Below are 70,628 nucleotides of genomic sequence, written 5' to 3'. Positions count from 1 at the left end.
CTCTCCTGTCACTCTTATTCTTTCCTTTCTCAGAATCTGACATACTTTTTTAATCTCTTGATATTGTGACGCCTACCAGTCAAACTAATGACTCTCTTTTCCCGTTCATAGAGTCCGACCTGGATGACTGTCGCTTCCCGTGTCAGGGGAACTCACCCAGAGAGAGTCTGTCTTCACAGTATGTCTCATTTCATCTCATATGGTATTTGTTTGATGATAACTCCTGAACAGAGTTCATGGAAATGAGTGAGCAAGTCGAACAACACTGTTTCAAGTATGAAACTTTCATCCATCATTTGGGTACATTTTCCCTCTACTCTAGCTGTATAGTCAGATCAGTTTCAGTTTCTGTAACCAGTTACAAGAAAGGGCAGGAAAAACAGCAGGTGGTTGACTACCAAAGTGACTGCAGGGATTAGAAGAAACACACACTAACCACAGCCCCAGGGTCTTGACAGTGGTTTCCTGGCAAGGCTAGAGGAATGACTTTTTTACAACAACAAAAAAGATGATCACTGTACAGAAAAACAGGTGTTACCCTTTTGATTTTTTTTTTCTTTTTTTTTCTTTTTTTTACATAAGAACAATGAGCATTGCCTCTGCATTGAAAGATAATGGAAATAAATGATATAACACATGTTGAATATTTTTTTCAAAATAAGACAATAATAATAAAAATACTCATTCTGGTTGCAAGTAGAAAGAAAATAATAAGTATAAATTAAATAAATCAAATGTAAACAAAAATAAAAAAAGATCCGATAAATGAAATGGTGATTTTAAAAATAAAAACATTTCAATTATTTTCTGACTCCTTGTTGGTCTTCTCCTCAGGTCTCCTTTGAGCTGTCTTCCTCTGCTGTTGGACCATAGAGACGTGTTGGGGGCCTCAGGTGTCCGGCTCCGGCCTGACAACGTCCCAGCAGCCAGCTCTCACATTGAGCTGCTGCTGGAGAAACACGGCAACGGAGAGATGGGAGTCAACAGTGAGTGAGCCTAGACGACGCACAGCACAGTGGCTCAAAGATCAAACTGACACTCACAAGATGATTAGAGCGATGCAGTTTATTGCGTATTACCCAATAAATACACATTTCAATTCTACTGAGACTTCCAGTGAAACACTCGTTTTCCAATTATCGTTATAGGCAAGGCAAGTTTATTTATATAGCACAATTCAGACACAAGGCCATTCAAAGTGCTTTACAGGGGCAAGATTAAAATTCATAAGACACGTTATAAAGTACAAATACATGAAATCAATATTTGAAGCATGTTTAAGGACAGTTGGTTTTACTTTATAATGTTAACTGGAACCTTTTTGTTGTTGGCCTTCACTGACTCATTTGGACAAACCCTGTCTGCATCACACACAGGCGCATCCCAAACATTTAGAACATCAATTACATTATTTTCTATAATTTAATTAAAGTGAAACTTTCTTATGTTCTCGATTCATTACACCAACAGTTAAATAAATACATTTCCTTATTAGAAGGTTGACATTTCTGTATTATAAATGGATTGGTTTTATGTAATGTTTCCATATTTTGAAATACTGGATTTTTTTTATTATTCCATGAGCTGTAAGCCGTAATCATCCAAATGAAAACAAAAGAAAGGCCTGACATATTTCACTTTGTGTCATGAATATAGAATATATGAAAATGTACTTCTTGAATGGACTTTCCCCATGATATTCTATACATTTTGAGATGCAGCACCTGTATATGCCCCCATAATAAAATGTACCAATGGAACCAGACCTTAACATCTCTCCTCCGTGCCTCTTGTAGTCGTGGAGATGCTTCAGTCTCTCCACTCGCTGCAGCAGGAGAACCAGCGTCTCCAGGACCAGATCCTCAGCCTCACGGCCAAGAAGGAGAGGCTGCAGCTGCTCAACACGGACATGGCCGTGTCCTTCACTCCACACGTCCTCCACGCCCACATGCACTCCTCTGCACAGGTCCACTTCCTCTCATCCAGCCAAGGTCTGAATCTCCTTTTACTTTCATATCAAACACTATGTCACTATGGTGTCATGTTGCATGCTCACCACCATCTACTCTCTACTTTTCCTCACCCCTCCCCTCACAGCCAGATCAGAGGATCAATGGCCTCTGTCTCACATCATTGCATTGCATTGTCAGTAAAAATGCTACATTTGGGGCATTTTAACATCAATAATAAAAACTCTTTGTGTGTTTATTGTAAACCTTTCATTTTGATGATCTCTCCCTGTCTTAATGCTTGTGTTCTCTTTAGACGCCCTGAGCAACAATAAGAGTCCACTGTCCAAAAGCTGCTTCCTGAATGACACCTCCTTTGTTACCTCGTCTGAGGTGAGAACTTGTAGAACAACTGTATCGAACATTTCTGACTTCTAAGCATTGTTGCAGCCAATAATGTAATAACTGACAATAACATAATCCTTCTATTTTGAATGGTATAAAAGCCAATAACAATAACATAATACAATTATAAGATTATTACAATTTCTGAACAAATAATGTAATAACATTTTGCTCATAAGGTAATAAGTTATAACATTATAGGCTGGTTGTTGGCATGTTGCCACTAAAACACCCCTACTTTACATTTTGGGCCAAAAGTTCTTATGTTATTGGTTCAGAAAGGTTATTACGTTATTGGCGTAGTTACTACATTTTAGGGCGTTATTACATTATTGGCTGCTACAGGCCTCAACTTTGTAACAAACGCGTGAGCTTAACCCTCAAATAATGACGGAAATGATGTCTAATATTGTTGCTACCATCGCATTTATAAGCATTTACACTGTGTCATCCACTGTAAACTGATATGCCACGGCAGCACTGACTGTACATCCAAAGCAAACTGAGATCTGAAAAAGGTGAAATTATGTTTTTTGTGTGTTCCAGGAGCTTCACTCTGGTAGTCCGTCCCGCAGTAGCTCCTCCCTGTCCTTCCACAGCACCCCTCCTCCTCAGCAGAGTCCCGCCCCCTTCAGCCAGCCCCTGCTCAACGGCCTGGCTGTCAATCAACCCGGGCTCATGGCCTCTCTGACAGGCAGTCCTCAGCTCAATCTGAACGGTGTGCTGGGCGCTCTGAACGGTGTGATCCAGTCCCCTGTTCACCAGCCCACACTGCTCCCCGCTCTGCGCCCCCAGCCCCCACCACTCAACCCCCAGGCTCTGGCACAGGGCTTCCAGCTTCCCAAGAGTGCCAGCCCGTACGTACTACACAGTCTTGTCTTTAAAACTTCCAATGCAGATATTTTAACTGTTTATGAATCAGTCTAAATGTTTTCTCAGATGATCATATATGACCTTTAACAGCAAACAGGACCACCCGTTAAAACAAAGCTTTTTTATCTACTGTAGTTATTCATCATATATATGCTCGAGTCCAACTTCCAAGGAACTTAGACAAAATGTGTGACGACACAAAGTCAGGAACATCCTTTGTTTCCCGAATGTGACTAAATCAAATTTAAATCTGCCTCACCATCATCATCATTGTTAATCTGACACAGTCACTTACATTACAAAGATCTTTAGGACAGCAGGCACTGGTATCATAAAAACACTACCGCCTTTGTCCAAAGGGTGTGCTAGAATCAACAGAAACTGAAAGTTCATTCTCTCTACCTTAAATCATCAGCTGAAGAAAAAATTAATTTGAATTTTTTTTATTGAAAGACTATAACATGATGTCAGGTAGCTGACAGTTCTAACTTGAACCAGGGATACGTGTGTGTGTGTGTGTGTGTGTGTGTGTGTGTGTGTGTGTGTGTGTGTGTGTGTGTGTGTGTGTGTGTGTGTGTGTGTGTGTGTGTGTGTGTGTGTGTGTGTGTGTGTGTGTGTGTGTGTGTGTGTGTGTGTGTGTGCGTGTGTGTTGTGTTGTGTTCCAGGTCCTCTCTCCTGTCTGAGCAGCAGAAGCAGCTTCTCCTGGAGCAGCAGCAGCAGCAGCTCCAGCAGTTCCTCACCTCACAGAACTTCACTCCTGTAATTACTTACACTCTTCTTGCACTCTTGTCCAATTCTCAGCTGTCATTTTCACCATGTACAATTTTCACTCAGGAGAGCCAAGGTTTCTTTCTGGACTGTGAACAAAATCATGTCATTTACACCGTTAAATCCAGAGATTCTTAAGTTTTTTTGCCCCACTCACACTTGCTGTTCCATCTGTGAAGTTGTGTCATGTGACTTGTAGTGATATGACTTGTAATGAGCAGAAGTACTCTATTTGCTTATAGACTTACCTTTATTTCAAATCATCTCCATCCTCAATCAGTTTTGTAGTTTTTTTTTCATATGCCTGTATCACAGTGATATTATTTTAGGCTTACTCAGAAATCAAGTATTTTATCACAACATTATTAACATTTTGTAAAAAATGATTTGCCGGAGTCATAACAGAGGTTGCCAAGCAAAGCAATGAAGAAATAACCCTGCCCATACAACATCATTTAGTGTTTTTGAACTGATTGAATAACGTAGCTACATTGTGTTTATTGTTGAGCTGTAGAGGTGCTGGTAGGCTGACTCTGTTCACTTTAGAGAACCAGGCTATTTCCCTCTGTCACCAGTTTATGCAAAGCTAAGTCAAATGTGTGCTGACTGGCTTCCTATTGAACAGACAAGATGGGGGGTAAGAACAGTCAGCACTGTCAAAGATATAGTATGACACACAGGACAAGAAACATAATGCTGGAATATTAACATTATATAAAAGTTCAGTTTGAATTATTGTTGATATAGCAATGACAGTTTAAAGGTTAGTATGGGGAGGACATGCAGTAGCTCATGACTAACTAGCCACTGAGGTTTTGAGTCAGTGTGTGACTTCATTTCTCCAACAGGAAACCAGCCGGCATGTTTCTATTTGACTTGCAAAGTGGTGAAAGTCTAGTGGAGCCTGGGACCGATCACACACTGTGGATATGTAGTAAATATAGAATGGATGTCTTACCTTGATGACTGAGGGGTTGAGGGTGTGTTCTTGATTGTGTTAAAGTACATTGAAGAACCCATGGTGTGAAAATTATCACTTTCTGCCAAGTGTTGAAAACAAAGAGAAGGGTTTTTTTTTTTTTTAACCTTTATTTATACAGGTATATCCCATTGAGACCGAAGACTCTTTTGCAAGGGAGACCTGTTCCCATTCCCACATTACCATTCACACACACATTCATACACCGATAGCAGACTAACTATCAACATTCACACGAGGTAATGTGGGTGAAGTGTCTCAACTGTGACACAGGTGGCAGGGCGGGGATCGAACCTCCAACCCTTTGATCATCAGCCGACCCGCTCTGCCAACTGAGCCACAGTCGCCCCATATCTGGTATAACATGGATGACACTTCTGCTTACAGAGCACCAGTTACTGTAGGTTTCTCACCAACATGTAACAGTGAGGGAAGACGTAATGCTTCAAAAGCTGCCTTTAAGTGATGATCATTTTAATCGATTCAATCTCCAATGTTTAATGTTAATGTTAATCTTTTGCCATGCAAAAACAGAAACATATAATGTGACAAAACTGCATATTGGTGTTAAGAAAATAATTATAAAAATAAATCGTAATTTTACGAGACATAAAGTAATTACAAGAACAAAGTAGTTAAGTCGTATTTTTAGGCTGTGTTATTTTAGAGAAGAAAAATCATATTTTCCCCTAAATTCAAATGAGGCAGTGGAGCATCTTGTGAAGTTTAATAAATCAATAGAAATAAGGAAATGTTTTATCTTTTGGCAAATCAGCACCACAAACTAAGAGCGCTGCCATTAGATGCTCTCGCCATCGTTTCCTAGGTGTCCTGTTATGTTTTCCTCATTTATGTTTTTGCTTTGTCTCTCGAAAAATAACATATTTTCTTTCATAAAATTACGTATTTATTTACATAAAATTAAAACTTAATTATAGAAAAATTATGATTTTAATTCTCATAATTTCATTTTTAAAAATCCTTGGCGTGGCCCTAATAATCAGTCGTAGCATACAGCTCAGAGGTGAGTCTCCTACATGTTAAAGAAGTGAAGCCCTCTAACCCATCCCAGTGTCCAGGTGTGCTGACCATCCCTCTGTCTCTCCTCCCACCTCTCCAGGAGCAGCAGGTGTTGGTGTGTCAGATGCTGCAGCAGCAGAGACAGAGAGAGCTGCAGCGCCTCACGCTGAGCGGAGCGCTCACCTCCAGCCCTAACTCACCCAACCTGCTGTCCCCAACCATGGCCTCCCCCCTGCAGGCCCAGGGAGCCAGCCTCTTTGGTCTGCAGGACAACGCACTTCACAAGACAGGGGTAGGTAACACTGAAGGCTTTCTCATTATAGCCTCGTTTCCACTGATCGGTGCGGTTTGGCTCATTGAGGCTCGGCAAAAGGTGGACATTTCACCACATAAGCGAGCCGTGCCGTACCTATTTTTGAAACCCTTTTGTTGGGTTACCAAGCATTCCCAAAGGGTCCCAAAAGGGTGTTGCTACAGAATCAGAATGTTTGTGCTAGAGATAAACCGCTGTTTATATTCACCTTGGCAAGAGTCTTGTGTTTAGAATCAAATGTTGACTCGCCATGCAGCACTTTATTGTGTGGTGTTTTTCTTCTTCACTGAATGAATCAGTGGGCTACACTGTGTCGTGCTGCTGTCACCATAGTAATGTAGTCATCCATAAACCCTGCCTGGCAAGTAAGAGTACTTCTGGCAGATCTAAGGTTACCATGCTGAACCGAACTGTGCTGCCCAGTGGAAAAGAGGCATTTGATTGTGCAGTTTGTAATGTCTTTAGTTTTTGTAAACATTGTGTGAAATTGTGTTTTACAGTCGTCAGGAGAGAAGGGCGGAGAGAAGAACGGGTGAGGTAACCTGGTTCCACAGGAGCTGCTCAACTGAAGATATATCAGGCATCACAGCCCAATGAAGAACTTTTCTCCTCTGTCATCTTCCTCATGCGCCCTCTTTTGAATGAATGTATAACAGGATGGACTTAAATGTCAAGGTGAAGTTTTTTGGTGTTTTGAAATTCTTTTATATCAGAGTTTCTTCTCATAGGTTTTTTTTCTTGTGTAGGCAGCTTTCAGAGAGCATGAATACAGTGGTCTCTTCTTAAATTGCACTAATTTGTTAGCTAGACCAATGGGGCTGCTTATGGAGGCAGAGCTGGACTTTCATGGGTTTGTCTTTAGGGTTGAAGTGTCCACTCTTCTCTGAGCGTTAATGACCCACAGTTTCCATCCAGTCAGTGAGCAGCTCAGACACTTCTGCCACTGCTTTTGCAACCCCAACTGTCTTCCTTGATATGTTGTCTTCCCTTTGTGTTCACCCCATCCAGATCTTCTAAATGTTGCAGCCTCCCACATGCACTTATTATGTAAAGGATAGATATACTGTCATTTGTGGTTAGTGGCATTTCAACATTAAGCTAGTTATTACCTCAGATATTTCTGCCACCTATTTTCCATTGTTGAACTTGTTGTGCTGACTCATTACCACAAGAGCCTTCACTGGATATAAATGCCCACCAGAAATCTTGGAGTGTCCCCTAAAGTTGTATCTCATATAACTATTTAAATGACTCCAGAACCCACATGTCCAACATGAAGCTATTGCCCGCTATAGACTGGCATCAGCATAAACGTTGAGCACCAGATTTGATTCCAAACCACCAAGAGAGTTTCTCAGACTTTTATATCCTTCCAGTTGCTATCGAGATTAAGCAGAAGAAACCAAACATTTGGAAATTGTACATTAGCAATGAATTGTTTTTCTTAAACAAGTGAGCACTTTGCATGTTAGCAGCTAACAGAGCAAATCAACATAGTACCTTCTAAAGGATGCTTGGTACTTACTAGGCCACTAGGCACTGACAGGTTTTGATTTATCTGAGTATATTTGCACTCTTCCTCCTGAAGTGTCCGTTTATTGTGTTACTTTCATACATAGATAATCTTCTCATGTTCACCAACTAGATGTTCTTTTAGCAATACTGGATAGATAATGCCTTAACGATGCTAGACTTACAGAGAGAAGCATGAGCCCAAAGGCTCACTCTCTTCTCCTCTTTCTTTGAAAATGTTTTGTATCTGGGGAACATGGTAAAGTGAAAGGACTCTTCCTGAACCCGTTTATACTTTTGATAGCTCACTGATGATTTCAAAAGGTGAAATGTGTGAATAAGCGTATAGTGGTAACCGAAGTGTCAAATCATTTTCTATGGTAATGTTTTTGTTCCGATGCAATGTTCTTTAGTTGTTTGTGCTTCAGAGAACTGAGAAACAAGGACTGATTGAGAGGCTTACAGTAAAGCCTGCACAGTGTGTGTCATAGGAGAAGGCCGGGGACGGCCAAGATGTAATATTATTCAATATTGTCGCTACAGTGTATGATGCATAGTGTAGCTGTTACAAACTGAGAAGACATACTTCCTATGTTACATCTCTACTGCATGGGCCGTCTGTGCCCATGCTCATGACTTTAGCCAGCATAGAGACTATGACTAGCTTCTCTCTTCTTCCACTCCACTCTTCATATGAGGCCTGTTTGGCTTACAAAGTGATTTTGTTTTTTCCTGTGTTCTTTAACTATATTGTCATAGGCCTTCTTTTTCAAATATTTCCTGACTTCTCTTTGCGATCTTGAACATGCTCTCCCAAACATGTGATATATTGAGTGTTAGATTGTTTTGTTAGCAGCTAATGTAGATGTCAGAAACTTCTTGCAGCTCACTAGTCGGTAATCAATACTGTAGCAATGACAGAAGGAGAATGTTGATTATGTTGATGAAGACATGAGCCAACGTGATGACATGACTCCGAGTGGAAGCTTCTGCAATTGACCAAGTTTGTCCAGACAGACACAAGCATGTCCAAGAGATTGACTGAGGAGTGGTGCGAAGGATTTCTGAAGCCGTTTCTTTCTCATGTTGCACTGGGGCGCTTTGGGCCCAATTTGTACATTTGTTTTTTTTAGTACCTTTTCCATTTTGTTGGAATACAAGTTGTATACTTTAACATGTTTGTGTAGAAACACATTCATTCTTTTAAGCTTTGAAGTTTGGGTAACCAAGATAATCCATGTTCTGAATGTCGTACTGTGTATATTTTATGTGTTACAACATTTAAGCACCTTGCTCTGAATGAGGTTTGATGGAGAGCGAGTTTTCTATTGGGATAGGAATTGCATGAAATGCAGTGAGGTCTCTCCAATGTATCGCTGAATACCAAGTAATAACTATGCATCATTTTAAATGCATTGTTCCCTGAAAAAAAAGAAATTAAAAGAAATGAGCACTGAATTTTAAAAAGGACAAGCATGTTGTCATTGTACAGTGTATTTGTTTGAGAGAATTGATCAAAAATAATTTGACAATATTCAGATTAAAAGCCCTGTAAAGTATTTTGATATTTTTGTGTGAAAAAAATTAAAAAGGACGGACTAAGACAACTTTTTTGGCAATAAATGTATTTTACTGAGTTGTTTCACAATTTCTCTTGGGTGTTCAAATCTGAAATGTATTTAACACCAGATTTTTTTTCAGCGCACACAGTATAGTCAGGTAGCAAATCATGAGGACATATACTGATTATGACCTGATTATGGTCCTTTTGCTGGGTTACTCAAGGACAGTCAGAGTGATGTCATGTCTATTATGTATGCCTTTGGTCAATGTGATGAAATGTGAACCGTTGCCTCAGTCAGAGGTGGTATGTGCTCGGAACCAGGTGTTCTCAATGGTCTTCTCTTTATTGGGCTGCATTCATCCTTCCCCCAATACTGACCAGTCTCCCTGTCTCTGCTGCTGAGAAGCAACCAGATAGCAGGACGTGGTTAGCAGCATGCTTCACTATTTGGAATGGTATTAGTCAGCTGATGAGCTCTGCCTGCTAACCACCAGACATAGTGCGCAGAGTTCTGTCCAAAGAATTCCATTTGTGTCTCATGATCATCAGGCCAGAGCATCTTTTCCCTCGTGCCCTGAGTCCTCTAGTTCAAAATGTTTGTGTATTCTTCAGTCTCATACGTACTGACCAAGATGCAAACACAAAATACTACATGCACATAAAAAAACATAATACAACGAGAAGTACCGTTTCAGACTAAGAGAAAACAGAACTACAGAGGTGGATTTGAGCATGGTGTGACTGCTGGCATTTCAAGTGAGGTGTGTACTGTACACCTATAAGTAAACTAAGACAGGGTAAGGGGAAATTACGGAGACAATTTATACCCATAGTAGTTGAATATATTAATTTGAACTTGTTAGTCTATATTAAACACCTTATTTTGTCATTGGACAAGTTACATTTTGATGTTCATGCCAATAGAACACATTTGAATTTAAAGAAAATAAGTTACACATACATATTTCTGAAATAAGTAAGAGTTGAAAAAGGGTGAGAAGAATGGATGCTGAGGGGCCCATGCCTGTGTTTTGTGGCCTATAGAGAAATGATGCTATAGCGCCACCTACTGTAGAACATGAAACTCCTGCACATCTGTTTACAATCCCAGCCTGATGGTTGCTCTGTATTTACCTCTTCTCTATAAATATTGTAGGTAAGATTTGTGTTAATTATGTCAAGTGTGTGTGTTATTGTTGTGTTTTTTACTTTATGTAGGCCTATGTTAAGAAATATGTTCTAAATATGTTTTTATTGTACTTTTACATAAATTGTTTTAGCTCACTGATAGGACCTACATCTTGCCACAGTCAACTGACGACAGCTTAACTTCTTTCATTGGAGACTGGAGTTTGGTGAGCAGTGCATATTCACCAGCGCTCAACCCCCGTATTCATTATGAAAAAGAGGCTGGCTCAATTTTTATATAGTACTATCTATGGGCTAAACACACCTGCTTATACTGAAGCCTGCTGTATTTTTAGTGAATGACTCGGGAGGAAGGAGTGGCTTCATCACGTCGAGTTGTTTTTATTCATCAACCAATCACCTGCGTAGTCGCCATGTTGTAACTTTTACAGTGACTGCTTTCAAGTTTGTTGGGGCAGCCAGTTCCCTCCCAGGCGAAGTAGAAACATATCCATTCTCCGTCCACTGGAACCGAGCGCCATAATGAACGCTAGCAGCTTTCTGTTGTCAGTGCGGAGAGGATACACGCAGACCTTGAGGCGACCCCGGCTAGCTCTGCCTGCTTCCTCTTTGATGGTGAGCCCTCGACTGTCTGACTGTGCTGTTTATAAGTCATTTTCACATTAGGTTTTGCGTAGTGAAGCGTTTTTACTTCAGTTCGGAAAATTCCAGAGTAGGCTACTGAGTCATGAAAAGAAACATTAGGCTACAATAGAGCTGTTTTCTTGTATTCATTTAAATTGTATAGGCTACAGTATGATTCCAAAGCAAACACAAACCCTGACACACCCCGCTTTCACCTTTAGCCTACCACCTTTCTATTTTAACTCCAGGTGCAGTAGGCTAGAGGACAAGTGTAGACCTGCCTGGTCACTTCATTTAAACCTATCTACTAGATAAGATAGACTATGTCTGTTCATTATTTCGCTGTCATTAGTGAGTTATGTCATATTAACTTTATCAGTCACTGGTGGACTTAGATGTTGTGGTAGATAAAGTGTGATAAAGTAGGCTACTCTTTACAGGGCAGTGCTATATTGGCTTCCCTACATGCTAGAACATTTGTTTTATTTAACAGGTAGGCCTATACTTAAATACTATACTATACTAAAATAAGTGACATAAGACTATTTTAATCTTGACCCGGGCTTGGATTTATTTACTTTTAACCATAAATGCAACACAACTTACTTAACGTGTGTGTGTGTGTGTGTGTGTGTGTGTGTGTGTGTGTGTGTGTGTGTGTGTGTGTGTGTGTGTGTGTGTGTGTGTGTGTGTGTGTGTGTGTGTGTGTGTGTGTGTGTGTGTGTGTGTGTGTGTGTGTGTGTGTGTGTGTGTGTGTGTGTGTGTGTGTGTGTGTGTGTGTGTGTGTGTGTGTGTGTGTGTGTGTGTGCGCAGGTCCAGTGCTGTCTGGAGTCCACCAAGCCGGTCCCTGCAGCCCGGATGCCCTACAGAGTGAAGGTGTCTGCTGGGAAGCGCTACGCCTGGTGTGCCTGTGGACACAGTCAAAAGCAGGTGAGTGGGGGCGCCCTTAGCTCAGTTGGTAGGGCGTCCACCCCATGGGCCTCGGCCAGCAGCGGACCCGGGTTCCATTCCGGCCCACGGTCATTCTCTGCATGTCACTCCCCTCTCTGCCCCATTTCAACTCTGTCTCTACACTATCAATAAAGCATAAAAATGCCAAAAGAAAAATCTTAAAAAAAAGGAAGCAGGTGAGTGTGTGTGGGACACTTTGAGGAGGTTCAGCTTTCAGAGGCACCTGGGCTAACAGCAGGATTTCTTTTTTTACTGAGTATGAGATAACAGTGAGTCAGCATAAACAGCAAGTAAGCCCTGAAACTGACACACCTAAATAGATAAGTTATTATTAATTATTAAGAGTGTGTGGCTGTGAAAGAGAACTATAACAGCTGTAGAGTTAATCAAAATCCATTACATTTGCCAGTAACCAATATAATTCTTAAGGTATTTCTGTACAGTGAGTAGACATACTTTTTTTTTTACAGCCTAATCAAGTTCAAATCATTTGTATGCTGTTGTATGCATGGGGATATGAAATATACGGAGCCCCACAAGGGTCACAGCAAGAATTTAGTAATTGCGTTCGTAGAAATTCTCAGAATATTTCAAAATGAAGAAAAACCTGTCTTTTTAAATGATTAACACAAAAAAAGAACCTGTGTGTAGAATTGAAAATGTTTTTACAGTGTCACTCTCTCTCTCTCTCTCTCTCTCTCTCTCTCTCTCTCTCTCTCTCTCTCTCTCTCTCTCTCTCTCTCTCTCTCTCTCTCTCTCTCTCTCTCTCTCTCTCTCTCTCTCTCTCTCTCTCTCTCTCTCTCTCTCTCTCTCTCTCTCTCTCTCTCTCTCTCTCTCTCTCTCTCTCTCTCTCTCTCTCTCTCTCTCTCTCTCTCTCCCTCTCTCTCTCTCTCAGCCTTTCTGTGACGGCGCTCACCGGACCAAAGCTCCCAGCATCTCTCCTCTTCGCTTCACTCCTGATAAAGACGCTAAGCTCATGCTGTGTGCCTGTAAACAAACCAAAAACGCTCCGTACTGCGACGGATCACACTTCAGACTCATCTTCCAGGATTTAGTAAAGTCTGTTAAAAGAGTCTTCAAATGAACAGTGTCCAGGATGTCTGGACCATCACTGTGTAGCTAAGGAGCAGTAGAAGAAAAAAAACAGCAGTAAAAGCCTTTACGTTTTAATACGAAAACCAAATACATTTATTGCGGTTTGCATGTGTGTGGAAGAAAAACCTCCTCATACTTCTCTGAATGATGTTATGACTGTATGAATGATGACTGATGTTTTTTTTTACAGTATACATGATTATTTAATGTATTTTCATATATACAAATGTATAACCAATTAAAAGGATCACATAAAACATTTGTGTTGCATCAAAGAAGTGCATAGTAAATAGACGAAGCCACACATGAGCTTTTGCCAAAGCAGACCAGTGAAGCAATTATATTTTTGTGATTTTTATTTATTTACATGATGACGGGGTGAAAATGAAAAGAAAAAACATTTCTCCAAAATATGTTTAATAAGGATACTGTGTAGCATATGTATTTGTTACTAAATCAATTCAATTCAATTGCAGCAGCTGTCCCCCGATTGGCTAAGCTTGTACCACGTGACTGTACAGGAAGGGATTTCTAGGATCCTCTTGGTCAGCTGTTGGCTCGTGTTAAATATTACTCTGTATCTCAGAGGATTTGAATTCTCTGCCACTGTTTCACTGAGCACAATATCTACTTTATTTCCTTGTGACGTCATTGCAACTTCGTCTCGCGCTGAATCGCGTACGGCTTCACCTGCGCGCGACTCGTGCCACTCTGCTAGCTGACGTTACTACCTGTCACTTGGAAACATGAACTCGCTGTTGACCAAAGTAGGGCACACATGGATGAGTTTAACCCTGAGACAACCTTGGATAACCTCTATGGCAGCGTCCAAGGTAAATCCAGACCTTGTTTGTATACGCTGTGTTACGCTGTCCTCAACACTAACGAAACAATCAAATCATGTCTCGTCTTTATTTAGATCTATTTGTTTGGAATCATAGATAGTATAATAATATTTGGAATTTGACAATGGCATAACTTTTTTTCTGTTATTAAAAGTCAATGAAAATTGACATAGGCTTGGCCAAATAGTTACCCCAAGCTAAAGGACCCCATAAAATGAATAGGCTATATTTTTAAAATATGAAAAACGTTGTGTGCCCAGATCTTTCTTAGACAGGCTGAATAGGAGTAGAATGTGGAGAACAAATTATATTGAGGAGCCTGTGTCTTTGTCTTATAGAGAAATGATGCTAGTGCCACCTACTGTAGGACATGACCGTTCCTGCGCAGCTGCTTTCAATCCCAGACTGATTAGACCTTTCCTCTATGAGCTGTGTGGGCTCATGGTGGCTCTGATAGGCCTGGACACAGTCTGCTTACAGAGTTTGGTGAGCAGAAAATATCCACCAGCTCTCAACCCAGCTTCACTATGAAAAGAGGAGAAACTGCCTGGCTGAGTTCACCAGGATGGGTTGACCAAACCAGCAAATGATCCTACCACCGTAACTTAACTGCTGTAACTAACATAGTCACAGAGATGTTGCTCAAGCGTATTCAGTCTAATCAGGCAAAATAATGTCTGTATGCCCAGAGGCGGCCTTAACGATCTGGGGGCCCCATTCAAGACCTAGTGTGGGGCCCCCCACTTTTTTTGTATTTTCTTGAAAAAAAAAATCGTAATTTTTTTTTTAATACATATTTCTTGTGCATGCATGCTTGTGCATGCTTCCCGCAAAAAGAAAACAGATTGTAGAGTTTTATGAGATGACGGGCCACTGGGTGCAGACTCTTAAAGGGCCCCCCCACTCCTACCTATCCAGTCAGGTACACTGACTTTTCAGCACATATACAATTAATGGTAAAAACATATTAATTAAGTCAGTTTTTCTCACAGGATTTAGGGATACTGTGGGAGGGACCCTGGTCCTTGTTGGGGGGGTCCGGGGGCATCCCCCCCGGAAGAAAATTTGTCTGGTGCACTTTGAGGGGAAAATTTAGAGGCTATATCAAATCCTGAGATGCAGCAGGAACATTATTTTTCAGATTTTTCTTAATCAGGCAGCACTCTTTACTCTGCTACTGTAAAAACAGTACAGTAGATTGGTCTGCAGACTCATGTTCTATGATGGAGAGACTAATTTCAACAGATACAGGGTGGATAGCTACTTTTGATGAACAGCATAGAATTTACACATAGAAATCGTATTCCTGTATGTGTGTGGGGGCCCTAAAGGCTCATCATGAAGCCCCTTAGACAGAGCTACTAATGCTGTTTTCTTATGCTTTTGTATTTCTCCCCTACTAGTTGAGGGGCCCATGATGATTTATTTCCTTATATTTAGGCTTATTCCTTTTTGGACCCTGTTATTGACCTGAGTGACTGAGCTCTTTGACAATGCAACATCAAAAGTTACTATGAGGCCTAGGGCCCGGTAGCCTGCTCAAGAATTATTTATCAAAAAAAAATGGGGGGGCTTGGGGGCCCCCCAGAGGGCGGGGCCCCATTCAATTGAATGGGTTGAAACATAGCTAAGGCTGTTACTGTGTATGCCTACTGTGTGCGCGCTAAAAAAAAGTACACAGCCTATAGGCCCTGAAAACGTGTATGTATGGTGATGTAAAGAAAGGGGGCCCAACGTAGCTAGCATCATGCCAGTTTACAGAGTCTAGGCTGTGCATATAAACACTGGATTTGTTTTTAGTGCATACACAGTAGGCTACGGATAGGTGATCGATCGTGAAGAGATATTCACTGATTTTGACAACAAGCTTTCTTCCAGAATTGCTGTCTACACCTTTTTAAGCCGCAATATCATTTTGGAGTTAATACATATTAACGTTATACTTTTTAACCAACTTCAAATGCAGAACTTGAAGTTATAGTGGAGTATTTGTACATTACAATATTACTACTCAAAGCTTAAAGCTGATGCCTCTGTGTCTACAGGTCCATCTCTCCTCACTTCCCTCAGAACCCGTCATCCCCTCTAAGAAGCCTTTCAAAGTGGAGCTGGTGGGTGGGAAGCGTCACTCTTGGTGCACCTGTGGACACAGCAGGAAACAGGTAAAACTGCTGTCCCCTCCCACTGTTAGGGTTAACTGTATATTCTGTATTCTATTATAATTGTATAGGCCTAGGCTATGTGTCTGTTTTTCTAGTGCAGCAGTGAAGTCATTGTTTTGCCATCTTAACTAACCCACAACTGCAGATTTTCATCTTTAGCAATCATCTTGTCAAAACTCTTCTCTGAACATTTGTTAACTTTTGTTGGACACAGAATTCACCCTTCCAGTTATGTGATGTGATGAAATTTATATAAGGGGTCATGGGTCACCGTAGCCAAAATACACCTGAGGAAGGCCAAATTGTCGGCCAAAACCTTCCCTGTGTTCCAATACCCACACTTTCAGTTCCATACTATTTAGTGTGCCGGAAACAGATTTTATTTAGGATGTCCCAATTCATGCATGTGAAATGCAGAATGCCAAAAATACCAGGATTCCCTATTACATCCAACAGCATTTTGCTGTACGGAAACCAGCATGCTTTAGTGGTCCTATAGTAAAAAGAAAAAGTATGGGATTTAGAATGCAGGGTTAGTGTGTGCTTTGAACATTTTAAATAATGTTTGTTGGAGCATTTAGCTGTTGTGTGAACTTAACTTACTTAACTGTGAAAACTGCTTTCACCCACATGTCATCTGGTCTCCTCACTGAAGCACACACCATCTCGTATATTCCCTGAACACATCTCTCTTATCCTCCAGCCTTTCTGCGACGGAGCGCACAAAACCAAAGCCCAGGGCCTGTCCCCGCTCCGCTTTGTCCCAGAGAAAGACTCCACTGTCTGGCTGTGTGGCTGCAAGTTCACCAACAACCCTCCGTACTGCGACGGAACTCACAAGCAGGAGTTCATCATCTCTGCCCCGCTGCATGTACCAACAGACTCGTAAAGAGGAAGGGAGAGAGAGGTGTCTTTGAACTGAGCATCAATGTAACTGTTGCATTCACACATATGTCCATCAGTGCACTGGATTGAAAGCAGCATGGATAAGCTAAATGGCCACAAGGAGTCTCAAGTCATGTCAGTTTTTCTATTTGACAACGAGTAGAGTGTCAATCGAAAGGATGTCCATGCTTTGTGTCTTCTATCAGGAAATACATTGTAGCAGGCTTGGACAATATGGTGATATACTGTGAGTCATTGTGTGTAATGGTGCAATTAAGTAAACGCCACTTGAAGTATATGGAAAAATATGTCTATTGGGATGTACTAGTATTATGTCTAAGACTATGAAGATCTTGGGAATGGTTTAACAGGAGAAAACACTGTCTGTGTAGAAATGTTCCACTGAAGGTGTGTGTGTGTGTGTGTGTGATTGTATTTATGCTTTTGTAAATACACTGAGTTGCCAGTAAGGATTACCTTGTCTGCACATGTTTTTTAAATATTTCAAATAACATACTGGTAATGCTGTGTAATATTTTACACAAACTTCTGCTAATGGACAGAGCCATAAAGATGGAGTCAGCGATTCTGGAGGAAACTTTCTATCAATCACTTTTGTCAAAATCAGTGATCGGGAGCCGTAAACTGTCCATGCTGTGAGGGCGGTGAAAACAGCCTGGGCTCTGTAAACTGATATGTAAACAGAGTTTACACAGTAGCTAGCAACATGTCTGTTTACAGAGCCTAGGCTGTGTATTAACACTGGATTTATTTTCAGAGTACGAATAGGTAGCGGATCGTGAAGAGAATATTTACCGATTTTGAGAAGTTATTTGACATGTGTTCTCCAGAATAGCTGACTCCACCTTAATAGTATTATTCCAAGACAATGGAGGGAAGTTAATGCTTTAATATCAACTAATACTGTTTGTTTTCTTGCCACGTGCACAACAGAATGCCTCACAGTTGAGCGAATCATAAGCAGGACACTCAGGTCAGAAAAACCTAGTAAGTAAACATTTTTATTGACCTAAAACATGCACATATGGCTGATAAAAAAGCATCATTGTTTGTTGAACAGAAACAAAAGGAATGTTGAAATTTATGGAACTACAACATACATGGCCAAATATTCAAATCCCTTTTTTGAGTTCTTGGACTGCCATGACAGAGAGAGAGAGAGAGAGAGAGAATGCTGACAAACATCTTGCTTGGGAGCATCGGTAGTGCTTGGAATTCTGTAACTAGAAAAAAGCTTTTACTGGCAGAAAAAAACTTGTAGGTTTTGAATGGTGTGACACGTGACCTCGACAAAGTGCATCAACAGTTTATATGTAATGTACCTGTGTGTTACCTGATGAGCTCTTGCTTATACTGGACATTTATACAGCAGTTATTAACATGACTGTTCAAAAAGGCAAGGATTAGCTTCTTTTCTTCTTCTTCATCTTTACATCCAACTTCCCGCAGTGACTCTCCACTGCAATGCCTTTATTTTTCAGCATTTCGTCTCAAGTTTTTGACGGTGTCAAATAAATGCTTGACGGAAACTATGGAAATGAAACAGACCCACACTGCATATACAATACAAAACGATTACAATATCTTGTATAAAAGATAAGTTTATACATATGTAATGCACACATGCTCACATTTTGATACATACTGTACAGGTTTGTATGTGTGCACTCACTGTTTCTAGTCTAACACACATAAACACACACGCACACATACACACACACACACGCACACATACATACGTACAAGTGTCTATTTGGCTGCACTTTTTCCAGTCTTTCCTGTTTGATGGAGGTGATAACGATGATGTGCCCCCCCCTCCCATTCCCCTGTCTTGTCCAGGAGGCTGGATCTTGTCATTTTTCCTCTTTCGAAAATAAGGGAGCAATTCAAATACTGTCCTCCCCACCGCCTTTGAAAGCATGTTAGGTAGGAGGCAATCCGCTTTTGTCGCCCCCCCTGGCCTCCTCTTTACCGGGGCCGGAGCTTGTGCCGTTGACAGTCACCTTGCGGGAGTTGGCGCCCTGCTTGGAGGCCAGAGTGTGTCGCTGAGTGTGGCTTGGGGCAGCGTTGGTGGTGGTGGTGGTACCGTTGGAGCTTTGGATGGCTGGAGAGAGGGTGTGTGAGGGTGCAGTGCTGGCCTGGGAGGAGGAGGGGTTCCCCCGGGGAGCAGGGGCAGCAGAGGAGGGGGGGCTGTGGAGCTTGTCACTGCTGTGGGAGTCGCTCTCTGACGTGGGGCTGGTGTTCACCCCGTCAGAGTGGCCCTGAGCCGCCGCAGACTGGCACGCCCTCCGACGCTTCCGGGTGGGTTTGACCAGATACTGCAGGGGGATGGGTCCAGTCTGCACACAGGGGGTACACACACAGACAAACAGACACATTGTTAGAAGTGTACATATGAAGCTAGTGATTTTTCTAATGAATCCATAGGTCAACAGACTTTTAGCTCATATAAAAAGGTTAAACTTCCTACGAGGAACTTTTAAATGTTTATGAAAGTCTAATTTTTCCCTCTGATGATCATAAATGACCTGTAACAGCAAACGAGGCCTTCAGAAAAAAACAAAGCTATTTTTAATGCCTTTGGTCAGGTACGATTTCCCAGGGACTTAGACAATTGGATTTACGGCAGGCAAACTGGAACAACCTGTGTTACGTGTGTCACGGTACTAAATCAAAGTAGAACCTGCTTCAACATCATCAAATGACCATTATACATCTGACAGTTACATATAAATACACGAACGCATGGCCATTGCAACCTGCCGTCTCTCTTTCACTCGCTTCCTAGGCAAATGAACACACCGACGGCACACCCTAGTACAGATCTTTAGGACATCAAGCGGTGTCATCATAAAAACACTACTGCTTTCGTCCAAATGGTGCGCTCAAAGTTCCTCGTAGCCACTTTACATTATAAGACAGTCGCTGAATAATGGTAAAATCCCATGAAAAGACCAGAAACATCATTGAATAGATCCTATTGACAAGTGTTGTCTGTGAAGCCGAAGCCTGAAAGAAGCCATTCCTCTGTACAGCACAGCTCAAAAACTATTGAAAACACATCAATGAGCCACAAACACTGTCCTGCTGCCGTAAATACTCACTAGAGCCCCAAATCAACTGCAGAAAATAGTCCCAAACAACCCCTAACGCTATTTCCTCCAGTTAGAGTCATGTCTGCTACAGACCTACTAGTGCCCACCTGTTTAAGAGATTACTGAGCTCCTTTTACAATGGAATTATATGACTGGGACCAGTTACAGTAAAAAAATAAGAATGTTCCAAAGAGAGAGAGAGGGATGGAAATGTAAGAGAGTATTTTGTCTTCTTGTGGGACTAATTGACAATAACAAAAACATAGGAAATCAACAGCCATATCCACTTATGTACCAGAGTCCAGATATGATATGCTGTTTCTGTTGACGACGGATAATTGAGAGGCAAAGAGCCGAGGGCAGTTTGATATTTGCAAGAATTATTTCATGACATGAATCTTAGTTCAAATCATCTCACAAAGAGAGAGTCATCCTCATTGATCATCAGCTCACTCTGTCCACCCATCAGAAGGCAAGAGGTCAACTACATGTACTGTGAACATGGACCACACACCAGAGCAGCGTACTATATATTATTGATTTGTGTTGAAAGATTACACCAGTGCAGCAGCAACAACTAAAAAATTTCAAAAAAATGAAAACATCAACACACTTGTAATGAGTGTGGTATTATGTAAACAAAGGCTTTTAACAACTTCAGCATAAGGAAAGAACACACATAGGATTTCCTCTGTTTTATCCCTTTGACAGAGATCTTGTCTTCACACCAGTATTGGACATAAATCCACATCGCCAAGCTGAAACTAGGGACCATGGGAATTTGAGTCATTTCTTGCACTAAAATAAAGGTGTTATTACTTCCTATTATATCCAGGAGAGCAGAGTTTTTCTGTTTGTCCTGTAAACAGCTGGCCTCTTCTTTTATTAGTTTTGGTTCATATTAAGGTTCATAAGTCCACTGGCGTCACCAGTGCCGTCACCACATGATCCAATCAGGATGCAGGACAGTGGACCAGCTCCACAACATCAAAAATTGCCACATGCACAGCATATTCTGATTAAGGTCCATATTCCGGTTAAGACAATATTTAAAACAAGGTGTTAACATGTGCAGCGGCTACAGGGATATTCCTGTTTACATGTCAATCAGCATAATCTGAAAAAAACACCAACGTGGTAGAAGCGTCATGATGCCAAACTGCAGCACATTTTTTCCGGTAATAATTCCTGTACCCATGGAAAATGAACTCATTTAATTAGCGTCGTCTAGCATTGTTTCATACGGCAAAAACAACAACACTTTTTTTAAGAAGCCTTGTTACATATGTTCACACTCTAGATAACAGCCTTTAACCAGGCCATGTGTCAAAACTGCAGCAAATGACGAAAAATTATAACTGGGTTAAAGCTGAGGTATATGATTTCTGATAGGTCAAAGTTAACATGAGCTGTACACTTTGACCAATCAGAGCGAGGCTCCGATTCTCTGTTCTTATTGGCTGTTGGGACTGTCCATTCACTTTGGCACGACTTTGTTGGTGTAGAGTGTGTCAGGGAGGGACCATAGGGCAGGGACCAAAGAGAACAAGTGAAGCGGTTGAGGTATTTGGATTTGAATCTCTATCCCAACTGCCATTTTCTCCCCATATCATATACCCCAGCTTTAATATCAGGGAATTGCTGTGCATGTAAACGTAGTCATTGAGGGTAACATGGATTTTGTGAGTTTGTTTTTAAGCCAACTGCTAAATCAATTACTCATATGATTTGAATGAATACATGTGTGCTCCACGGTAAAACGGTATAAAAGCTGTCACTCACTCGTCTCCACTCATAGAAGTAAGCGATATCCATTAGTGTGTAGTAATCCTTCAAGGGCTCGTCTCCGTACAACACCTCCACCTGGAACACACAGCCATCGACCAGTTAACAGCATGAAACACACATCTGACATGATTCAATTCAACCACATGATGCGTTGCAGAGTCTAACCAATGTGGGCTGATGCCATTATTTTTGGACTGAAACAGAATAGCTATACATACACACAGTATATAAATACTTTTTAAAAATGTGATGCTAATATAGAGCCTCCGTTTTCACCAGCGTCAACATTGAGCACACCAACCCAGCCGTTCTTCAACATTGGCCCATTTTTGACAAAGCCACAGCTGACTTCCCATCCTGCTTCAAGGAAAGCTTTTGTAGCATTTGAAAGGCTAAACACTGTTTCTACCTCAAGATAACTGTTGAACACGCATCCCTATGATCCACCTGTGTGTCCAGTTTATAATAAAAACGTGAGTCATAAAGATTGAAAACCAAGCCAGGGGTACATGATAGCGATCCCCTTATTGCCTGCTGTTGACTGGCTGGTAGGGAGTGGTTGACCTTCCTAAACACAGCTTTAGGCTTTGACAGTGCATCTGCCTCCCTTCCGAAAAATGTCACAAGCATGAAAAAAATACAGAAAAATGTATAAACACGAAAACAACCGATTTACATCGATATAAAGAAGCTATAGGCTACGTATAACTTCATATAATCACCTTGCACATTTAGTACAGCATTTAAGCTTTAATAATTTAGATTTGTATTAGCAGTGTCTGTTCTAAGCGACAGATGTCTAGGTGCTAATTGCCGGAGAAGACATAATATGACCCTTCCACCACTGTGATTACATTCACTTGGACTTAAGAATCATTTTACATTGTTGTGTCTAAAACCCTGATGTGTGCTACACAATCAATGCACCAGGAGGAGCAGTGTGTCATTACCCGATAGTTGTTGGGGATATCCATCTTGCTTCGGAGAAACTTTGCTAAGTGCATGACGGACATGGCTGCTGGGCACTGCAGGAAGCGTTTACCATTGGACTGAGGACGAAGACAGGAGCACAGAGAGGGGACACATGAGGCCAGGGTGATGAGAAGAAAATCACATTGAATAAGTAGTGTGCGGGCTTTACCCAACTCTGCACAGTATCTTGGTGTTACCTTGTCTCCTTCCACCTCTGAACGCTGCCTCTCATTATTTCTGCAGGAAAAGAAAATTGTTAAGACAGGTCTGGGTAAGATAAGAGGGAACTCTTATTAAATTAACAGCTTTTTTCTGCATAATATGTGCCTTACTTTCATATTTAAGGCGAGACACTGAAGCTGAATAGGGTAACATTTTTCACTTAAAGATAGATATCACCATGAAACCTTGCCAGTTGATTACTTACTAAAAAATATGTATTGTATTACAATGTTTACATAAATGTTTCAATAAATGTGCAAATTTGACAAAATATAAAACTAATTATGCATACTTTCGCATCTCTTTAAAAAAACTCATCTAGCTATAAGATAAAGCCAGGGTAAAAATCTTTATTTTAATTTTCACAGACAAAGGTTTAGTCAAATAAACACCTTAATGTACATTTAGAGTCTTCTATTTTGAATAGTATGAAAGAAAATATGTTATGGAAGCAATTTAGCCACAAATCTCAAAATTGACCAGTGCCTTAAAAGACAATGTTATTGGGAGGTGTTTTTTTCTCCATGCAAACCATAAAAAAAAAACATTTTTCAACAGCGATTTTCCCATAAAAAGGGGGAAATTATGGACTCACTTGTTCCTCTCATAGAACTGTATGGACAGACTGATGATTTCATCCTCTGCGATGTTAAACGTCTCCACCACTTCTCCCGGCTCCAACACGCGGTTCTCTGCGTAGAAGTCCCGCCTCCGTTTCATCTCATCTGAGCCACAAGAAAACACAAAAAAACAAAAAACAAGTAAAGAAAATGCATCATAATATGGAACCCCAAGACAAAAATAATAAAATATGCATTAGTTTCTTGCTTCCAGGTGTAGTGGCAAAAAGTGATTTCAGTCAAATAAAAAGGGACTGGGTTGGCCTCTAATCTGTCCCATACAACCCTCATGAATGTTAAGAAGTCATTCTGAGGCACAAAAAAACTTTCAGGATGATACTAGGATGAAACGAATCAACACACTTGTAAAATAATGCACAGGCCTAGGGTGTGTGCAAAAGAAATCCTTTTCTTTAATTCATACAAAAGCCATCCATAAATCATGACAATTACAGAAGTTTACAAATATAAAGCAGTGTACTAGATGCCTGATAATGTAAGTATCATGATCACATTATAAACTGCAAACGCAATTGTGATTATTTGGTTGCGAGAAATGTTAAAGTAAAAATAAGCATCTTTGCTATTAACACAGACATCTATTTATGTATATTTTGCATATAACAGTTTGATCTTGCCAAAAGCAGATGTACACATATAGCGCGACTGAAAATCACTTTTTGGCACCACACCGGCTGGAAAGAAAGGAGTCTTACCTTTGAATAACCCCGGAACCAGCTTATAAACAATATCTTGTAGAGTCTTGTCCGCCCTGGTAAAAAGAAAAGATTAACGTTTATGTGACGTTAATTCTGCTCACTGCATTGGATTCACACGTGTTATCCACTTGATGTTAAAGCATCCTCCTGACTGACCTGATGCTGAGCTGGGGACATGTCTTATGGACCTGGACGTCACATCGAGGGCAGAACTTATTGGTCTCCAGGAAGGCAACGATGCACGTTTTACAAACTGTATACGGACAGAGAGAGACAGAGGACACAGTCAAACACACGCTACAACGCTGCTCTGTGGAGACTGTAGGGTGCCATTCAATGTGACACAATAATACAATAGAGAGCCTGGCTTAAGCAGTGCGGCCAACTCTCACGCAATCGAGTCAGATCTCACGCCCTCACTGCACACTTTCCTCACGCAAAGTTTTAGTCTAGGCCTCCTCTGATGTACATACTCCTCTGATGTACATACTCCTCTGATGTACATACTCCTCTGATGTACATACTCCTCTGATGTACATACTCCTCTGATGTACATACTGTGATTATGAAGAGATGGTACGAGTATGGAAGAAAAAACAATGTGCGAACAGCGGTGAAGTTAGTTTCAAGTTGGATATTGATACAGTATATTGATATTGATCATGTGGAATACATTTATTGAATATAACCATATAAGAAATATTTTAATAATAGATAATGGATTTTTCTTCAATAGCTTCCACCTTATGTGACCCAGTGTCTCCAAAGAAATAATTCCAGAAAATAGTACTACACAGGACAGACCTCTTTACTGTATATTGGATTTTAGTTTATTCTATTTGATATAAATATAGAAAATCGATGTGTTTTTCTTCCAATAGCTTCCAGTATATGCGACCCGGTGTCTCCAAATTATTCCAGAAATGAGTAGGCTACTAAACAGGACACACCTCTTTCTACCTCCTTTGAGCACAACACAGAATTTATGAAAACAATTTTGGGAAAACTCAGTCCCAAATGTATGATCAGCCTCAAAAAGAAATGTGAATAAAAAGTTTTAGGAATATAGAGTCTGGCTTGTTGTGAATGCATTATTCATTGAACTTATAATAAATGTTCATGGACACTGTAAACCTGTGTGTGTGTGTGTGTGTGTGTGTGTGTGTGTGTGTGTGTGTGTGTGTGTGTGTGTGTGTGTGTGTGTGTGTGTGTGTGTGTGTGTGTGTGTGTGTGTGGGTGTGTGGGTGTGTGTGTGTGTGTGTGTGTGTGTGTGTGTGTGTGTGTTAGTTGTTGAGGGGAAATAATGTAAAACCAAATATCACTCCAAACTGAACTCAAAAGTAAGCAGCACTGCTATTAGCCTCTCACACTTCAACAGATACATCCCCCAGCCTCCGGTTACCACCAGGTTGAATCAAAGCATGCACAGTGTCAACAGAAACATAAACACTGTTTCACGTGCATTACATTGTTATTGTGTACACAAGAGGATACAGAACATGACTCCACATCACTTGAGACGGAGCTGGGCTGAATATGCACACACACACACACACACACACACACACACACACACACACACACACACACACACACACACACACACACACACACACACACACACACACACACACACACACACACACACACACACACACACACACACACACACACACACACACACACACACACACACACACACACACGCACACACACACACACGCACACACACACACACGCACACACACACACGCACACACATGGGAGCTCATTGCGAGTTACTTACAGGAGTGCAGACACTCTACGATGGTCGTAGCATCAATTAAGTAACCGGCGCATAGCGGACATGTGAGGTGTGGATTCAGATCTGTGATTTTAATCCGGTTGGGCTGCATTTTATCCATTTGGACAGATCTGAAGAGGAAACAGACAAACAACAACAACAACAACATGAGCGCTTCCTGTAACACATTAGGAGCCTAGATGTAAACTGTGCATAACGCTTGTTTAGACCACTGCTTCTTTTCCATATGGTCAAAGGGCTGCCTGCCTGCCACAGTGTGCACCCTGCTAACACAATGTATGCAGCTCGTCCTTGGTTGGGACAGCAGCAGCAGCCTGTGGAAGCTGACGGTCATAACACAATTGGAATGCCATGTTGTAGCGATAAACAAATAACGCTGGTAGAGAGAGAACAGGAGCCGTTGCAGCTTTAAATGCAGGCAGTGTTTGTATGCTTGTTAACACAGCAGCAGCCCCCGACTATTGAATCGCCCCTGTGTGTGTGTGTGGCCTCATCGTGTGCATCAGCTCGGGCCAGCGCACCACCAACAAAGAGCGAATGCATTTCTCCGGAGCTGCGCCGTCCCGGAGCGGCCGCCACCAGCGAAACACACGCCGGGAAAATAGCAACACTGAGTGGGGTTGGTTGGGGGTGCAGAGAGCCGCAGAAAAAAGCCCTCACTGGTGGTATACAAAGCAGCCATCTTAAATTCACTGACAGGGCTAGGGCTGTATCAGGAGGCGAACAAGAGAGAGCCTCAAAATGTGACACCGTGCACTTTAGCGTGCGCCTCAGCCGAAACAGCGGGCCCAGACAAAATGAGCGGCCGACAAAAGAGCGATCGCCGACACCTCGTTCCTACCTGATTAGACATCAAAGTTTCCCCTCTCCTCCCAGCGAGGATCCAGGTGAATTATTATTTGGACTTGGGGCAGAATTTGCAGCAGCGCCAGAAAATGGCTTTTTTCAGCACCGTCAGAGGACTGCCCATTTTAGATCACGTGATATTATTTTGTCGCCTCGCACTCGCTCGGGGCATACAGGGTATCCTCCTCCTCCTCCTCCTCCTTCTCCCTCTCTTTCTCTCTCTCTCTGCAGGCCCAATGCTCACTTTATTAACAGTCAATGCTTAGTAGGCCTACTCATCAACACGGCCTGCAAGGGTAGGCCTACAACAACACTGTAGCTTTTTATTTCGCCTTTGTTTATTCGTTTATTTCAATGAGTTGCACACCGCATAGCCCCCAGTGTGTCTCACTCCGGTTGGAAATGATAGAAGTTCATCGCCGACGGAGACAGGGCCTGCAGGCCTCTGGTCCCAGGGCCCAGACCGGAGGGGTTGGGCCAAGGCTGCTGGAATGGAATTTGCACCTGCGTTCATGTGTATAATATTTGTAATAAAAAAGGAGACCTTAATATTTTTAAGTATAGCCTACATATTAGAAATAATATATAAAACCAACGGATTACATTTTTTATTTAGGCCTAATAATATAGGCCAATGGTTATACTATAATTACATAGGCCTTAGTAACTTGGACAGAAAAAAAGTTTTGACCATAAAAGTTATTAATGTCTGTTAAAACACATTGTTTTTACTAGGCTAAATTAAAAAGGTGATTTAGGCCTATTTTTAGTACAGCCCAATGAAATACAAAGGATTTAATTTTTTTACACATTTGATTGTAACATGCACTGAATCAGAAAGCTGTACACTGCCATCCACAATAGGAGGGCTGCAACCAAAACAACAAATGTGTCACCTGCCAATTCTGTCCACTAGCAGGGACCTTCTTGTGATATGTCCTTATTGTGAATCCTGGAACATAAACTTGTTGATGTAAAAGTATAAAATAATGAAGTGATTATACATTTCTAGACATATGCTCCAAACATTTATTTTTTTACCACCAACTCTCTGTAAGGCAGAGGTGGTGGATAAGGGGGCATCCATCATTTCTTCCTTCTTGTCCTCTTAAGGGGGAGTAACAGATTGTTGACTTTTGTCAAAATCACTTTTAGTAAAAATCAGTGAATATCTCGTCACAAACTGTGACCTGTCAGTACTATATGCGCTGCAAAAAACATCCAGTGATAATACTCAGCCTAGACTCTTTAAACTGGTATGATATGTAAAGAAAAGGGGGCCCACTGTAGCTATCAACTTTCTGTTTTACAGAGCCTAGGCTGTGTATTAATAATGCATTTTCTGTCCAGCTCACACACATTCTCTCTCTCTTGGTTGTCCATCGATTTCGATGATGACGTACAAATTTAGCCTTTTTGTAAACATTTTAAATAAACAAAAACATACTTCTCGCTCACTTACTTGTTACCTACGCTATCAGAGGGCTACCACAGCCTTAACAGCACAGCCACCTTCCGTACGTACAGGTAGCGGATCACGAGGAGATATTCACTGATTTTACAACAAACATTCTCCATAATTGCTGACTTCACCTTTAAATCTGAGGTTAGAAATCTCCTTTTCCATATAGTCCTGCTAAAAGGCAGACCAATTGTACAGACAGATAGGAGAGCAAATATGAACAGTGTAAAGGATGAACGAAACACAGTCTATGGCAAAAACAATAGAGCAGGGCAGAGGGATACAGAAGGATGCTGTTTCCATGGTCAGAGTGAATACAGTCACTGACAAGCAGCTGCCTTAGGTAGCAGGCTAAGCTCCTAAACCCTGTGAAGAAAAATGAATGAAGATTAATGTCACTGCTAACTATGCTGACTGTTTGTGAGTGAGGTAAACCTGCTCTAACAGGCCGACTTCATCACACTTTAGGTAATGGTGGTTGCATGCAGGATGCACAAGAACCATATACATTATGTTGCTACAGAACAGTTCTCTGAGAATTACGCATTGTAATAGGCTAAATACGTTTAGCGTACATGTATTTCTGTTAGTAAAGGGCCACCCTTGTGATTTGAATGATCTATGGGGAACTCACAAAACCCAAATTTAAAAGGATAGAAGATGAGCGAACCTGACATTTAGTCTCTAAAATGGGTCTGTCTATTAAAAACAAACACACTGGATCCTATTCTTCCCATAATGCAACTTGATAACATTGATAACCGATCATTAGACTCATCCTGCTTTTTAAACACTCCCTGTTCGCTGTTTTTAAACAGGCTTTCTTTGGTTAATTGGTCTCTCCAAGTCTAAACTGAGACTACCCTTATGACATCATCAGCCCCCAATGACATCATCAGGGTTATTTTGTCAGACAGAACTAGACTGTATATAAACTGACCCAGCTCCTCCAGAAGACATTATACAAACTGTAGTACAACTAGCTTTGTGAAAAACAAATTGTTCCTCTATGAACTTGTTATTTTGATTTAATTCTAATTTCATCATATACATATAATAACAGTGTTGGAACAATTAGCAGAAAATGTTGAATTAGTGAACGATAGAAGACTAATTAGATACTTATTTCCAATGTCTTCTATTTGAAGATTCTGGTTATACTCTCATTTGGAATCATGTATAACAAAGTTGTATTTTCTTTTATCCAAAAATTGTCTCGATATCATCACATCTAACCATTCCCAATTGGTCTAACTCTGCTAAACATTGCTGCCAATGCAGTGCATGAGTGAAGTTACCCCATAGATGTTATTAGACCACAGCCTGTATTGGGTTGTATTTGAGGAAGGTCATTGTGGTGCTCGTCTATACAGTATGTCTTCCAGCAACTTTCTGTATTCAGGCTCTTTTACCTGAATGAGGATATATAAGAATCATTTTTTTTAAAGGAAAAATATCACACATTTATTCGTAGGCCTATGTGAAACTGATTTAGGGTTTCTTGTGACGCATCAGATTAAATGACCTGATTCTGTGACCCGAATTTCAGCTACATTGCTAACAGCTTTAACAATGGCGTAGCCTCAATTGATTATGAATCAGGGTTGTCTTTAAAGCACTCACATAGCTGTGGTGTTGTATGGCTGTGTGAGACTCTACACCTCACCTGTCTAAGCTTTGGTCAACTTAATTTTTCATGCCCAGCATTGACACTGAGGTCATGTCTGATGTATTTGTTTATTTTAGCCTTCTGACTGGAATTTAATCACTTCAAAATAAAAAAATTATAACGGACAGATTTTAAGAGTCTATTAAAGACAATAGTTCCCCATCATCACAGACAAATCAAACTACTTTAAAACAATTAACAGAGTGGGTAATTTAATAAAGTGGTCGATAATGTTACAAAATCCTGACTCCATAACATTATAACTTGTTGTGCATAATGTAGCCCAACAACTTATTACACTTTGGTTCACTTATTACATGACAGAGTGAGAAAAATATTTTGCTTGCTACATAATGTGATAAGTTCAGGGCCGCCGCTCCCTATACGCAGAGTACGCAGACTGCGTAGGGCACCAAGTTCCTGGGGGGGCACCCCAAAAAATTTTTTTTTTATATATATACTGTGTATATATATATTTTCATTTTTTTTTTAATTAAAAAGGAAAAAGAGATGGTCCGGGGGCCCCCCAAAATAGTTTTTTTTTTTTTAAAGTTCATGATAATCATTACATTACAAAAAATATATAAATTAGTTATGAACAGGCATCGTTGTTTTTTCTTAATTGTGTAACCTATCCAGGGGTGGATTACTGCACAGGCATACCAGGCACAGGCCCAGGGGCCCAAGGGCTCAGGGGGGGCCTAAGCCAGAGATACTGATAGTAATTTTTCATGTTGCATAGTCAAAGAGCTCAGTCACTGATGTCAATAACAGGGTCCAAAAAGGAATAGCCTAAATATAAGTACTCATTAAAATGTAACAAGATAGAAATCATCATGGGCCCCTCAACTAGTAGGGGAGAAATACAAAAGCAAGTTAAAAACAACAGCATTAGTAGCTCTGTCTAAGGGGGTTGAAGGCCCCCTCACACATACACAAATAAGCTTTATGTGTGAATTCTAAATTGTTCATATCCACCCTTTATCTGTTGTAATGGGCCCCTCCATCATAAAACATGGGTCTGCAGACCAATCTACTGTTTTTACAGTTGCAGAGTAAAGAGTGCTGCCTGTTTAAGAAACATCTCTAAAATTTCCTCACAAAGTGCACCAGATTGATGCATTTTACTTTAAAAAGGTAAAAAAAATTCCGGGGGGGCATGCCCCCGGACCCCCCAACAAGGTACAGGGTCCCTCCAACAATACCCCATAATCCTGTGGGAAACACTGACTTCCTTAATATGTTTTTGCCATTAATTGTATGTATCCGTGTAGAAAATTCAGTGTACCTGACTGGATAGGGACAAGTGGGGGGCCCTTTAAGAGTGTGTGCCCAGGGGCGCATTATCTCATAATCCGTCTATGATCCTATCACTCAATTCCTTTGCAAAGGCAGTTAGTAGGATACTAGGCAACTTTTTTCTTTTTTCACAAGTTAAGCTGTTCTTTCTGTTAGTAAATGCTGGCAAATGTGCCAAAAAGCAGTCGCAGAGATCTTGCCAGGGCAAAAAAATTCCGCTCGCGCCCTATGGACGCGAGCTTCTTGGTGTTTTTTTTTGGGGGGGGGGGGGGGGGGGGGCATCACTGACAATTTCAGCTTAGGGCACCCAAAAGCTTAGCAGCGGCCCTGGATAAGTTAACCAAAATGTAATAAGTTGTTACATTATGGGCATAAAGTTATAAGGCTACATTATGGGGTTAGCATTTTGTTAAAGCTATAGTGTGTAACTTCTGTCGCCCCCATGAGGAATTCTGAGTAGGCTTATTACAACAACTCTGTTGGTGCATCTACATTAGGTTAGCCTTCAGTGATTGCGCATGGATTGTTCTGCTGTGTGTCCAGGATTTTTTTCTTGGCAGTAGAATCAACAACTGAAACATTTTGTGTGCACCTTTTAGGATTTTCAGCCATTGCGCCTGTGTCAGGGGGCGACACACTGGTTCAGAGCCGGCCCAAGCCTTCAGGGGGCCCTAAGCGAAATATGATTGGGGGCCCCTCTCAAATGTTAGCGCTGCTGAAACTATAGATCTTTGTTAAATATCATTCACACACCCAGTGTTTTCCGCTAGTGCCTCCACTGTGCGGCTGTGCGAAAATATTTGACAGGCGAGATTCAGACCCTCCTAGGGGGGTCCGGGGGTATGCCCCCCCGGGAGATTTTTTTAACCTTTTTAAAGTGAAATGCATGAATCTGGTGCACTTTGAGAGGAAAATTAAGAGGCTAAATCTGAGAAATTGTGTGAACAAATAATTTGGAGACACTGGGTCAGATGAATTAGAAGCTATTGAAGAAGGACACATGGATTTTCCATAAAAATATTAATATAGTAAGGCGTCCCCCTCCCGGGCCGGGCCCAGCAGCAGACCCGGGTTCGATTCCCACCCGCGGTCGTTCTCTGCATGTCACTCCCCTCTCTGCCCCATTTCACCTCTGTTTCTCTGCACTATCAATAAAGCATAAAAATGCCCAAAAAATATCTTTAAAAAAAAATATATATATATTAATATAAAATAAAATATTATGGAGGGTCCTCTGGGTTGGGCTTGGAGCTCTTTTTCTTTTACGGGACATATTTCTCTGTAATATAGTGAATGCATTTAAATGCAGTGTGAGGAACTAAGCAGAAGAACTCTGTTGTCCAGCTACTGTATCTTTTTTTCCACAGACAAGGCTGAAATAGGCTATAGACTATACACAGTGCATGGGCAACTGAGGGCAGCCCCATTTCCAATTGTTTTTAAATAAACTCAATACACACTGTGCATGGATGTGAACGTGACATGATCAGATAATTTCGGATTTCCTCCCAGATGAACTGATTACATTTTTAGGCTATTAAATATCTAGACCAAAACATTTTATTCCTTTTTTTGTAAGATACCTCACATTTGCACAATATGATGTTAATATCAAACACACAAACTAAAAAAAAAAAAAAAAAAAAAAAAAAAAAAAAAAAAAAAAATTTGAGGGGGCCCCCCAGGCAGTCGGGGGCCCTAAGCGGCCGCTTAGTTCGCTTATGCCTCGGGCCGGCTCTGCACTGGTTGGTAAACGCTGCCACACTGAGAAATACAGAGAGAGTTGGGTGGAACTCCTTTGGCTTCAATGCAACAGAGATTTATGAAAAAGTGACGCACTATAGCTTTAAATCATCGACCAGTTTGTAGGCTATTATGGGTTTTATTTATACAACTGAAAATGTATTACCTTATTGGTCGTTATAATACGACTATGGGTCGCTATTGTTACATAGGCTAATGGGCTCTTACAGGGCTTAGTATATTCTGGCTGCAGGCAGCCCGTAGCGTCTTGTCCTGTGCTGTGTGCAATCCAGGTCCAGGGGAAGGTGTGGGAATCCCTTGTAGTTCTGCGGGTGGCCTGCGGGCGTCGCTATTGACCATGAAGTGCGACCACACAGACGCCATCTTGAGGAGACCCCGAACGCATCGCTGGCTGGTGCTGATTGACAACAATCTCAGGTCGCATCAGGATGGGATTACTCACTAGCAAGTAGAACAGCGTCACGTCCATTGGGAGTTACATACGTTAGAGGGAAAGGAGAGGAGGTGCCCGGCTACTGTTGACCACCCTGGACTGTTTGTTTGCACAGCGAGAGATAGAGAGAGGCTTTACTGTAAGCCTGATGGCCGGTTAGCTGCTCTCTGGACTCCGCCGCGGCCTGCTCGGGAGGAGGAAGGGTGGTGACGGAGCAAAATGCTCTACCGCTGACTCCCCAGCAACAAGACAGTTCCCCTGCCCAGAGACTCAGTGCGAGTTGGACGACGAGCACGATGCACTTATAAGACTTTTTTAAACGCTCTTAACTTTCCGACTTTTTTGTTGTTGTTGTCGTTGTGTAGCAGCGGCACCGAGCTCCGACAGTGAGCGCCGTGTTGCGTGCCCTGAATTCCCCCAAGCCCGAGAGACATGTCATCCAACTGCACCAGTGCTGCGCCCGTCAGCGCTAGCAAAACCAAGACGAAAAAGAAGCATTTTATAGGACAGAAAGTCAAACTATTCCGTGCGAGTGAGCCCATTCTCAGCGTTTTAATGTGGGGTGTCAACCATACGGTGAGTACAACCGCAAAGGCTCTTCGACGTCGCTCGCGAGCGGTTTGTTTATGCTGCTGTTTTGATTTAGCTAGCCTACTAGCTTGTTAGCGAGCTGTCAAGTCAGCTTAGGTGCTTTCAGGTCAGCTACGTATATTGCCTACTTCGTGGATATTCGCTTAGTTTTTCCTAGTTTCGTTGGTATATAAATGTGCTTGATGACTCTGTAATGAGCGGTTTTCCTACAGGCTGTTTGCTAACTGCCTCGGTAGCTAGCCGCGGTGGGCTGTGCCTGAAGCATGCGCTTTGCAGGGATTTAAAGTGCATCTGTAAAATATGGCATCATTCTCAGTGTATTTACACATCAGTGGCAGGTTGTGCATTGTCAAGTAGGGCTCAGCATTAACAAGGAGCGATCTTTAAGCCTTGGACGATGCAGTGTTTAGGAGCCAAGTCGTGAGCCGCTGTAGTGCAGGCATGGAGTGGGAGGGGTGTGACAGCCAGCCAGCCAGCAGCCGGAGCAGCAGGTTACACAGATTTTTCAGCCCCACCGCTGGAGACAGACAGCAGCCTTCCTATTGTCTAAATAAACCTGCTCCTCTGAACTTGTATTTGCAGATCCGAGGCTGCATTCAATAACCTCCACGTTTTCTTCCATCGCATCACTTTTCTATAAATAGAGCCGAGAAATATATATCGCATTTACTTTTGGCCGTGGCTGCCTTATGGCTATGTAAAGCTTAGCGAGGGGCAGATTCGACACCACCAGCAGTGACGTATGGAGATGGGTTTGCAGCCAGCAGTTAGCTCCTTCTTCTTGCTTGACGTGCAATAGCCCATTAGTTGGTGTTTGGTCAGACGCCCACTCCTGCTCAGTTTGATTGGTGGTGGTGAAGCCTTCCAAATGGAACAGAGAACAGTTCGTCTCAGGGCCTCTTTTATATGGTCCAGGCCTGAAACTTTGTCCGGTTTTGCACTGCATGAAGGCTCTCCTGTGTATGCGTCCTGTGAATTCATTACCACAGGGCCTTTATTTTGGTTCCCCTCTGGTCACCTAAAGCACATTACTGTCCGATCAGCACTTCATGATCATATGACAAACCGACTCTTCCTTCAGAACTTGAAGTTTAGTTCTAAGTCAATGGTGGTTGAAGGGGAGTCAGTGATTCTGGAAAATGCTTGTTGTCAAAATCACTTTTTGTTCAAATAAGTGTGTGTGCGCTGGAGAAAAAAAGAAGCTGGTGTTATTTATACACAGCCTAGGCTCTGTAAACAAAGGCCCTAGGACTGACCAACCGTAGCTAAAAACAATGCTGTCGAAACTAGATGCCATTGTAAATGAGGGTCACCCCTCAATGATCTACTGAGTATAAAGGTTGAATGAATAATATAGGCTAAGCTACTGATGGGCTCATGCTTTGGCTTTGAGTATTTGGCTTCAACACCTATGTACATATGGACCGGCTTATTGTCACACTTGTTACAGCAGTACTATAAACACATGCTACCTGTGTTTTCATCGCGATAAATATTTGCCCAATATATATAGGGGAAGGTGGGGTGATTTGTGCATTTTGGAAGTTGCAAAACCCCTTGTTTCTAGAAAACCGTGGAAGAAATTGGAAATGTGACCACATATTTAAGAAGAGCCATCCATTTGACTCATCCTGTAAAGAAGGGAGACACAAGGAATAAGATATAAGCACATTTAAGCTCAAAAAACTGTGTTTTGCCTTTCAAAGTAAAATTTCCATGATCAAGGTTTTTTGATTATTGTGTCTGAACAATTATAGACACGTTTGAAAACATTTGACACATGTTTTAGTGCTTTGGTATGCTACACTTTGAGTCTATATAGTTAGCACAATGTCAAACCTAAATTGCTGCATCATGCCTATTATCCAAAATTCTGGGGATGGGGTGATTTGTGCGCAAGGGCCTGGGTGAGTTATAAGTAAGTAAGTAAGTAAAATGTATTTATAAAAGCACATTTATGACAGTTTGCACTGTCCAAAGTGCTGTACATAGTGCATTCAGTAGGTAAACAATGAAGGTAAAATAACAATAACCAAAATAAAAGACGTAAAGCCCATACATCCACATAAACACAGATAGTAGTGCAGAGGTAAGTAAGTAGTGCAGAGGTTAATGGGGAGGAAACACCAGGGTGTACATTGGTGTTTTGAGCCTTGATTTAAAGGCAGAAATGTAGGGGGAATCACATTTGTCAGGTGGCAGTTGGTTCCACAAGCACGGAGTTGTGCCAGTGGCATGGCTGTATACGCTGGTCACCAAAAGAAAGTGATTGTCTACAGTAGCTCAGAAGAGAGTGACATCTCAATTCCACTTAACGACACCACTGATGAGAGTTCAGATGGCCAGAAAGATGATGATGGTGACTTTGTCATTGTGACACAATGACGCACAAATCACCCCACGTAGTGGGGTGATTTGTGCGACAAGACAACTTTTTTTCCCAAAGCTATATTTCTTAAACAGTTTATTCCAGATCCAAAGTTTTTATTGCCAGGGATGCACAACATCCTGAAATATATGTACATATTTGAGTTGGAGACATAACTGTCAAGGCCTCACTTTAAAATCACTTTGAGTAAAAAGTTGCACAAATCACCCCACCTTCCCCTATATAGCATTTTTTCTAGATACAGTGGGTTGGTCCAAGCCACTTTGTTTGCATACCAATTTGCAGAGATTTCGACAAAAAAAATTTTTTGGCAAGAAGCTTTTCTCAAAAATGTCCAACTCCCAGAGTCAGTTGATGGTGACTGACAACAGCAGATATGACACTGTGACAGTGGACATGTGTCTGTATGAAAGCACTGACTTCTGCATAGACATAAATACATAAGAACCACGAATGCTCCCTTGCCCGTTGAATCAAAACACAACACGCCTAATAACAAAGACATTAAGGGAGGCAGCTAATGATATGGTTATCACTGCAGCATCGCCAGCGTTCAGTGGGTGAACTTTGGGTGTCGGGTGTGTGGGTGCAGCATACGCACTAACACAGGGCCTGGTGATTTGAGTGGTGGGTGGGAAGCCCATTTCAAAACATCAAAGAGACACTCCTCATCAAAGTCCTCTACTTCCAGTCAGACGCGCTATGCATTTTTTAACAGTGCCCTAGCTGACTGTGCTGCTACTGCTGCTGGGGAACTCACTCACTTCAACACAGTGTCAGTCGCTGTTTAGATGATGTACAGCAACACCTGTTTGATGCTGTTCATTTTTAAATGCAAATCATGGCCCACTCAACTCTAAACTATCATGGCATCAACTGAAGGGAGTGTCTGTGCTGCTGCTGCTGCACTGTTCTTTTCAGCGAGCCCGTTCAGTATCATTAAATAGCCCTTATACAGCAACAGAGTCTGACCTTTATGAAGGACTACGTTTGTTCACGTCGAAGCCTTCTGTTAAAAACACATTGACTTTAGGTTTTCATGCATCTTTAAAAGTGGAGTAAGCGGGGCGCTCCGGTGGCGTAGTGGATAGAGCGCGTACCATATTGGCTCCGGCCTTCGTTGCAGTGGTCTTGGGTACAAATCCGGCCTGTGGACCTTTACTGCAGGACACCCCCCCCCCTCTCTCTCTCTGTCTCCCCATTTCAACTCTGTACTATGTAGTAAAGCTTGAAAATGCCAAAAAATAATCTTAAAAAAAAAAAGAAAAAAAAAAGTGGAGTAAGTAACTCCGGAGAACAATTTTGACAAACTCACTTTCTGTTGCAATCAGTGAATATCTCCTCACGATCCACTTCCTGTCTGTACTGTGCACCCTGAGAAAACAACTGTCAACGGTTGTGCAAACAAAGGGTATGTAAATCAAGGGGCCCACCGTAGCTAGATAAACATGCCCTTTTACAGAGCCTAGGCTGTGAGGAGATATTCACAAATTTTAACAAAAAGTGATTTGGACAACAAGCTTTCTCCAGAATCGCTGACTCCACTCCACCTTTCAGTTATACCTCACTTGTTGCCACTTAATTGAACAGCACGGTAGGCTCATGTGTTTCACAGGCCTCCACTGACACACATATTCTACCGGAACGGACTCTCTTTAACGATTATATACATGTTATAACAGTGTGGAGTAAAATGTGCTCTTCTTGAATTGTCTTTAGCTATAAATAAGTTAGTTTAGTTATTATATTGTGAATTTGAAAGTAAAAGCTTTGAATAGGACAAATTCAAGTTGGCTGTTGGTTTATATGTCTGCACGCACAGAAAAAATGGCCGATGATAAATGATGCTGCTAGTGCTGTGTGTACTACTTCCCTCTTTTAGTTATATGTCTGTCAGTTTTTCATTTCTTCATAGTTCCTCAAAGGCTGTTTGACTCAACTGTCTCTCTGGAGTGTGGTTTATAGTAGTGGTATACAGTATCTTACATTTCCCCCTAACTGCTATTGATAAGAGGTCTTTTCTGCAGTCCCATCAGTGTGGGCCGTTGTCTGGATGTGTTTGGGTTATGTGAATACGTATTGTTCTTATTTACTGAGCTGGGCATTCACAGCTTTGTTTCATCAATAAGCATGTAACAGTACTTAAGGGAACAATGAACTGCTCGGACAAAATGTTCTCTCAATTTTATCAATATGATGTGGTGTTTAAAAGCTGGTCTCCCTTCTTTGTTTGACTGGGCCTGCACAGCGGTAGAGTACTCTGCGTAGGAGTCTGTTTCGAGCATCATTTTAACCTGCCCTTAGTGGAATTGCAGAAGTCAACAGCGCTGCTTTGGTTGTATTTCATTCCCCCATAATATACAGTCTGTAAGTGTGTGTGTTCAGCTATATCATCTCTTCTCCACCACTCATGTCTGATCTCTCTCTCTCTCTCTCTCTCTCTCTCTCTCTCCCTCAGGTTAACGAGTTAAGTAACGTGCCTGTACCAGTAATGCTGATGCCAGATGACTTTAAAGCCTACAGTAAGATCAAAGTGGACAACCACCTATTTAACAAGTACGTACATCAGCGCTTATAAATACCTGTTACAAGGCACAACCTGTAATCCCTGTGTAATCAAGAAGGTCAAAGGTTTTAAAACTCCTGCTGTCGCTCCAAAATGTCTGACTGTCCGTGTGTCCGTCTTTGCTCAAACACTCCTCAATCGTGTATGTGAAAACATGTGTCATTTACGTGCTCAAAAGGTACAGAATGGGCCTTTAACAAGCCTTGGCACTCATCAGATCCCATCAAAGTACAAAAGCACACTTTCTCTGAAGTGGCCTTATATATGCTAGTGTATTTAGAATGAATGTTTGCATACATAAAGTGACTCCATAAAGAATAGAGATATTACTGCAGGGTCAGGTTGCAGTCAAAGACAGATAGTTGTGAGCACTATACTGAGAAGCTTTGTAATACAAATCATCCTCACGGTTAAGTAGCAGTAAAGGGCTGAAGCAGCTGGTATGTTTTATTTAAACCTGTTATGCTGCAGTTTGCACTGTCCAAAGAAATGTGTGATATGAATGTTCTGCTTTGAGAACTCGCACTTCAAAGTGTTTATCGCCACATACAAAAACCAACCTGCAACAGCAAGCCAAATCTGTTCTCGCTATAATATGATAAGAGGCGAAGTGTGAAATAATGACTATTTCCACGTCTTTAGAGGGGGGCCCAGTATAACCACACTGACTTTGAGATTTTAGATTCATTTCATAGTTTGTTTTTCGTTTCACATTTCAGCTTGTATCATATCTTTAAGGGCTGAAAAGTTCTCAGTTAATAGTGTCATTCCTAAGTCTAAGTCATTCCTCTCTTTGCAATTCTTCACTTGAACAAAATAAATACCATTGGCTTTCTGCCAATAGTCAAAATGAACGATACATGTCAAGTTACTGTATACAGTGTCTATTTACTGTTTGAGCTTGTACACATCTGACTAGTAGTGAATGAGAGTTATGTCTTAGCTCAAATGTCACAAATCTTGATGTGTTTTTGCAATGATAAGTTTACCATGAGGTGCTGCACAGTGAACATGTCTAGATTTGTGTTAACAAGTAGAACAAATGCATTTGGAAAAGGATGTTAAAGCTGTTAATTTCAGCACTTCTTTGTATCCATGTCTGCGTAGGATCCCTACAATAGCAGACATAAATCCAATCCGAAGAAAAACATTTTGCAAACCAATGTTATATTTTATTTTTTATTTTTTTTACTATGGAAAAGGGGTAGGATTAAATAAGTGTATACTTCTTCCTGCTCCTTTTCAGGCATATCTCAGCAATACAGATAATTTGTTTTCTTTTATTTAATTTTTTTGTGAAAACATAATTTTTGTTTATTGTATTTCCATGCTTTTCATTTTGTTTTGTATGTTTGATATGTCTGAAATAAATTGAATCAAATCAAATCAAATCAAAAATGTCAACATCAGTCAGTCAGTCAGTCAGTCAGTCAGTCCCCCTTTTTATTTCCTGTAATGAGCCTGATAGCTTCTGTGTGTTGTTCTCACTGTGTGTGACTTTTGTTCATCAGAGAAAACCTGCCTAGTCGCTTTAAGTTCAAAGAGTACTGTCCCATGGTGTTCAGAAACCTGAGGGAGAGGTTCTGCATCGATGACCAGGACTACCAGGTCAGTCACTGCTGCTTACAAGATACCAATACACTTACTGTGAAACAACACATGAATGAAAATGTATGTGGAATGTCTACGTTGACCTAAGTACTGTCTGTGGATGTTTTGTCGGGCAGAACTCTCTGACGAGGAGCGCCCCACTCAACAGTGACGCCCAGGGTCGCTTTGGCAACCGCTTCCTGTCCAGCTACGACCACCGCTTTGTAATCAAAACCGTGTCCAGTGAGGACATCGCTGAGATGCACAACATCCTAAAGAAATATCACCAGGTAAAAGCCCCCTCAAAGAACCACACACAATCACACGCACGCACGCAGACACACACGCATGCACGCAGATACACACACACCATAGTCATAACCCTAATACTTTCATACAGTATGTTAAAGGGTGTATTCCGAGAATTCTGGAGAATGATTGTTGTATCAAATTGTTGTGTCTATTCCCCCACCATCCGCTACCTGTCCGTACTGTGTGTGCGCTGAAAGAATTCAATGGTGGTAATACACACAGCCTGGTAAACTGGTATGTTGCTAGCTATGGTGGACCCCCTTTGTTTACGTACCAGTTTTCCGAGCCTATGCGGTGCATTAACACCAGATTTCTCTTCAGCGCACACACAGTACTGAGAGGTAGTGGATCGCGAGGAGATATTCACTGATTTTGACCAATTTCGTTCCACAGAATCGTTGACGCCATCTTTTACTGTTTATGATAGAAAATAAGGAGCCTTATTCTTTGAAAATAATTAAAAGAAGAACCTTTTTCCTTTATTTGAATGTAAAGTGGCGTCTGCATGTGAATGATGCTGCAGTGTAGAAATGATCTGACTGTAAAGCCGTGCTGTTGTCCCCATTATTAATCACTTTTCGTGCTGTTTATTTGATTGCTCACTCCCACACTCTCTGTCACACTCTTGTGATTGTCTGCAGTTTATAGTGGAGTGTCATGGCAACACGCTGCTCCCTCAGTTCCTGGGCATGTACAGGCTAACAGTGGACGGCGTGGAGACATACATGGTGGTGACCCGGAATGTATTCAGCCATCGCCTCACCGTGCACCGCAAATATGACCTGAAGGTAGGGGAGCTGCTTTAACTGACACACACACACACACAGACACATACGTACACACACACACACACACATACGTACACACACACACACACACATACACACACACGCACGCACGCACGCAACACACACACACACACACACACAAAACACACTAAACACATAAAAAACCACAAGCACAGAATTCAGTCATGCTTGTCTTTCTACACCTGTAACCACTAACTGAATGAGCGCTCTCATGTGTCAAGATCATATATTGGCTCAAATAAATCTGTCAGAAATAAATACTATGGATTTATTTGAAGCAATGTACTGTATGATCATCTAAGCCAAAAAAATAAACAACATGATTAATGAAAGAATTAAGAAAACAACATAACATTGACAAGAAATAAAAATGGGGTAAATTTTAGAAAATCTTGTCATATTGTAAATTTGTCATGGTGAAATAGGTAAGGGGCTACCTGAGGGATGGGATTCTGTTTATTGTATCAAACTATATTTACAATTGTATTCTGTATAACCTAAAAACAAATCAATTCTTTTTTATATATCAATACTCGTAAACAATCCAAATAATCCTTTTATTTTTGAAATTTTTAAAATGACTATTTTTAGGAAATAATGGGGGTTGGGACTAATGGAGAGAGGCAACCTCTTAATCATTTTCACTTCTGAAATTATTAGTCCAGTAGTGAGTAGTTTATGACGAACAACTTTTTCCAAGTCAAACAATAATGCTAAATATTTTCATGTTTCAGCATTCATCGTTTTATATCATCCTAAATTTAAAAAGCTTTTGATATACACTGTGAACACTTCACCATTAGCTCTGAGAGAAAACTGACAGCTTCATTATTTAAAGTTGAATAAGTGCTGCAACTAACTATTATTTTGATCATATTGAAATAAGTACAAGTTCATACTCTCCTGTTAAAATTATCTGGAGATTATACAGATCCAGCTAATCAGTAAATAACTCTGGGTTTGTGTTTGTTAAGTATTATGGTGCACAATATGCCTACAAATACTGGTGAACACTCCTTCACTCCTTCTATTTAAAAAATAAATCCTTCAAAACATACGCCCTTTTTCTCCTACTAAAAAAGTATTCTCTGGAGTACACAACTTTAGTACCTCTCCTCCAATACTGTTTGATTTACAGTTCTTCTGAAGTATCTCGCGCTTCTTTCAATTAATTCTATTTCTATCCTTATCTCCCCTTGTTTTGCAGGGTTCTACGGTCTCAAGGGAAGCCAGCGACAAGGAGAAGGTACGTTTTTCTTTTCAGTGCACTGACAGCTGCTCAGACGATGGCACAAAAATAAATGCCCTTAGCTCACCTCACCTCAAAGGCAAACTTGTCAAATGACAGCTAAATGAAGTAGTGATAAGTAAGTAGATTTATTTAGTAGTGGCACCTTTAAGCAACGGTGTCATGCTGTCAGAGCATAACACTGTGTGTATGTGTGTGTGTGTGTGTGTGTGTGCGTGTGTGTGTGTGCGTGTGCGCGTGTGGGAGGGAATGTGACGTGCTTGGTCCACAAATCATTTGAGGACTAATTGACCTTATCTCACATCTTGTGTGAATTGTAACACTTATCAGTAGTGTATAGCCTCTATTCATGGCCCTGAATCCTACAGGATGAAGCAGGTGTGGCCCTCATTACCAAACAAAAGTCTGATTCTACATTTTGATGTTGAAAACAGACACAGATATAGAATCTAATATTTCTACCTCTGATAGCAAAACTCTCTCTCTCTCTCTCTCTCTCTCCTCAGGCTAAAGAGCTCCCCACTTTCAAAGACAACGACTTCCTGAATGAAGGCCAGAGGCTGCCCATAGGAGACGACAACAAGAAGTACTTTCTGGAGAAGCTAAAACGGGACGTGGAGGTAAGAAGCTTCTAGTCATTTCTCTGCTAAATGCTCTACAATGTTAACCAGCTGGTGGCTGTTATTGCCTGTGGTGTGTTGGCTGGCAGGGCTCTTGCTAGTATTAAAATAGGAATGAATGCAGCTTTAGGGGCTGATACTGATTCCCCTCATTACCAAGTGATAATTTTTTCATTTAAAATGTTACTTTCAATACATACGCCATTTTGTTTAGGTTATTTCTATTATGAAAAAAAGCTCTGTCCTGATATTCATTTTTGACTGTATCAAACAGACCCATGTGAAAACCTAAATGTGCATATGTGATAATAACCGGGCATAACATTGTGTGTGTGTCTGTGTGTGTGTCTGTGTGTGTGTCTGTGTGTGTGTGTGTGTGTGTGTGTGTGTGTGTGTGTGTGTGTGTGTGTGTGTGTGTGTGTGTGTGTGTGTGTGTGTGTGTGTGTGTGTGTGTGTGTGTGTGTGTGTGTGTGTGTGTGTGTGTGTGTGTCTGTGTGTCTGTGTGTGTCTGTGTGTCTGTGTGTGTCTGTGTCTGTCTGTGTCTCAGTTCCTGGCCACCCTAAAGATCATGGACTACAGTCTGCTGGTGGGCATCCATGACGTGGATCGGGCGGAGCAGGAGGAGATGGAGGTGGAGGGCACAGGAGAGGAGGAGGAGTACGAGAACGATGGAGTGCTCACCGGCTCCTTCGGCACGCCTCCCGACAGCCCCGGGAACCCGCTCAACTGTGGGGGGTTCTTCAGCCCCGGGGAGTTTGACCCCTCTGTGGACGTTTACGCAATCAAGAGCCACGACGGTGAGGGGTGGTCTTTGGACATTTAGCTGACCTACTTAAAGGGATATAGTTCAGTCATTTTGAAGTATTGGGGTACTTAAGCATAGTGAGTCTGTTTATATTATGGAGATGGTGATCAGCGCAGTCATTTCTAGGGAGTTTGAGGGAAACGTGACTGTAGCAGAAGTCAGGCTTTTACTGTTGCAGAGGGGGCCAGAAGAGAAAAACTTTTTTCTCCACATATATAAATGCTAACTTAAAACCGAAATATCCCTTCAATTGTACACTAAACTGAGATTTTTTTCAACAGCTTTAGCTTGCCACCAAACAGCTGTTTATTTTTTGTATCACTCAATCAGCCTCTGGACTGAGATTATTCACAGAGACACAAGAAAACCAAAAAAACAGCTATCTGGCGGCAAACTGAAGCTGTGGATAAAATCGCAGTTTAGCGTACAATTGGAGGGATATTTATGTTTTTACATTAGCATTTATACATGTGGAGATAAAAAAAAAATTCTCCTAGCCCCCTCTGCAACAGTTCCCAAACTCATAAAAATGACTGCACTGATCGCCATCTCCATAAGGAAACACACTAACTATGCCTGATCAATTCATACAACCCCCACTTCAAAAACACTGAACTATCCCTTTAACTTAGCTGTAGCTTGAGAAATGAAGCCACAGCAGCTTTTCTCATTGGTTTTCATGGTGATAGTGAAACCCTGTGGTGTGTTGTTCTGTTGCTAGGTGCTGTGAAGAAGGAGGTGTACTTCATGGCTATCATCGACATCCTCACGCACTACGACGCTAAGAAGAAAGCTGCACATGCTGCCAAAACTGTGAAACACGGGGTGAGTGTCAAGACTGCAGCATGATCCAGCAGTCACATGAAAATGGCCGACAATTAAGCTCCAAAAGGTTCAATATTAAAGGTCACTTATTGTGCCAAATTCACTTGTTAATGGTTTTTCCCCGCTCTGGTCAGGCAGTGGATATTCTTTATTATACAGCATTGTACTCTGAATATCGTTGAGGTTTAACACTGCTGGTTTGACAAACCTAGACAGGAAACTGATGGACACTTTCATCTGATATGTTGTATAGGCATAACAAAGACATCCTCACATTTTTAAAAACAGTCCACAGATGAATCAATCATGAAAACAAGTTTGTTGTAGGCCTTTTGGAATAACATTTGCACGGGAAATTAAATGTTTGTCATTCTTGTATAGCATATTGTAAGTTTTATTTGACATGGACATGACAATTTCATTGGACGAACCAGATGCATTGTTTTAAGTGTATTAGCATAAATGCTAGTTTTCAACAGCTGTCCACAGGAGTCTTTTTAAAAATAAAACAATCAAAAACAGAAACGAGGGGGGCGCCTTTAGCTCAGTTGGTAAGGCGTCCCCCTCCCGGGCCGGGCCCAGCAGCAGACCGGGGTTCGATTCCCACCCGCGGTCGTTCTCTGCATGTCACTCCCCTCTCTGCCCCATTTCACCTCTGTCTCTCTGCACTGTCAATAAAGCATAAAAATGCCTTTAAAAAAAAAAAAAAAAAAAAAAAAAAAAAACAGAAACGAGATTAAATATTAAAGAGGGAAAAACTGATAATAAACAATAAAAAATGCTATATACAGTGGTTAAAGAGCAGCAATATAAAGATAGTCATATATATACATGGAGTAAAGCAAAGGCAGCACGATCAGACAATAAACCAGTTGTAAATTATTCGTGTGAGCACTGCTGATTTCTTATGAGCCATTGTTTTAAGTTCTCTGTTGAAAGTGTTGCTGTTAGTCTCTATTTTTAAATTAGCGGGTAAAATGTTCTATAGTTTTGCCCCCTTTACAGAGAAAACAAGACTGGCCGAAATATGTTTTGTACATTGGCACAAGACAAATCACCATTGATGGAGGCTCTGTCTGTGGCTCTTATCTTATCTCATTTTTTCTGCTTTTCTTGTTTCTTCAGGCGGGGGCGGAGATCTCGACGGTGAACCCGGAGCAGTACTCCAAACGATTCTACGAGTTCATGTCCAACATCTTATCATAGACTCATCTCCTCCCAGTTCCAGCCAGTCCTCTTCCTGTCCTCCACCTGTCAAATGCAACGCACTTCTTTCTCTTCCTCCCTCTCCTCCGTATAGGTCCATCTCTCCTCTCCATTAGAAAATAAAAGTACCTGTATCCTCCCACAGCCACCATCAGGATGCACCAAGCCTGTTACAATATTCCACACACACACACACACACACCACATCCCTACCACATCCCTGGCCCACTCATCCACTACAAGCAAAACTCGTGAAAACCCCCTTTGAATTTGGAACAACATCCCAATATAAATCTCCCTGTTTAAAAACAAAAAAACCTATTCCTCCCAGTCCTTTTCAGCCCCCTACTTACCCTTACACGCCAGCACGGAAACTGTCTCACTATAATGCCTTGAACGAGTGTGTCGGCTTCAGCAGTTAACAGTCCGTTAGTACAGTCTCTACAGTTTCTGTTCATGTTGTTGTTGTTGTTGTTCCTATGATTTCTCTTAGACACACACACACACACACACAGATGTAAACAACTGGCACAAAGGCTGAATGATCAGATTGCATGACAAACTCTTTTGACAGTCGCCACCAGGCTTCTATCTCTCAGTAACAATAGAAAAATAAAAAAAAGAACAGCTAACAAATTGGAACAACAGGGGGATAAAGACATTAATATATAATGGTGTATTAAGTAAATTAATGCAATATCAAAAATGCATGGCTGAACTGTAAATGAGACTCCACCAGTAAGTTGAAACATCAAACCACTGAATTTAGCATCTGAGTGTTATGACAAAAAAAAATAAGAGAGAAAAAAACTTGGTGTTTGAATGTTACGTTGCCATATTGTTTTTGAATCTTTTTTGAAATTTTAACCGTGAGCTTGGTGGAGGTTGGTCTAAAGAAAAGAAAAAAAGTCACATAAAAAGGGGAATTCTGCAGCAAATACTTGTTTTATTACCATAAGGATCATTTTTATATCTTGTTTACATTAATGTAGCAATTTTTTGTGTTTGTATACAGTATTGTTTTGTTACCAACAGACATTAGACGAAAAAAAAAGGTTACTTGAAAATGATTCATTGCATATTAAAGGGAGTTTTATCTTGTTTTTGTTTGGTTGTGCTCATTTCTTTACTGACCGTTGGTTGCAACTACGTGAAACACGATCAGGCTAATACTGTTTAATGAGCTGCTTTTAGATCTTGAAACATGACAATGTGTATTTGTCATTAAACATTTTTTTCTTTTCTTGGTTAACCAAAGTTTATCCCTCTTTGCTTGTTTAAAGAATAAATAACCCTTTGCCTCAGGCGTGGTAGTGTGTTCGGATAATTTGAGTCTGAAAACTCATTCTCGACCTGGCAAACAATGATTCAACCATTTTTTTTCTTGATAACAGCTTATCTCCATGACAACTGAGCCAACCAACGAAGACTGAACTACATTTGAAAACTGGAAAAAAAAAATAGTAAAGTCGTAAGTTATTTTGTCAAAATACCCTCATTCATCTAATTAAGCAATATTATTATTATTATTATAGCAAGTTCCATTAAAGGGGCACTTTTACTGCAATGGGAAGCAGCAGTTACCTAAATAAACTTATAGTCCTCAGTATGGACCAAACATAAAAAAACTTTAATAGACTTCACAAAGCTCCAGTCAAACTAAACTTGGAATTAAAATCAGTACTACTTGAATCCTTTTCCTACATTAAATAATTTGGTTTTGTTTTATAGACCCATCAAGATAGGCAGTGATTCAAGAAAAAAATAATGTGGTTTAAATTGCTAATGCAGGAGATGAGGGAAGATTAAAATCACTAGAAAAAAAAGTTTATTTAAAAATACTCCAAGCTTCTTTATCCCATGCATTGTCTTTAGGGTGTTTGGTGGCATAAGATACCATGTAGTATTTACAGTGTATGTCAGTCTGCAGGGTGCCACACACTGAAATTAACAGTTTCTATTATCTCACTACTGATGTTGCCGTTTTCTCGCAAAAGGTGCACAGCCCAGAAGACTGTAGTAGGTCAAACTAGTTATAGTTTGGCCAGACCTGTTGTCAACTTCCTTTAATTCTATTTTATGTTGCCAAGTATGGAATCTTGGTTTGGTGCAGATCCTCTGAATTAGGTTGAGGGAAAATGCTAAATTTAACAAAAAGATGTGTAAAGTAGACGTGCAAGTTCCTCCAATAACAGCAAAAGTCAAGTTCATTGTTTGAACCTGTGTTCTTTATTGAACAATATCAATAAGAAAGAAAAACAAAAAAAACAGTACAAGCATTGTTTATTATTTTTATACAAAAGTTGTTTGTGTGTGTGTGTTGGTGAAGTGTGAGGAGAAACAGAAGCTCTAGTCCATCCTGGCCTTCAGGGTTCGTGTGGTGATCTTGTCTTTCTCACTGCATGAGAAAATAGAAAGTTGTCAATAACTGCAGACATTTCCCCCTAACCTGTGTATACTGTATGTGTTGACACTGTACTTACATGACATGTACTACGACTCCCATACCAGACACTGCATCCCTATCCACTGCATTCAGCATGGCCTGGGAGATGGTCTCAAACAGGTCCTCTGGTTCCTGCATCAACAAACACATTTCTCTCATAGACATTCTTACATTATTTACTTAAGCACAACCTGTGGCCAGAATGACTGAAACATATGTGGGCCTCACACTGAACATTACAAGAGGTGTGTCTCAAACAACCTCAAGCCTCTATGGCACAAATGAATGAACAGTCAATAGGTCTCCCAATAACACAAGTGGCAGATTTGTATTCCTCCTATGTTGAATGCTGTGCTGCCCTCAAGAGTTAGGCCTGAAAACCACACACAGCATTCATATTTAACTACATCTACATGCACAATCAAAGTCTCTCATTTTTAAGTAGGATTCTGCAGACATTCATTTGCACAATTACTTTTCACATTCATAAACTGGTCATTAAGCGTAGAGCAGTCAACCTACTGGTGTATAAGTGACATCAAACCTGACGTACTAACTTACCATGTCTGGCTCCCACAGAGATTCACACATGCCGTACATCTGCTCTGAGCAGGTGCCGCTCACAACAAAGTCTTCTGTCACCATGGAGCAGCCGATCAGATCCAAGGAGCAGATGAATGGCTCAGAGGTTTTGGGGTCTAGTCCGGCGATCACAGGCTCAATGTAGTACGGCCCAAACCTGGTGAGAGGATCAACATGGGACCACATTGTCTTTTACTTTCTTTCTATGCAAGTATTAAAAAATAAACATTGTGTCGTCCGTCTGAGGCTTGTCCCCTGGAAATCAGTTGGACGCACACACTGACTCACCTCTTTTCATACAACAGGTTGGACACCATGCTCATGAAGGTCTTGGGCTTGATTTGGCGACCCTCCTTCAGCTCATACAGGTTCAGCCTGAATTTAAGCCTCTGTGATCTGCACACAATGCAAAGACACCCAGTTACCATCAGTGTGATTCACTGACAATGCACTTCAAACATATTTCCTAACTGTAACTAACAGCAGTAGTAATATCTCAGTCTTCCCTGCATCACTAGTAATAGCAACACACAGTAATAGAAGTGTACAACTACAGCATAGTGTCATTCTAAATGATACATAATGGTATTTAACTTAAGACACAAGGCTTAATTTTAATTTGCGTGTTTTGAAAGTAGGGATGCTTGTTGAGGTAATAACCTTGTGAAAACACTGTATAACCGATAACAGCGACCAGACATTAAAAAATGAATACACCGTACATGCAAGAAAAGCTTCCATTGTGCCCTGTTGATGAAAAAGAGAAAGACATGGAGGTTAAGGCCACTCACACTGTCTGAACGTCAGTGGCCAGTCCAGCCAGGCCGATGTAGAGCTTGTCTCCCATGGGGAAGATCTTCTGGAAGTCTGTGGTGACCATCTGGGCCTGGATGCCAAACCTGCGGTCTGCAGCTATGGCCACACAGTTCTTCCCCCGCATGGCCATGACGGCCCCGCCATTATAGGACATAATAGACTGGAGGAATCAGAGGAGAGAGGTAAGTTAGTGAAAGCAGAGGCGGTTGATATATCAAATGATTTATCTATTGACAGAAAATGTATCATTATCAATAACTTTGTAAAGCAATTGAAGTTATAAAAACAATACTTTCAAAATGTAATGGGTCTATTTTAAAAGCTGATTGTAATAAGATTTGACACTTTTACGAATATTGTACGGTCAACATAATGAATTGGTTGAGAAAACAATAGGCAGAGGAGTCAATATTAAAAATGGAGGCAGGCTGATGTCTTTCCATGAAGCATGAATAGAAATAACAATACAAGAATCAAAAGAACTCAACCACAGGACTGGGCAGCTGGGCTACTAATGCACATGTGTAACATTGATCACTGATCACAGAACAACTGAAACTGAAACTGACAAGGGACTTAAATTTAAATAAAAAGTGTAGCTATAGACAGTGGACACATTTGTGAAATATCACACGTAATATATTTCTGAATGCAATGGATTTACGTGAGAAGGTCGTAACTACATTGTTAAATGTGTAGCTGTTGACAGTGGCTTTCCATTAACTAGTTATAAGATATATATTGTGTTAAATATCATCTATAGCTAAGCTGACAATTTCTGTCAAATTTTAGCGAGTGTTAACACGAAAGGAAATTCAGAAGTTTGAATTAACGTTATTCACAAAAGCAAAATTCCCAAAAATGGATTGATTTAGGGAAAGGATAGTAGTAGCCTTTAATATTAAAATACAACGTTAGCTCATTAGCTACGCTAAGTATTTAGCTTCCCAGTGACTTGCGCCTGCTACTGTTATAATTTCTTCCTCAGTATCGTTAGCTGAATCATTACCTACACTATATCGTAACTTAAGGAAGTTATTACAACTCGTACACCTTTTACCATAAATCCTTATACAGAGAATATTAGCGAACTTCAGTGAGCATGTTAAGAGCTACCAACATTAGCCTAGCCAAGCTTTTGCAACTGATGTCCAAAACTAGCCATTTAAACAATTTTACTCCACAAAGCACACGCATATGAAACAATGTATGATGTTCTTACCATGGTGACACTGTTTAAGAAGATTCCTCACTAGTAAAACGTATAAACTCCACTGTTATTCGTAACTAATGTGAATGACTGCTCGTTTCCGAGAGTGACTACACGATTTAGAAACACGAAGATCACTCTATCATGATTTTCTTACGTCATCACTTGCCCTAAGGTAATTGGTTGGATTAACTGCACTCGGTGCAAAGCGCTGCCGTTATTGGAGGATACGGAGAGCAGTCAACGGTGCATGCATAGTTTGTTTGAGAGGTGTTAAAGTGAAAATATAACCGGCAGGTTGCTGAAACTCTTGGGTATGAGGAACTTCAGCGCGGACTAGATATTAATATTTATGGGTTAATTGGTCTCAATAGTTTTTCTATTAACTTAAAAGATCCTCAATGAAATGACACAGTATAGGATACGTCCTTGCTTGCTTCAATTGTTTGACCAACATCTACAAAGCTCATAAATAAATAAATAAATAAATACAAATGACAGACTAGCTACCACCTGTGCATAATTGCATAACTGTAACCACCAAACCTGCTAATTATATATATTTTTAAAAATACTGTTACATTTAGCATATATTCATTAGCAAAAAAAAATTTCAATGAGGTTTTGAGTAATATAAATCCTACTTCTGAGGATATTTACTACAGTAAAACGCATTTTCATAAGTTCAGTTTTGGCACATGTGCCATTAACTTTGTGTGATCTGAAATGTTCAATTGGGGACTGAATATTGAGCGGTGTGTTTAGAGTGACAAGAGAAGTGTGGTTAAAAAAGCAAATATAAAAACATGAAGCTCTGGAAATATGTTTTTATGCCAGTATCTACTCACAGGAGTACAGTATGTAACAAACATATTTTACAAAAGATTTTGAGATAAAAGGAGGTCCTGGAATAATGTAAAAACAAAAACAATGCTGTACAAAGTTCAGATCACATGAACATTTAAAAAGGGGTAACTAGAACAGATCAGCCATGATAAGCCATTTACATTTGTTTGAAATGTAAATTATGTCATTGTGGAAACTGCTTTTCAAAATAAAAGCCACTGGCAGCCAGGCATGGGATACTCCCACCACTACATCCATCCTCAATGCATTCATACACAGTTCATCTGTAGTAGAAATGTGTTGTGTGTTCATCTCTTCATGAAGTTGTCCATGGCGGCCGGCGTCCTCTGAATGGAGTGGATGTTCCTCTTCACTCTGTCCTCTACGGTAGAGCTGGTAGCGCTCTCCAGCTTCATGTTACTGTGAGAGGGAAAGGTGAGTGTTACTGGAGCCAAACATTAACCATGCAAGACAGGTTCAACATAAACACTTAACTTAAAAAGAATGTAATGACTCTTTTCCACCACATGATACAGTCTCTACTCGCATTTTTTGGTTTCCCCCCAAAAAAGTACCCGGTAGTCTAAGTAGGGAGTCTACCAGTGACTCTAAATACAAAGTAAGACAGCCTGCTATTACACAGCATGTCTCTCTGAGTAGTTAAGGAGTAGAGTAGAGCCAGTACCATGCAATTGAGAATCGCCATAAATGTCCCGGCCCTCCGATTATCTGTGATACTTACTGAATGAAGCCAGCATGGCGGTCGTGCTTGACGTTCTTTTCCCGCTCCCTCTCCTGCTCGTCTTGCTTCTTGTATCTCTTGACGTTGTTCTCCCTGTCCTCCTCCCTCTGCTTGGCCTGGTCCATCATCTCCAGCCTCTTCTTCTCCAGCTCGTCTGCAGAGAGCTTCCTACATCACACAGGACAATATATAAACTGGTGTGGGTGATGATTTATTAAGAAAGTGCTTAAAAACATTACAATTTAAAAAAAAAACATTTTCTAATGGCTTTCTGATACTCCAAAAAAATCCAGTGTTAACACACATTCTGGGCTACTCTAAACGAGCATGTCGCTAGCTATGATGTGCCCCCTTTGTTTAAATTACCCTTTAACAGAGCCTAGGCTGTTTATCAACACCACTGTTTTTGTTTATTATATATAATATTAGTAATGTCAGAATTTGGACTAAAGCCATCATCTATAAGTGCAGTGTCTACAGTACACGTTGTGGAGCCCTGTCAACTCTTACTTGGACACTGGGTTCCTCTGTCTGTTGTGGCGCTGTCTCTGCAGGCTGGAGGCTGCTGGCTCCGCCTTCCTGTCTCTGTGTGAGGAGGCAGAGTGGGAGTGACTGTCCCTGTGGTTCCTGTGTGGTGACTTGGAGCGGCTCCTCTCACGGCGCCCAGAGTGGTTAGCAGAGGGCTGGTGATGTCTGCTGGCAGGGAGCTGAGAGGGAAGACCAAACTGTTAGTGCTCATACTGGTTCTGCTCCAGTATGACAATAATCATATGTGTGTGTGTGAGAAGGTAAACAGTGGTATCATGAAATACTGCCACGTTGCTCACTGACCAGTAGACCGTAGCCTGGAATATGGTGGGAGCGGGACTTGCTGTCTGCTGATGATTCATCTTGTGAATGTGACCTTAAAAATAGAAAGAAAGGGCCACAGTTAAAACAGTACATTTGAATAACTGACTTAATGCCCCCCCCCCCCCCCCCCCTTGTGCCAAAACAGCAGTAACAGTGTGAATATCATTATTAAAAAAAAAAAAATTTCGGGCACATAAATCCCAATTCTATGGTCCAATTAGACCTTCAGCAATCTCCTTCCATACCGGTGTTTCTTCTCATCTTCCTCTTCTGAGCTGGAGTTTGAACTCCTCCTCTTGTGCTTCTTCTCCTTCCTCCTCTCTTTCTCTCCTTTCTTCTCCTTCTTGTCCTTCTTCCTCTTCTTTTTCTTGTCTTTCTTGTCCAGATTCTGTCGCAGCTGGGAGAGAATCAAACAATGTACGGACAGTTAAAAAGGAAACGTCACGGAAAGATTCTGAGAAGAGAAATACATGTTCATGTCAGACAGGGATGAGTTGGTTATATAAGGTTAAATAATCCAAATCTGAAAATAAGTCAGTCAAAAGTCAAGAGGACATTTTAAAAAGGTGAAGTCAGCGGTGGGAAAGCTTGTTGTCAAAATCAGTGTATATCTCCTCACGATCGGTGCTGTGTTTGCTGATATATACTTTGTTAACACACACCCGTTTACAGAGCCTAGGCTGTATATTAACACCAGAATCGCCGACTCCACCTTTCAGATGTCGTCAAATTGAAAACTTTCCGCTTACCATTTCTTTAATTCTCTTCATCTTCACTGGATTAGTGAGGACTTCTCTCTTCTTTTCTTCCTCCCGTTTCCTTTAGATAACAAACAAAACGTTAATTTAATCAATTTGCAACTTCTTTTAGCAAATTTTCAGAACATATCACGAGAGGGAAGGGACCTGCTCACCTGATTTCAAACAGCGGGTCTTCCCTGATCTTGGCAGCCAGGTCCAGGTTGGAGGCAGGAGTGGAGGGGTTGAAGATGGACCCAGGCAGGAGGCCGGTCTCAGCCGATGGACCGCTCTCTTGCTCCTCGAACTGCTCAGTGATCTGCTTGTCAATGGGGCGACCCAGTAGATACTCATCTCTGGACACCTGACCGGCAGGGCCCTGGTACATCCAGTCCAGGCGATCGTCTTTTTTCTTTCTGTCATCATGAAAAGAGATACAATGCGACTTCAGACAACCAATCCATTTGTCCTGCAAAGCCACTTTCGCGTTATTATCGGGTAACTACTTACTTGATGGCGCCTGAAGCCTCTGCAAATCTTGTCATTTCCTCTCGAGTCCGCTCGTTTTTCAGTTCTTTCTGGAGCTCCTCAATCTTCTTGACCTCGGCCTCATGTTTCTGTTCAGCTTTCCAAACACGCTCGATGTTCTTCATAGTCTGGGGATGCCAGCTCTTCTTCAAGTTCTGGCACACGACAAAGATGAAGACATTTAGTAGCTGTAGCTGTCAAAACTACATGGTACTAATACTACTAACCCTTGTGTGCGATCTTAACTTGAAATAGTCTTTACCCAGTAAGTCAAAAGTATCCATGTCAACAGAATGGGTTTAATGATCTAAAGTGTACCATTGATGATGATATGGACAATATGTAATCTAAAAACAGAATAGTTCACAAGTTAACTCAATGTTTATATTGTATTCAAAGTAACAGTCAGTGGACGCTAAGCTAACGCAAGCTAGCTGTTAACGTTATGTAACTAGCCACTAGCTAATGAAACAGCAAATGAAATATAACAAAAAGACCTCATCAGTATATGTATTGCTGAACTTTATAACGTAACAGGTATCAACTCCTGCTGTACGAGCAGCCCATCTTTAAACAGCTCTTTTCTGAATAGAGTTTGGTGTTAACGGTCTCTAAACATCACAGAAAGCGCCTGTTGACGATGAAGAAGCTCAAACTTACCAGGTCGCCGCCCCCCATCTTGAAAAATTCAACGTTTCACACCAACGAACAAATAAAATAGACGAATTTGTCCGTAATAGTTTAAAAGGTGACCAAACAAAAGTTGACCGCTAGCTAGAAAATGGAGCAACCGAGGCTTATGTTTGATGTGTGTGAAGAACTTGTTCCTGTTTTGTATATTTCATCTTCCGGTTGCAGCTCGTGGTGCCTTCACGCACTCATTGTAAGGTCGTAATAAACACACCGACCGGCTTTGGTATCTTGTACGCTAGTTTACAGTAGGTCTACAAACCTTTATATGTCCATGCTACAAACGGACGATGTGTCAATGTTGGTGGTGGACTGGTTTCTGATTAGTCGCACAATTTATAGGACTATCATAAAGTTGAACGCATGATGATGATAGCCTGCTGTCACCCTTTTGATACAAATACTTTTTTCATGTGCCATATGTTTTCAACTTGGAATTCTGACCCCTTCTGTCCGTTTTTGGCTTCTCACACAATGTCAAAGCAATGCTTACCATGCTTTGACCTTAATGTAGCCTGGACATGATTTATTAACAATTTAATTGAATATTGGTTTGGCATTTGTTGTTTCAATTGAAGGATTGTAATAGATATGAAAAGGTCAAAGTGTCCAATGAAATGAAAAAAAAACCTTTCTGCAAAAATGTATTAGAACTTGCTGTACCATATAGTATAGTAGGCTACATGATCTTGAATTATCTTTGGAACCCCTTAGATGTTTCTTCTTATCTCTTGGGCAGTGCCATGACCCTGGCTGGGAATCAATGGTTTAATTTCCACATTAGCATAACAACTACGCTGTAATCAGAACAGCTAATTTTAGAAAACATTCAGATATAAAAGCCAATTCTGCATTAAATTAGTATCTAAAACATTATACAAATGTGTACAAGCTTTCTGCTTCTGCCACAGTACAATCCAACCATAAAAATAAAGATCATTGTTTTCGCAGCTTTTTTCACACAAATTTAAGGGAAATTTTAAATGCACAGAAAAGTTGATAATAATCACATCTTAAGGTTCAACATGGCCACCGAATATAGTTTTTTATTTAATAAAGGACAATAAATTGATTAAATACAAGTTATTACACCATGATACTAAACGTATTAAACATTTCCAAATCATTTATTAAAGTCAAACAATTACTACAGCAACCAATTTAACATCTTGTTCTAGTGACCAACATGAGAGACTATCTATAATAACAATTTCAACAACAATAATAATAGTCAATACACAATAATTGACTTTAAGCAAGTTCTTCCATTTCTTATCTTTTATACATAAATAGAGCAATTATGAGCCTCCAATAATGCAAGTTCCCTCACATAATAGAAATGGCAGCCTACTGACAGTGATTGTACATCCTAATGCTCACATTGCCTTCTATAGAACTATTGATTACAACATATTGACTATGAAAGTTAGCTATTCAAAACAAGTGACCTAAAACCTTTTTGATGCGTGTGTTGTTAAACTACATGTTATGTCATTTACTAGCCTGCTAACATAGTCCCACTCTGCACGCTAATTCAGAATGTAATGGTTGTCATGTTTCCAAAAAGAGTTCTGTTTTAATGATTTGTCAGTGAACATGGAAACACAGCAGACACACCAACAGCTGTTAATAAAATGTGGTGACAGATGAGCACTTCACACATTCTTTGTTGATGATAGGTGCTACAGCTTGGTCTGACATGCAAATGTTTACCCAGCTGATGATATCTGGAAGAACTGTATACACAGACTTAAAGAGGTATACCTGGATAGTTTTGTCAAAACTGCCTTCTGCTGCCACTGACGATGATTTTCTGTTGCACATTTCAAATAGTTAAAGCAGTAACTTACTTTTGTTGGCCCTTAGGGGGCATCAAAAACTATTTTCAAATAAATATGACAATCACATTTAATCACCATCTAGTGACAGTATGGCAAAAAAGAGCAAACAGTTGCCTAATGACACATCCAGAGGACAGATGTAGGGGAAAACTTTCATTCTTCTCGAGTTTCTGGCTGGACAAATACAACACACTCTCCTTTGAGCTTTGGTTTTGTCTTCACCAATCCCTAGAGGAAATAATTTGCACTTTAATTGCTAAATGCTCCACAATGTTAATCAGCTATTTGCTGATTTTGTTTTCTTGCATTTTGTGTATAGCCAATCAGCCTTACTGTTGCATACTCATTCAAGCTCAGGGCAGCTGCCGAGTTGAGTGATTACTCTCTGATTTCATCACTAAGAGCAATTCAATTGATCCATCGTTAGTATAAAAGCATTGATTTAGTGCAGCTTTAAATCTTGGGACTGCGGAGGCCTTTGGAATAAAATACCTTTCTGGAAGTTTTCATTCCGCACCAGCAGCCTGTAGTGATGACAGGCTGGATCCATGACGTCATGTTTTGTGTCGAGTACGATCGCTGTCAACAGCATTTAGCAACACAAACCAGGATTCATTTGATCAGGCATGTCCAGCTTTGGTGATGATGATCTTGTTCCCACTTGCCAGGAGCAGAGAGGGCGTTGTGAGGGAAGTTTTACACTAAAGGCCGAAAATTCCCTCTCAGGCATCACTGTCCTGTCCTCGGAGGTTCTGATCACCTTGCTGTATTTTTCAGGTTCAAATAGTTGTGATTTGTGAGTTGACCTTTTTCATATAACTGCCACTCCTAAGGGTTCTTTGCATTCATTCCATCTGGTAAATGGAAGACATTCTCCTACTGTATGATAATTTCATTAAAGGTCACATATTATGCTAATTTTCCAGTTATTAAATTGTCATTTGGGGTTCCACTAAAAACTGTTTTCATGGTGGTATGTCCAAAAAAACCTTTATATTTCTCACAGTGCCATCGCTCAATCTCCTCTCTTTCAGCCTATGCCCGAAACACTCCAGTTTGGTGCCTGTTTCTTTAAGCCCCGCCTTCCAAAAAGCCCAGTCTGCTCTGATTGGCCCTGAATCTAACACAGATATATGGGTGTGTGCTTATCCAAGGAGTAGGTAGTGACAGGATAGGTCGTTAATGAGAGGGCGTGGCTTTCTGACGCCATAACGGGAGAAAAACTGGGATTTTGAACACAGGTTTTCTGAAAGGTGGAGGTGGAGATGGTTGTTTTTCTCATACTTTGGACGTCTCTAGATACAATGTGGATCGATATTGAAAAAGTGCATTTTGCATAATAGGTGACCTTTAAGTTTTTGCCTTTAAAACTACTACACACCATTGTGGTAGCATTTGTAGTGCATGGAATTACCGTTTTTTTTTGTATCATATTGTATTATATCATATTATTTTATATTATATTACATTATATTATATTGATATGAACATCATGCTGCCACAGCACAACATTCTGTTGTACTTTCCTTTCGTTGATAACATTTTAATGACTTTCATACCAACACACACACACACACACACACACACACACACACACACACACACACACACACACACACACACACACACACACACAGTTTGGAGGCATGAACTCTCACCCTTCCAAATGGCTACTGACTTTTTTTAAATGAAAAAATGTTCTATTATATTCCAGTGTCATATCACAACTTGTACAGTATCGCTTTACACATATGCTGAAAGTTTGAAGCAAAAACAAAATATCACTGTTTGTTTTGGCCTTTCAAAAGCATACTGCCTTTGAAATTGGTAAATTAAAGTGTGTTGGAGACAAACATTGAGTTAACTCTTCTAGTAACACATTTGATTAAATTCAGTGTAAACAAGTAAACAAGCAACCTTCAGTTGATCTCATCCCAGTCTCTTAGTCTGCTGGTGGTAGCTCTAGCAGCAATGGAAGTCCAGCAACAAGCTGCAGCTTACGTTTTATTGCCTCCAGCCACCTTTCACTTATAGTAAACAGACAGAAGTTGCTGTCTCTCTGTGCTATAACATTGCCATTATCACTGAGTTAGCCCAGTTGATCAATTCACAGGACCACAGGCAAACACTTTGTGTTCCATCCAACTTAAGTCTGTTAAAATTTGTCCAAACCTCTTTTCTATTCTCTATTCTCTATGTATTCTTGACGTAAACCTATGACACCTCCAGAGAGAGGAACCAATGCTTTACGTTTAACCGCTAAACATTATTCTGAAAGGGCTGATCTTAGCCGGACTGCCCTGACACGCTGGAGACTGAGTGGTCCGTCTCACATTTCAGCTTCAGCTCTGTGGCGTCGGATGCAGACACATTTGTGGATGACTGAGTTGTAGTTGCATCAAAGCCCTTCTCCATCCTCCCCTCTCCATTCACCCTCTCCTCCCCGTGTCCAGGCGGGGACTCGTGCGTGCGCATGTGCTTGGATAGGTGGTCGTTTCGCATGAAAACCCTCGGACACAACGCACAGCTGAACTTCTTGGCACCGGTGTGCGTCTGTAGGTGGCGCTGCAGTTCGTCGGAGCGGGTGAACCTCTTGCCGCAGAAGAGCCAGTTGCAGACAAAGGGCCGGTCCCCACTGTGCCATCGCAGGTGGGCCTTCAGGTGGGAGGTCTTGGCGTAGGCTTTGCCACAGCCAGGGATGTGGCAGTTGTGCATGTGTTTCCTCCTACTGTCGTCGGTGCTCTGCCCCAGCTGTTCGGCGTGGACGCAGTTCGGGCAGCGACATGCGGCCTGGCCTGCCCCTCTGGAGGAGGTGCGGCGTGTGGGCTTAGGGCGGACTGAGATGGGGTTCTCCTGCGGTTCCTCCAGGGAGAACGGCTCTTGCTGCAGCATTTCCTGTGCCAGCGGCTCCATCTTGAAACCATCCTGGGCAAAGAGGTGAGATGAGTGAGAGGCATGAGTGTGTTGAACCGGAGGTAAGCTACACAGCTGTGGGTCAGAGCCATAAGGCCCTAGGGAGTGCTGCAACCCCATGGAGCTTCCTGGATTCACTGAAGGCAAGCCAACACTCTGGCCCGTCTGCAGGTCGATCCAGCTCCCTGACTGGACGTCCCTGTGGAGGTCCCACCAGGACTGGATGTTCATGTCTTCTGAGCTGCCACTAGACGGTGCTGACCGTAACCAAGGCTCATAAGGGTGGGCCATGTGTGCAGCTGGTGCAGGTGCAAGACTGTTGATGATGAGGACAGCCGCTTAAAGTGTTGTTCACTGTCTTTTGGGGAACGCTGAGAAGATTAGCACATAGTGGGATGGCGAAGCATTGAAAGAACCTGCAGGAAGAAAGAACACAAACTGTTAGAATAGAATAGAATAGAATAGAATAGAATAGAATAGAATAGAATAGAATAGAATAGAATACAATAGAATACAATAGAATACAATAGAAAATATCTTTATTGTCTGGCGGGGTATATATTTGTCTTTGGCTCACCAACCAAACCACACATAATATTGATTGCACTTAGAATATATGATTTTTTAAATATATTTTTTATTAACCAAAAGGGGCTCTATAGCGCCTCCCAGAGCGCAGAGGTTGAAACTGGCTTAAACGAAGATGAGAGCCATCTGAGATTAAGCTCCTCGCTTTTCTCCTTACCCTTTCTTCAAAAAGTTGCGTCAGGGCCTTTTGTGGATTTCCAACTATTGTGCTTGCTATGACACGACCCTAGAAAGTTTGTTCTTGGACTTGCAATCAAAGTGACCAAACTAGGCCGGAAGGTGAAAGGTTAAAACGCTCTTTACATTTGATTTATATACAAGTTCTAAAATTGCGGACTGACACAAAGGCCACTCAGTTTCCTCAGGAGGTAAAGTATGTGTGAGGTATCTCTTAAAAATCACCACACAGTGTTCTCGGAGAAACTCGACTTTGAGTCCAGAATTGTGCCAAGATATTTGAAGTTTTGCACAGTTTCAACAAGTTGGACATCAAGTGAAACTGGCTGTGTTATCTCATCAAATCTGGTATCAACTCACCCCTTTCTCATGTTCTCATTGAGTGTGTTCTTTGAACTTTGAAGTTTTGAGGTCATTTTTTTTCTTCCAGCCTTTGAATTTACTCAGCTTCTGCTGATCTAACGTTTCTAAACGTTTTGAAGTGCAGACACTCAGGCTCAAATCCTCCTGTCTACAACATTTGAATAACCAACCCTGTGAACTCCTCGCTCATTGCCATGGATACTGCAGTTCTCACGCCGCGTGGCCGTGGAGACAGAAGAGAGAGGGGGGGGAGGGAGTGGGGGGGGGGGGTAGACATGTCCAGGCAGAAGCCACATGCATCCGCTGCCAGGTACTTCCCATGGAGGACAGTCAAAGACAAGAGCAAAGAAAACAACATCACCATCGGCCCTGTGCAAAAGGCAGAGGCGGGGGGGAGGGACCGGAGTGAAGAGGAGTGTTGACAGGAAAGCAGTTTGGTAAAGGAAGAAGTTCCAGGGAGGTATGGCTGCAGGCCAAAGTCTATTTGTACGTCTCTGAGGTTTGTAGATGTGAAACCTGGCAGACAGAAGAACCAGTCTTTTATTTTTTTTATAAATCGCAGATGATTTACAACAACAGCCCTGAAGGCAAGTTATAAAAGAAGGAGCCCCGTAAAAAACAGTCCAGCTTTTAGACACAACTGACTGCAGAAAGCATCAACAGTTGCAGTCTGACGGCATTCAGGAGCCGCTGAATGGAAGTCCCAACAATAACACAAGAACAATTACTTTATGTATATAATTACGGGCACACGCTCGGAAACGGCATCCTGTCCCCAACACACTCCAGGTATGCACTTCATCATCGTCAGTCAGCAGGGGGAGGGGTTTCATATTTCCAAAGGTGACACAAAGCTTGTTAAAGTTGGACAAGTCTGTGGAAATTTATGACGAAGAAGCTTTACCAGCCAGCGAGACTTGCGCCTGGCTCCAAACATGTCCTAGCCCCAAACAATCTTGTTGACTTCCACCACACCCCCCTGGCCTGGAACATCTACAATTATCTTTACAGCAGGAAACCGTAAAGTCTGAAGCTTTAGAGGCTGGTATCTTTAGTCATATCTGGCATAGCAAACGGCACAAGTTCGATCCACAAACAAGACGTTGGGTTCCAGTGTAAGACGTACATGACTGAGGCCATAGGGGCCACATGTATAGAGGGGTATTTTGGTAACCGTATTATTGTCTGTGCAGTTTGGCCTTTTGTCCACACTCAAATGTCACAACCGGACACTAAAACCGAAGAAAAACTCTGTATCTTGTATTTGTGGGGACCGAGAAACCAGAGGCGGTCAATTGTTGTTTACATCTACTGAACATGCGCCAACTTCGTTCAAGGACATGCTCAATGCGCATGCTCACAATGTTCATCTGTGGGCTTTGACAGGACACATATTGCCCGTTACTGACCTTGCACAGTAACGTCAGTGTTTCCAATGTGTTTTTGCATTGTGGTAGATTTTCTAAAACAAAGGTGTGTGTACGGGAGTTATTCTGCGCTTTTTTGAATATCCATTTATGTGTGGACACGGCCTTAGTGCAGGCCCATAGAAGCTGGCTGACAGTCAAGGATGCCCTCTGTAGATCTCAATTTGTTCTGTCAATACAACCAAAACCAACATGATTACACTTGCTTCTCAAGGGTTCAACTGAACCCACACCGAGATGCTTTTTAGTCGCAATGAAATCGTAAAGCAATTAGTTTGGAATTCCCTAATGAAAGGTCTGGTGTTAAAGGTCAAGCTGATTTATTTCAATGTCGGCCTGGAGCCAGAGCCGCTCTGTAATTTTTGGGGAATGCGACTCAATGCGACTGGAATGGTCGCCCCAACTCCGCTCTTTACTGACACAACCGTAAACAAAGGAAGACAGCAGCATCCTCCTCCTCCTCGGTTGGCCAAAGTGCTGGGAGCATCACAGGCTCCTCCGAGGGAAACAGCTGGCACAGGGGGGCCCCCAGGGGGACGGGCAGCCCCTGGAGGAGGGGGAGGATAGTACCAAGCAATGACAGAGGCCTGGTCATAAAACCTGCCCGAACCCAGACCCAGCAAAGCCCCCAGTTTTGCAAGTCTGCCATTAAGAAGAGGCAAAGAGGGAGAGGGAGCGAACGTTTATCTTTGTGATCTTCAATATGAAAGAGCAACAATATGAGTGCAGTCTTCTTGAGTTTTAATAACCCTTTTTACAATTTGTGTTTGCACAAATATTCCCAGTGTCAACCAGGGTTTCTGATTTAAGGTGACACACAGCAAGCAAAACAAGCACTGATCAATATTAAGATATTTGGTTATTTTTTTTCCATAACATGTCTATATAGTTTGTATAAACGGTCCAAAATGTACATGTGGATGTTTATTTCTCCTATTCAACCATCTTTAACAGCCATTATCTCAACATTAGTTTTTCTCTATACCCTAAAGCAAGAATCTCTGCATATAAAGCACTTAAATCAATTACAATCTCTCAAACTTCAATAATTCTTAGCACTATTCTGAAGGTTATTAAATAATGATTTTTTCATGAATTGTTTGATTTATTATACATTTTCTAGTTAGAAAATATGCAGAAATGCGTTTTTAGGACCTATACATAGTATTTTTTTGGTCTCAAGAATCTGTTCTGTAAAAACTTTGGACACTAATATCTTGTATATGAAATAAAGATTTTAACTGACTTTATCCAACATCTAGATTTACATTTAAGATGCAAATGTACACGTAACCAGTCAGACCCGCTCCACTGACATGCTTATGCTTCATGTCCCACAAGCCCGGGTCTGAGCTGGGAAAGACAGCTTTTAGCTTCAGTGTCCCTGACTCCTAGCCTGGCATTCCCAAACCCAATTAAATTTGCTGCGCGTGTTGGTCTGGACACGCTCCGTTGAAGCTTTATCAAGAAAACCAGAAATCTGGCTATGGTTTCAATTGGTTCTATCTAATATGGGCACGCCAGAGCCATTTATATGGTACTCTGGGGAGGACGTAACCGGATGACGACAGTGACGTGCATGCGACGTCGAAGCCGTGATAGTAAACATCAAAGATGGCTGCGGATATGTTGTGTGAGTTTGAGACTGCTTTGGCCTCGACCCTTAACGATTTGGAAGACGGCACTCAAATCTTTCATTAGCAAGTAAGTGGAATGTTCTGTTTTGCCGACCGACAACGGCAAACGTTTAATTTAACAGCTGTTCGCTAGTGCATCGCACCTTGTGCATCGCTCTGATTGGTTGTAGTGCTATCCAACTGCGTGCAGTGGCATTTGAAATGCACGAGTAGGAGCCGCCCCTTGAGTTGGAAATTACTATTGATCGTGGCCAGACCCTCTATCGTTCAAGATATCAGGGTCTGGATTTCCAGGCTACCTGACTCCTGGAACAACTTACAGCAACAAATTAAACTAAATACCTTCATATCATTTAACCAATTTAAACAAACTATCTTAAATCTGCCAAACTCTACCTGTAACTGTTTTAATTAGGCTATATTGTACTTTCACCCATTTCATTTTAATTGCTGCCACTCTTCACCACTGTGTAAATGTTTCGTGTATTTGATGTACTTTATTTGCATTGAATATTGTGTATGTATTGTTGTTTTTCCTTTGAATTTGTTTGAACTCGACGTCATTGTAAATGAGGGTCACCCCTCAATTGGTCTCTCGAGGATAAATAAAAGTTAAATGAAATGAAATGAGATATTGCCAAATTTGCACATTTATTTAAACATTTTTGGTAATACAAAAAGAAATTATGATTTTAATCATTGGCAAAGTTTCATGATGATATCTATAAGTTAAAAAACGTCTCCCTATTCACCTGCAGTTTCTCACCTTAAGAAGCTAATAATAAGACTTCTCCAACAGCAGCTACAACTTGCATTCATACATTTTGAAGCCCAGTTTCCAGAATAATTTACAGGCCCAGTTGAGTCTATCCACCACAAATCTCCCGTATCTCATTTTAGATGGATAACACAGATGAAACATTAATACTTTAGTTTAAATGGATTTAAAATCCGTTTTTTTCTAGCCAGCTCGGAGGACAAGATAGGTGAATTGGAACCGATCAGTGCGTCAGGGGTCAGGTCAGCACTAGTTAAACTTTATATTATGTTAAAATCAGCATGTTCATTCGCTTATCAACCGTGTGTGGGCAAATACTCCGCATCCACACCATAAAAACTCTAAACATGTTGAAACAAACGCAAAGAGCTGGTGTAATGACCAAAATCTGGCCCCAAACCTGTCATTGAAGATGGAATGAAACTGAATTTATAATATCCTCTGACTGGCTTTGGAATTAAAATGTTATTTGGATTAAGTTACTGTTATACAAAACTCGAGATGGAAGGCTAATCTCTGCTGATAAATTAAGCAACAGTACACGTATGCTGTGTGATTAATTGCATAGATAGTTCAGATATGAGCAACAGCTACACATCGTCAGTGATTTAGGAGTGTCTATGAGACACTGAGTCATTCACAATGCTTTTACCTACTGCGCATTTTACTACATACCTACAGCAGTTCTATTGACAAAAGCTTTTTAACAGCATTTTTGTAGCTTTTCGTCTCTTCTGAGTGGACACAGTGTAAACACAACACTCTTTCACACTGGACTTACAATGTCTTCAGAGCCATCATTTTCAGCCACTGTTCATTGAATGCAATAATATTTTATATCAAGTTTGACACACACACACACAAAGACATGCACGCGCGCGGAATTGAATCTGATATAATTGTATGTGCTTGTTCATGTTTCAGCGTTTTCATGGACACATTCAATTTTGTCTATTGTATCATGGATGTGATTTTATTTATCTATTAGGAATCAAAATTTTATTTACCATCAAAATTGTAAAGATATGTCAATAAAAAAAATACTTATAACCCATACTAGCATTACTTAAGTACAATTTGGAGTACTTCTTTGAGTTTACCCATTTTATGCATATATATATGTATACAGTATATATATATAACATAACATAACACGGTACCGTTTACTTTCATTTAAGGAGAGACACAGCATGCAAAAGCATTGTTTTATCAACTGCTGGTCAATTTTGAGATTTTTGTCTATTTTGCTTCTAGCATGTCTTCTTTCATACTATAATTAAAAGGTTGACTAAACCTTGTCTGCTTGCATATGTATAATGGAACGTAATGTATAATTCTCCTGTACAAGCATCTTTAACAGCCATTATCTCAACATTAGTTTTTTTTCAATACTCAACCAAGAAAAAACATTCTTAAGACCTGTACATAGTATTTATTGATTTATAAAATGAAAAGAGGATGTATCCAAAATCTGTACTGTAAACACTTTGGAAACTAATATGGTGTTCAAATGAAAGGGAGACTTTAACTCTGACTTTATACAACATCCTGATTATTGTTTTTTTAAAGAAATGTCATGCATATGCATAATGAGTAAGATTTGGCCAAATTTGCATATTCATTCAAAGATTTCTAACAACATTTTAATACAAAAAATAATTGCTTTAATATCAAAAATCCACCGGCAAGGTTTCATGATCTATAAGCTAATGTATTACTCTATTCACCTGCAGTTTTTCACCGTCATTACATTTTCTTGCTAATAGTTCTATATTTTACATCTACTATAAATGCATGGCGGTGTATATTTCTATACTGACTTACTGTAAACTGTAGTAAATTGTGTAAATATAAGTATTCCACAACTGTTTATCAATATTTGTAAGACAAAGATCCATCACCGCTGTTTAGTAATGGTATTTTTTTAATGAAACTCTTCCTATACAAACATAAGTAATATAAACTCCAATCAGACGGCCGGAATGATGTTGAAACACATTTGTTTAATGAATATTATTATATCCCATCATATCATGCGCACTATTGTCCATAAATGAATTATCTCTCAATCTTAATTCCAAATCTTCTTCCTCTCTTTCCCTGCATTTCATTTAGACCTCATTTTGGTCTTTTATTTGACCTTCTATCAAATCTTTTCATGATCAGAGTCCCCACGGATTGTTCCTACAAGTTTACTTTCAATAAATAACGAATACATAAATAAATAAGGAATTAGCAGGGAAAGAAGAAGAGTAATGATGAACTGCAACAAGTTGGTCAACACATTTTACTCAACATAAATGTACATATTTCATTCATTTCTCATAAGAATTGTGTGATTACTTCTAATTTCTTAACTGTTCATTTCCAGACTGTTTGAAGTAATTGAAGGTAGAAAAGCAGCAAGATTACTATTTTGTTTCTAAGTACATGATGGCACATTAGCCTACATCCCATTGAAACGTTCTTGACCATATCAATGCTTTAACTGCTGCATCCCCCAAAATACTGTGAACACGAATTCAAATTGAACTTGTAAACTTGAACAATATTTTAATGTCTGATTTCACTTTGCTCTTGTGAATGTCCACAACAGTTAAAAAGGAGTTATGTTGTGGTACATGTTCAGTTAATTGATCATTTGTCTGCTTCCAATATATGAAACTGCTTTCCCATGTCTGAACCTATAGGTTAGTCCCCGTTTGGCTGACTTGAAGCCAATAGCACATGCCTGCAATGTAATAAATGATTTCCATATTGTAATTTCTGGTAATGTGAACGAAGACACATTCATTTGTGATCCCCACAATATACAGTAAATGGCTTATCGCTTAGAGCAGGTCGCAGTGAAATGAAAAATTCCTGAGTTACCTGTATGTCCGTGGAACTTCTGCTGTTGATATTTTTCTTTTTTTGGAATAGATGAGAAACGTTGTCTCAGCTCAGTTCAGCTGCCGTTTCCCTTGGTCGGAACGTGTGCACAGAAAAAATAATATCCTCATCATATTTCATGTGATTTTCTCCATCGCAGACGGTCCAGGTGAGGCGAGTATCGGTGTGTCGGGCGCACAGGTACGGAGCATTCTGTGGAGTGACAAACTTTAGATACGGCTGTGCGTCTTGAGTGCGCCCTGGCTCCGCCCTCTGCTGTGTGCTGTCCCCCCCGCTCTGAAGATGCGCCCTCCTCGGCTGCAAAACACGAGGATCAATGTCAATGTCATCCGGGGCTGCCAAAAACACAATTGTCTTCCAACGTGTGGTCTTGGCACCTGCAGGGTCCAACAGGTTTCTATTGTAGGCTTCGATTCGTCCTAGGCCTATATGTTTTTTATTTATTCAAAATTCAAGGCAACATTAGATAAACGACCAGTTTTGGGAAGTAGTATCCAAGTTATTACATAAGGAGTGTTACTACATTTTGCAGTAGATTGCTGGATGTTCAGCTACATTCATATTTGCATAGTGATTCGAGTAAATGTACTTTATATTACCATTTTTGTGTAATTAACTACTGAAACTACAAACATTTTGGGGCCATAAAAAGAAAGGGATCCATTTTAATTTTACCATTCCTTCACTAACTGAACCCCCATTGATAAGCCCAAGATAATAGAAATTCCAGGTTTGTTCACAACAAACAATATGACATTCTTTGCAATTGAGTAGGCTACTTGTGAAAAGTCCAGGTGGGACTGTTTTATTATGGACACTAGGTTTAGATCTCAGTGCGAGTCACCTTCCAGGAAGCTGGATTGTCAGCTCACCTGTGAAAAGATTTGGTATTTTAATTTGTTATTTATTAAACAATGTTATTTAAATGTTATTTTTTGGTTTGTGTATTTCTTGTGAAAAACATATTCCTAATTTCTGTAGTGAACTCAGTGGCATTTTTTGTTGGCATGTGACCTTTTTGTATTATATTTTGTTTGAACTTAAAATCAAATACTGTACATAGGTTAATTTGACTACAAATTGTTTAATTTGTTTTTAGTAGCATGAACTACTTTTTCTAAGTATGCTTTAGTTAACCAAACCAAAGGTCTCCATTGCTTTGCTGTACTGCAACTTCTTCTGATGTTAAGACAGTTTCATATCGGCTCCTTCAACCACAGTACAGACTAATATGTGATTCTGTATTAAATCTGGCAACAACTATTTAGAAAGTAATAGTCAGAGTAACTGCATACATTTACTCAGATACCGTACTAAAGTACAGTTTGGAGTTAGCCTACCTTACTTACTTTATACTCCTCCACTACATGTTGGGGAGATTATTTTTTGTGGGGACAAAAATCACAATATGTAAGAGATTTTTATTGATATTTATATAACAAACCAACGTTATGAAGCAGTTAAAATGATTTCCACTTTTACAAACTGCATCAAATACTCTACTACTTCAATGTTCAAGCATTCATAATAATGACAGGGCCTATTCTGCATAATGATAGCTTTTACCTGCATGTGACACTTTAATTTCTAATACTTCTGTCAAGCTGGAGTAAAATATTCAGTTCAGGACATTTTAGTTTGAGCAGAATTTTTATAGTGTGTGGAATTGCTTCTTGTACCTTAGTAAATTATCTGAATTCTTTTTCTACCACAGCCTCCATCACGGTGTCTATCATCAATAGCATCGAAAGAACAACATCTTAAGCACTGGGGTCTTTGAATGGATAAGGTTA

At 40.8% G+C, this 70,628-nt stretch overlaps 7 protein-coding genes across 7 annotated transcripts in view; 3 read left to right on the top strand and 4 right to left on the bottom strand.

The window, feature by feature from the left end:
- LOC307251833 (protein AF-17-like) overlaps positions 1-9,420 on the top strand; it is a 24,382-nt gene extending 14,962 nt beyond the window's left edge. Inside the window, exons 14-21 of the mRNA XM_080029258.1 lie at positions 112-178; positions 835-986; positions 1,797-1,991; positions 2,266-2,342; positions 2,901-3,211; positions 3,893-3,986; positions 6,095-6,286; positions 6,808-9,420. Of these exons, the coding sequence (XP_079885384.1) occupies positions 112-178; positions 835-986; positions 1,797-1,991; positions 2,266-2,342; positions 2,901-3,211; positions 3,893-3,986; positions 6,095-6,286; positions 6,808-6,843 (1,124 nt within the window). The 3' untranslated portion in view covers positions 6,844-9,420. The remainder of the gene's footprint in view (positions 1-111; positions 179-834; positions 987-1,796; positions 1,992-2,265; positions 2,343-2,900; positions 3,212-3,892; positions 3,987-6,094; positions 6,287-6,807) is intronic.
- Positions 9,421-13,935: 4,515 nt separating this feature from the next.
- On the top strand, positions 13,936-17,274 carry LOC307251428 (uncharacterized protein). The gene is made up of 3 exons (XM_080028799.1): positions 13,936-14,035; positions 16,093-16,209; positions 16,913-17,274. Exons 1-3 carry the CDS (start codon positions 13,949-13,951, stop codon positions 17,096-17,098), a joined length of 390 nt encoding a protein of 129 aa, XP_079884925.1. The 5' UTR covers positions 13,936-13,948; the 3' UTR covers positions 17,099-17,274.
- Positions 17,275-18,130: 856 nt separating this feature from the next.
- Positions 18,131-27,294, bottom strand: LOC307251936 (polycomb complex protein BMI-1-A-like). Its single transcript, XM_080029397.1, has 9 exons — positions 27,177-27,294; positions 26,318-26,445; positions 24,688-24,784; positions 24,529-24,584; positions 23,788-23,917; positions 23,168-23,207; positions 22,949-23,047; positions 21,993-22,073; positions 18,131-19,454 (listed from the first exon to the last, which is right to left on the bottom strand). The coding sequence occupies exons 2-9, from the start codon at positions 26,433-26,435 to the stop codon at positions 19,038-19,040; spliced, it is 1,038 nt and encodes a 345-aa protein (XP_079885523.1). The 5' UTR covers positions 26,436-26,445; positions 27,177-27,294; the 3' UTR covers positions 18,131-19,037.
- A 6,463-nt stretch (positions 27,295-33,757) lies between these two features.
- LOC307252041 (phosphatidylinositol 5-phosphate 4-kinase type-2 beta-like) lies at positions 33,758-47,871 on the top strand. Its single transcript, XM_080029580.1, has 10 exons — positions 33,758-34,384; positions 39,247-39,344; positions 40,866-40,962; positions 41,082-41,234; positions 41,898-42,044; positions 43,273-43,311; positions 43,821-43,934; positions 44,482-44,731; positions 45,461-45,564; positions 46,690-47,871. The coding sequence occupies exons 1-10, from the start codon at positions 34,241-34,243 to the stop codon at positions 46,768-46,770; spliced, it is 1,227 nt and encodes a 408-aa protein (XP_079885706.1). The 5' UTR covers positions 33,758-34,240; the 3' UTR covers positions 46,771-47,871.
- A 1,111-nt stretch (positions 47,872-48,982) lies between these two features.
- Positions 48,983-51,964, bottom strand: psmb3 (proteasome 20S subunit beta 3). Its single transcript, XM_080029403.1, has 6 exons — positions 51,837-51,964; positions 50,590-50,774; positions 50,087-50,194; positions 49,778-49,955; positions 49,254-49,348; positions 48,983-49,168 (listed from the first exon to the last, which is right to left on the bottom strand). The coding sequence occupies exons 1-6, from the start codon at positions 51,837-51,839 to the stop codon at positions 49,120-49,122; spliced, it is 618 nt and encodes a 205-aa protein (XP_079885529.1). The 5' UTR covers positions 51,840-51,964; the 3' UTR covers positions 48,983-49,119.
- Positions 51,965-52,644: 680 nt separating this feature from the next.
- On the bottom strand, positions 52,645-56,326 carry cwc25 (CWC25 spliceosome associated protein homolog). The gene is made up of 9 exons (XM_080029137.1): positions 56,190-56,326; positions 55,512-55,684; positions 55,178-55,417; positions 55,014-55,083; positions 54,510-54,661; positions 54,244-54,316; positions 53,923-54,119; positions 53,413-53,580; positions 52,645-53,090 (listed from the first exon to the last, which is right to left on the bottom strand). Exons 1-9 carry the CDS (start codon positions 56,205-56,207, stop codon positions 52,979-52,981), a joined length of 1,203 nt encoding a protein of 400 aa, XP_079885263.1. The 5' UTR covers positions 56,208-56,326; the 3' UTR covers positions 52,645-52,978.
- Positions 56,327-57,342: 1,016 nt separating this feature from the next.
- On the bottom strand, positions 57,343-69,021 carry sp6 (Sp6 transcription factor). The gene is made up of 2 exons (XM_080028774.1): positions 68,815-69,021; positions 57,343-61,389 (listed from the first exon to the last, which is right to left on the bottom strand). The coding sequence occupies exon 2, from the start codon at positions 61,262-61,264 to the stop codon at positions 60,347-60,349; it is 918 nt and encodes a 305-aa protein (XP_079884900.1). The 5' UTR covers positions 61,265-61,389; positions 68,815-69,021; the 3' UTR covers positions 57,343-60,346.
- Positions 69,022-70,628: the final 1,607 nt, after the last annotated feature.

The sequence above is a fragment of the Ammodytes marinus genome, assembly GCF_949987685.1.
Source record: "Ammodytes marinus genome assembly, chromosome: 6".
Classification (NCBI taxonomy): Eukaryota; Metazoa; Chordata; class Actinopteri; order Uranoscopiformes; family Ammodytidae; genus Ammodytes; species Ammodytes marinus.
Note: the sequence above shows the minus strand (reverse complement) of the source record. Positions and strands in the feature narration are given on the sequence as shown.

Coding starts and splice junctions, on each gene's coding strand:
- psmb3 (XM_080029403.1), bottom strand. Junction 49,956..50,086: donor AACCTGTTGTATGAAAAGAG/GTGAGTCAGTGT, acceptor TCCTCTCACCAG/GTTTGGGCCGTACTACATTG. Junction 49,169..49,253: donor GGAGTCGTAGTACATGTCAT/GTAAGTACAGTG, acceptor TTTCTCATGCAG/TGAGAAAGACAAGATCACCA.
- LOC307251428 (XM_080028799.1), top strand. CDS start 13,949: ATGAACTCGCTGTTGACCAAAGTAGGGCACACATGGATGAGTTTAACC. Junction 14,036..16,092: donor CCTCTATGGCAGCGTCCAAG/GTAAATCCAGAC, acceptor CTGTGTCTACAG/GTCCATCTCTCCTCACTTCC. Junction 16,210..16,912: donor GTGGACACAGCAGGAAACAG/GTAAAACTGCTG, acceptor CTTATCCTCCAG/CCTTTCTGCGACGGAGCGCA.
- sp6 (XM_080028774.1), bottom strand. CDS start 61,264: ATGGCCCACCCTTATGAGCCTTGGTTACGGTCAGCACCGTCTAGTGGC.
- cwc25 (XM_080029137.1), bottom strand. Junction 54,317..54,509: donor GAAGATGAGAAGAAACACCG/GTATGGAAGGAG, acceptor TCTATTTTTAAG/GTCACATTCACAAGATGAAT. Junction 53,581..53,922: donor CAGAGGAACCCAGTGTCCAA/GTAAGAGTTGAC, acceptor TGTGTGATGTAG/GAAGCTCTCTGCAGACGAGC.
- LOC307252041 (XM_080029580.1), top strand. CDS start 34,241: ATGTCATCCAACTGCACCAGTGCTGCGCCCGTCAGCGCTAGCAAAACC. Junction 41,235..41,897: donor TCCTAAAGAAATATCACCAG/GTAAAAGCCCCC, acceptor GATTGTCTGCAG/TTTATAGTGGAGTGTCATGG. Junction 44,732..45,460: donor CGCAATCAAGAGCCACGACG/GTGAGGGGTGGT, acceptor TTCTGTTGCTAG/GTGCTGTGAAGAAGGAGGTG.
- LOC307251936 (XM_080029397.1), bottom strand. CDS start 26,435: ATGGATAAAATGCAGCCCAACCGGATTAAAATCACAGATCTGAATCCA. Junction 24,785..26,317: donor CGTAGAGTGTCTGCACTCCT/GTAAGTAACTCG, acceptor GTCCGTATACAG/TTTGTAAAACGTGCATCGTT. Junction 23,918..24,528: donor GGTTCCGGGGTTATTCAAAG/GTAAGACTCCTT, acceptor CTTGTGGCTCAG/ATGAGATGAAACGGAGGCGG.